This window comes from Aquarana catesbeiana, linkage group LG01, assembly GCF_042186555.1.
Source record: "Aquarana catesbeiana isolate 2022-GZ linkage group LG01, ASM4218655v1, whole genome shotgun sequence".
In the NCBI taxonomy this organism is placed as follows: Eukaryota; Metazoa; Chordata; class Amphibia; order Anura; family Ranidae; genus Aquarana; species Aquarana catesbeiana.
Window position 1 is genome coordinate 175953456 of NC_133324.1, and position 72089 is coordinate 176025544.

General features: G+C 42.8%; 1 protein-coding gene across 4 annotated transcripts; it reads right to left on the bottom strand.

The window, feature by feature from the left end:
* Positions 1-6360: 6360 nt before the first annotated feature.
* NUDT12 (nudix hydrolase 12) lies at positions 6361-57346 on the bottom strand. Of its 4 annotated transcripts, none has more exons than XM_073624579.1 (8): positions 57266-57313; positions 56490-56544; positions 40782-40977; positions 33717-34306; positions 29696-29863; positions 19377-19490; positions 12880-13079; positions 6361-12057 (listed from the first exon to the last, which is right to left on the bottom strand). In XM_073624579.1, the coding sequence occupies exons 2-8, from the start codon at positions 56527-56529 to the stop codon at positions 11947-11949; spliced, it is 1419 nt and encodes a 472-aa protein (XP_073480680.1). In that variant the 5' UTR covers positions 56530-56544; positions 57266-57313; the 3' UTR covers positions 6361-11946. The 4 variants fall into 4 exon arrangements, with proteins under 4 accessions (XP_073480680.1, XP_073480681.1, XP_073480682.1 ...); XM_073624580.1 differs by having other exon boundaries at positions 57259-57295; XM_073624581.1 differs by lacking the exon at positions 56490-56544 and having other exon boundaries at positions 57266-57346.
* Between the last annotated feature and the right edge of the window lie 14743 nt (positions 57347-72089).

The window sequence follows — 72089 nt, forward strand, 5'->3', positions numbered from 1 at the left end:
GTCCAACATGACAACCCCAAACACACCTCCAAGAGGACCACTGCCTTGCTAAAGAAGCTGATTGTAAAAAGGTGATAGACTGGCCAAGCATATCTCCAGACCTTAACCCTATTGATCATCTGTGGGACATCCTGAAAGGGAAGGTGGAGGAGCGCAATGTATCTAACATCCAGCTCTGTGATGTCGTCATGGAGGAGTGGAAGAGGATTCCAGTGGCAACCTGTGATGCTCAGGTGATCTCACAGCCAAGCCAACAAAAAAGTGGCTCAAGAAAATCTTGGAGTATCATGGGTATGATACTACCCTGTTTCCCAGAAAATAAGTCGTAGCGTGATTGTCGGTGATAGCTACAATATAAGCCCTACCCCCCAAATAAGCACTACCATTTTACCACGAAAATAAGCCCTACCCTGAAAATAAGACCTACAAGGACTTAAACTAGGGCATATTTGGGGGGTAGGGCTTATATTGCAGCCATCACCAACAAGCACGCTAGGTCTTATTTTCGGGTAAACAGGGTATTACCCCACATGCACAAAAAAGGACTAATTTCAAGATCCTGGTAATAAGGCGCAACTTGAGGTGGGGTCACTGCATTGTGTACACTGGTAGCTGGTTGATGTTGCTGATGGGGGGTAGGGTATTGATGATGGTACATCTGCTGTGATGTTAAATTTAGTGGAGCAGGGTCCAAAGCATGACCCTGGTAGGGGCGTTGTTGCTCATTTATGAGTGGCGGCATAGGGTCACCTGAGATTGCAGCCCTTACACACACCCCAGTGAAATTATAGAGAGACATGTGAACCTCCATCTTCCTGTGCATGGGGACCTGTGTCAGTTGGTGGTACAGACTCCTCAGGTACACTGCATCCTGATTTGAGGGGTCAGAAAAAGGATCCCTTGTCTCAGCCCTCCTCCTTTCCCTCATGTCTTCCATAAATTGGATCATTGCACCCTCTATATCTGGCCTGGATTGCCCTCCGCGTTACCTAGTTGTTGTGGCGTGTGCAGAACGATTCTGTTGAGGGAGAAATTTTTTAGAACATTTATCAGTGTAAACATTTTAAAATGGGTCATTTTGTATGGGATTCTTACAGGCACACGTTTTTCCTGTCTTTCCTGGGCAGTTGTTCTACATGCAGCGGAATGTGGTGACGGTTCAGATGAAACCGGTTGTTCGGCACCATGCTCTAATGTTATTTCTTCTGGTACATTTTCTGTTGTTTGGATTGCAGTTCCCGAGTCCGAATCCCCCTCCTCCTTTTCCGAAATGTTGGTGCTTGTACTGTAAAGATATTTTGATCGATGGAATAAAGGACAGCACAGTAGATTTATTACAATACATAATCCATGTGTCCCATTAATGTTCTAAATGAGTCTATGATTTGAGTCGCCTAACCACTTAAGCCCAGGACCATTTGGCTAGCCAAAGACCAGAGCACTTTTTGCGATTCGGCACTGCGTCACTTTTACTGACAATTGCGCAGTCGTGCGACGTTGTTCCTAAACAAAATTGACTTTACTTTTTTCCCCACAAATAGAGCTTTCTTTTGGTGGTATTTGATCACCTCTGCGGTTTTTATTTTTTGCGCTATAAACAAATAAAAAACCACCATTGTTAAATAAAAAAGCAAGATTTTGTTCTTATTGCAATAAAAATTATCCCCACAAAATATACAGCAATCAGTGCGATTAAAAATGCATTGATTACTGTGTAAATGTGACTGGCAGTGAAGGGGTTGACCAGGAGTGGGCACTGCAGTGTGTCCTAGGGATGTGTTCTAACTTTAGGGGGGGGATGGGCTATGTGTGTCACGACACTGATCACAGCTCCTGATCACAGGGAGCGGTGATCAGTGTCAGTGTCACTAGGCAGAATGGGGAAATGCTGGTTTACAACAGCATTTTTCACGTTCTTCCTCACCGTGAGACGATCGCGGGTATCCCCGCGGACATCGAGTCAGCGTGACCCGCAATCACACTCATGGATTTCGTGGTAGAGTTGCGCACGCAACCACACGGTGGCAAATTTAAATGGAGGTACGTGTAGGCCCATTTGCCTGTACGTGCCATTCTGCGAATGTAAATGTTCGTGCAGTGGTCGGCAAGCGGTTAATTTTGGAGTGCAAAAAACTATTTAGTTATTTACTTACGATCTTAAGTCCATAACAGTTCTTAAAAACCCCAAAATTTCGAAAAACAGGCTTTTTCTTTTTTGGGACGTTCCTGCACCACTTCGACTCTGTTCTGCTTCATCGTTTAATTCTCGTCGAAAACGATCCCTTATTGATGTCCAATGTGTGATGATTTTTTTGCCTGCATATGAAAAGTAGACAAAATTAACATAACATAAATTATTAGGTATACTATTTGTAACCCATATGTATTCAGCTGTAAAGATGCTCTAAAGCAAACTTGTTGACTATCCTATGAAGGCCCTGGAGCACAGGACAATGACACGTGACACTGATGTGGCACTGATGACAGATGGCACTAATACGTGGCACTGATGGCACGTGACACTGATGTGGCATTGATGGCATGTGACACTGATGGCATGTGACACTGATGACAGATGGCACTAATACGTGGCACTGATGACAGATGGCACTAATACGTGGCACTGATGACAGATGGCACTAATACGTGGCACTGATGTGGCATTGATGGCATGTGACACTGATGTGGCACTGATGGCATGTGACACTGATAACAGATGGCACTAATACGTGGCACTGATGACACATGGCACTTATACGTGGCACTGGGGACAGTTGGCACTGATAGATGGCACTGGGGACAGGTGGCACTGACAGGTACTGTACATGCATATGGGTGTACTTCAAGTCTCACCAAGGCACCCCACCCCCATCCCCACAAACTACTTACCACGTATCTTGTGCTGCTTTGCATTCATTGATGTCCAGTTAGGTGTGACATCTTGGAAGATTTCTTCCCAAATCCTTGCTTTTGTAATGCGGTCACTGTACTGGCTGGATTTTTTGTCCCAAATTGCTGGCCTGGCATGCACCAGGTAATGAGGCGCTCATGTGATACATCTTTTGCCATCTCTGTCTGTCTGTCTCTCTCTCTTTATCTCTCTCTCTCTTTATCTATCTCTCCCTCATCTCTCTCTCTCTGTCTGTCTGTCTCTCTCTCTCTCCACACTAGGCTCATGGGCAGTATGTGACTTCCTTTGAGACCACTACCTGGGTCATAGGTTACTTTTTTATTGTAATATTAAAAAAAAAAAACATATTTAGGTAAAAAACGGATGTCAGTGGATCGGATCTAAATCGGATCATCCGCTGACATCAGTTTTACGTCCGTTCCGTTTTTCATACGGAAGGAAAAGTAGGGTTTTCCTCCGTTATGATAAACGGATCATAGCGGAGACGGATGTCAGCAGACGTTCATCCGCTGACATCCGCTATTCCATAGGGATACATGTATGTCCGTTTTTCATCCGAAAATGGAAGGATGAAAAACGGACATACGGATCGTCCGTGTGAAAGAGCCCTAAAAGGTAACCAGCTCTGGGCCTTAGTCATCCTTCAATACACCACGCTCTATTATATAGCTGGTGGATATTTTAGCTCACTAGTACAGGAAGTTACACTTAAAAAAAAACATGATGTTAGCCTAATTCGGCTGTTTATAATTAGGGTTTGGGAGACACAGTCAGCCAAAGTTTCCTCAGGGGGAAAGTTGATTGGCTGGTTTCTATTTTCTTGGCAGACCGATACTAAGGTCTGTGTTGAGGATGTCTGCAGAGTGCTTTGCCTCCTTCCTTCATAGACACAAACACCTACGTCCACTCCTTGCAAATGTGATGTAAAATGGTCTGCGAATGATCATTTAGCAGCGATTTGCACATGCAAGGATACCTTTTTATGTTTCTAGACTGCCTTAGGATTCCTCTGCTAAATTCACAGCTTCATTAGTATCATTACAAGTTTTTTTTTGCATATCAGTGCAATGCAAACTTGCTGAATCATACTTGAGGAAAACTAACTCTAGCCACCTAGGCATAGTATGTTTTTAAAGTGGTTGTGAAAGCTGAAGGTTTACCTTTATGCATTCTATTAATAAAGGTAAACAATCTTCAGAGTGCAGCTTCCCCCTCAGCCCCCCTAATACTTATCTAAGTCTGATCTCGATCCAGAAACATGTACGAAAGCTGAGGCTCTCCCAGGTCTCTCCCTCCTCCTTGGCTGAGATGCAGGAGCCATTGGTGGGAGGTGGGAGCGGGGGGCCATGTCTTACGGACACAGAAAGCAGGCTCAGGAGCGAGCATGCACGAGTGCCCCCATAGCAAGTGGCTCGCTATGGGGGTACTCAGTAAGGGGGAGGGGCCCAGAGCATCGGTGGGGGACCTGTGAAGAAGAGAGTTGTGCAAAACCATTGCACAGAACAGGTAAGTATGACATGTTTGTAATTTTTTTAATCTCCTTTACAAACTCTTTAATCATTCTGAAAAGACAGCCACACTAGCATGAGAGAGGAAAATAAAGCATAACCACCACACAGTGGGGTATATTTACTAAAGCTGGAGAGTGCAAATTTTTGGCTTACTTCTGCAAAAAAAAACAATCAGCTTCCAGATTTTATTGTCAAAGCTTAATTGAACAAGTTGAGGTTAGAAGCTGGTTGGCTACCATGCACAGCTGCACCATATTTTCAGTGCTCCAGTTTTAGTAAATCTATCCCATGGTGACTATGAACTAAGCAAGGTTTGCATATGGAACAATTCAACAGTTACTTGTGCTACAGATCAAAAACCTTTCTGGACCATTTCTGCCAAATAGCATATACAAATACAAAGAGGAGTCATGTAAACAACTGGTATGATTTTAAATTTGTTTTAATTAGATTATTACCATTAGGGGATGACATATGAGAAGCAACATGAAAAAGAAACCTGTCTAAAGGAGCTTACAATCATAAAACAAATTTACTTAAAAATGATGGTGAAGCACTGTATTATTCTCCAATAATTATGTGTCTTTAAACATATAAAAATATTTCTTTACATCAGTCATTGCTTAAAACCATAGGTATATATATATATATATATATATATATATATATATATATATATATATATATATATATATATATATATATATATACACACAGTAGGTCAAATTTTCAAAAACATTTTTAACCATATATCATGTGACACGTGGAGTCTTTCCTGTTGCTATACGAGTCAATGAATGCACATGATATTAGCGATAAAGTTTGTCCAGTTTGTTCCCAGCTAAATAAAGTTTATTTTAATACCCATGAATGAAACTGGCCTACTGATAATGTCACGAAATGTAAAACTACTGTCCTGCAATTTGCTAAATGATACCAATCTAGGCAATTTTTGAAATGCCTTGGCTACACTAGCAAAAACTTGCAAAGTCATAGGGATTTATTTATTCTTGTATATTTTTCGAATAAACAAGTCCAAAACACAAAAAAAATAGCAGTGGTATTCATATTGAGAGAACAGTAATTCATATTTCATAAGCAGAATGGTTTAAGCTTTCTAGATATAAAGTGTAATATGGAGAACCCAGGCTCACAAGCCGAAAGCTTGTATAAGTACAGTCTTTATTGCTTTATCAAAAAGAACAAAACCAAAACAGCTTTTCTCCAGCAAAGGAAACACAAACAGTCCATCATTCTAGTATAATGAAAACAGAATAGCTCACCTCCAATATACCAGTTCCAGACTAAGTTTTGGGGTTCCCATCTGCTCCAGGGTACCACAAAGGCTGCAGGAGCTCAGCAATACAATGTCTCAGTTGCCAGACAGCTCACACTTTCTTTCAGCTGTGAACTACTGAGCTCCACCTCACTTACACATGCTGACTCCTTCCTGTTATTTTTCAAGACTCCCTTGCAGGTGGGTTAACCCTTTTCATGAACGAAGCCCCTGTAATCAGGGTTTGGGGGCTCTTTCCCACCTAAAATCTCGCTGAGCCTCCTAATTTCAGGCCTCAAATGAGGACTTACTAATCCTGAGAGAAATGTAAATTAGTCCTCTTCTACCCTGCAACCCTTAAACCTGCAACACCTCACCCTGCATAGGTCAGAACCTCTGAGTACTCAAAAACATCTTTAGAACGTAAAGGGACCACACACAAATAGTGGGGAAATCTTTCTAGAGTCCAGGACCCTTCCCTGGTGTCCAACAACTTGGGATTAAAAGTACCCTTTCAGTGTTTTCAGACACAAAACTATGTACTGGAAACCAGTCTCTTGTAAGATACAGTATGTCAAACGCTCAAATTCCACATTTCACAAAAAAAAAATAAAATAAAAATAATGAAGGGTATGGGGGACCTCTGCTGTTGGCTGGAAAGATTATCTGGCCTCAAATGATACATCCTTGAGAAGGGATGATTAAGAGGGAATATAATTATCTTGCATAAATATATAAATTATCCATACAGAAAATTCAATGGAAAAGTGCTCACTTTAAGGTCACCACTAAAGACATGAGGGCACTCCTTGCAGTGGTTTAGAAAGACTCCAACACTGGGGGAAGTGTGGCAAATTACTGCATGAAGTGACCAAGTTGGCGCACTCCACACATTGCTATATATAAATAATCTCACTGTTCAATAGGAACACCCAGAAGGTAAGAAGTGCTGAAACTGCCTGTCAGAATGAAATGAAATTAGATTTATCTGTGAAAGGAAAAAATGAGACAGCAGCAAAAGTACGGTATGTGCCCACACTCCGTATCTGCAGCAGTTTTATTCCCATCCACCCCAGATTCTCTTTATTTCATCATACGGATATGAAAATATGGAATTATTTTTATATTTTTTACAAAACATAAATGGATACTGATGCCTTTAAGAAAGAAATTTGACCACGCTAGGGGCTAATGCTAATCAGATCCCTTCATTTTTATTGTTTTTACCCGTTCTGAATTGTAGATTATGGGCCACTGTACACAGCTGCATTGTGCACCATAATCTTGTGCTGCATCCAGACACTGCCTAAACAGGAAGTGATCAGTGCCCTGGCACAAGTTTTTTTGCTTTTCTTGTCTCAATTCTGCTCTTAATTTTACCATAGCAAAGAATATTTCCCAAAGTGACCTCATTGCTGCAGTGCTCCGGACCCCAAGCCTGACATCTGGGGTCCAGAGCATCCCACAAGAAAAAGGCATTGGAGGAAATGTTCGGCTTCACCCCAAATTGGGACCTCCTGATTGGCAAGCACAAGAAGAAATCAATCTCAAATAGACCTAGTATGTTATTTGTGGACTCTTATAGGGCGTACACACGGTCGGACTTTGTTCGGACATTCCGACAACAAAATCCTAGGATTTTTTCCGACGGATGTTGGTTCAAACTTGTCTTGCATACACACAGTCACACAAAGTTGTCGGAAAATCCGATCGTTCTAAACGCGGTGACGTAAAACACGTACGTCGGGACTATAAACGGGGCAGTGGCCAATAGCTTTCATCTCTTTATTTATTCTGAGCATGCGCGGCACTTTGTCCATCGGATTTGTGTACACACGATCGGAATTTCCGACAACGGATTTTGTTGTCGGAAAATTTTATCTCCTGCTCTCCAACTTTGTGTGTCGGAAAATCCGAGGGAAAATGTCCGATGGAGCCCACACACGGTCGGAATTTCCGACAACACGCTCCGATCGGACATTTTCCATCGGAAAATCCGACCGTGTGTACGGGGCATTATGCTGGCCATACATTATACAATTTTTATAACATTTACTTTAAACTATATAGTGCAAGGGCCTGCCTGATTGCATACAAATTGAAACTGTTTAGGTTTGACCCCATATTATATGGTTTGGTAAACCTAAAGGAAAATTGTACAAGAACATTGTATAACGTATGGCCTTCCTTACAGAATGTAAGGTTCTTGATGGCTGGGCTTCACATGAATGAATTATGTAAAGCACTGTGTATTTTGATGGCCCAGTGTAAATGCATACCCACTACATGGAAGCACTTTATGGACCATTAATGCTTTTTTTATGAAGGATCATTTATTTTGTTTTGTCCATTTGCATGAGTTTTTTTCCTTCCTTTGGAATAACTGCAAGTTTCTGAAATTGCAAGGCTTATTTTTCCTTTTTTGGCTAAACTGGATTGATGTGTCTTTTTCAGCTATGTAATATTTAGCCATCTATGCGATAAAACCTTTCGATTAAAAAAAAATAGTTACATTGAAGTGGAAATAAACTGTATCTAAGCATTGTGAACAAAAACTGCTACTTAACTTTTAATAATAAAAAAAAAAAAATCCCCCATTCATTCACGTCTCCATGCTTTATTTTGTTGTGAAATCGCTTTGAAAAACACCCCCTAGCATTTCTAGCAGTGGTCATCTTGAGTAAGGGCAGATAATTCATGTAGCATTTACTTCCTGGAATCCATCTGCCCTTAGCTCAGTAATGAAGGCAGGAGGGTGTGCTTAGCTGCAAAAGCCCCTCCTCCCCCACTCCAGAGGAAAGTAAAAAAAATGCTCATGAAGACTCATGGGATGTATGACATCATTTTAGCATAAGCTATAAGCCACAGAAACCAGGAAGCAACTGAAGAAATGTAAAATAAAAGGTTAAAACAAGAAAATATAGTACACTTTTCTATTTACAAATAGAAGCATACGCAATAAAATAATTAATGCTGATTGAGAGAATTTAGCTCTGCTTTAAAAAGAGTAGTATTGAAAATACTGCATGTGGGATGATTTTTGTGGTTTTCATGAAGCTAAATCTTCTTTACAAATCCAGCGGGAAGATAGATTTGGGTTTAGTAGTTACAGTGTGATCTGTATGATTTCATAGCTCCCAAATGTCCCTGATTTCGAGGGACTGTCCCTGATTTGGAACAAAGTCCCTCTGTCCCCCTTTCCTTCCCTTTCATTTGTCCTTCATTTAGGTTTAATCTATATAGTTGTATATAAAATGCACTATTTTTCTTTTAAAAAGTGTTTCACCGTGCTAAACCTTTCATCTAATGTCTAAATTGCTGCTTTTGTAAATTTCAGAAGCCAATATAAAGGCATAGTAGTGGTAAAAAAAAAAACACTTGTGGGTTTATCTAATCATTTTTTTGTATAAGTTTCCTTCAAGGAGGCATGGCAGGGGACGTGTCCTATGCCTACATACTTTTGCTTATAGGTAGCTCCCATCTCAAAAAGTTACCATATCATTTGCCTTAATTTTTAAAGTGGTTGTTAACCCACTTTCACATGTTAATATACTCCATTTTGTTTCCTAATAGAGTGTCCCCCTGTCTCTGTGTTTTATTAAAAAAAAATCCTCCATTACCATATTTCACTGTGGCTCCCGGCACTCATGTAACCGGATGTGTCTCCTCTCTGCCCGTCTGACAGAATCAGCGGGCGGGGCTGAGGTTTCCCCGCTGACGTCAGTGGGACGCGAGGAGGAGAGAGGAGACACAGCCGGTCATGTGACCACTGGGAGCAGCCATGAGATACTGTAAAGGAGGATTTAAAAAAAAAAATAGAGACAGGGAGGAACTCTTTTAGGAAACAAAACAGATAGTATTAAAATATATTGGATATTCCTGCAGCAGGAGGGGGATGGGGCGACACTGTCACTAGGTGACACGCAGAGAGGGGAGGGGGGAGGAGGATAGAGGAGACAGACACAGGAGAGTAGGCTGCAGATGATGGAGGCATGTAAACAGACCACAATGTCAGGGATCAGCAGCCATGATTATCGTGGTCTGTTTGCATAGGGGAGGGGAGAAACTGGCAGGATCAGCCAGGTTTTTTAGATGTTACAGGGGTCCAAATTACTCAGCACAAGCACTTTGCTGTATAAAATGCTTTACCACTTCAATACGGGGCATTTGCACCCCCTTCCTGCCCAGGCCAATTTTCAGCGCTGTAACATTTTGGATGACAATTGCGCAGTCATGCAACACTGTACCTATATGACATTTTGATAATTTTTTCCACACAAATAAAGCTTTCTTTTGGTGGTATTTGATCACCTCTGCAGCTTTTAATTTTTGCGCTATAAACAAAAGAAGAGTGACAATTTTGAAAAAAACACAATATTTTTTACCTTTTGCTATAATATCCCAATGTTTAAAAAACAAAAACAAATTTCTTCCTCAGTTTAGGCCGATCTATATTCTTTTACATATTTTTGGTAAAAAAAAAACGCAGTAAGCGTATATCGATTGGTTTGCGCAAACGTTATAGCGCCTACAAAATAGGGGATAGATTTATGGCATTTTTATTATTATTATTTTTTTTTACTAGTAATGGCAGCGATCTGCGATTTTTGTCAGGGTTGTGATATTGCAGCGGACAGATCAGACACTTTTGACACTATTTTGGGACCATTGACATTTATAAAGCGATCAGTGCTATAAAAATGCACACTGTATAAATGTTACTGGCAGGGAAGGGTTAACACTAGGGGGCGATCAAGGGGTTAAATGTGTTACCTAGGGAGTGATTCTAACTGTGGGGGGAGGTGACCGATCAGTGTTCCTATATACACACACAGATCTACATCCCTGCTCTGTGACAAGCAATAGCGGGTGCCCGGCAGACATCGCGGCATCGGATCCTGAGTGACGCAGCGCGCACGCCCCCTAGACGGCCGGGAAGCCGAGGACGTCATATGACGGCCACCCGGGATGGCAGAGCCAGCTTGAGGCCGTCATATTACTATGCGCGGGATGGGAAGTGGTTAAAGGAGCAGGAACCATATTTTTTTTTGGGTTAACAAATGTTAACTGTTAGTGTTAATGTTAAATGTTAGTTTAATGAACTAAAAAACGTAATGAATACAGTAAAACATCAATTTATCAACTTTAGTAGCCTTAAAAATATATATCCTTTTTATGTATTATAATATGTAAGAAATTGCAGACAGACTACACTTAATTTGGAGTGTCAGTCCCTTTTTTCCAGAAAATAACCTGGTGCTCAGTTTAGAAAGACAGACAAATGCTTCATTTCCAACACAAACCTGGACTGCAACAGTGGACTTTGTGACCCCCTAGCCTGCACTCTTCTTGGTTCCTTGGTTCCTTCCCAGCTATTTCTTCTCATCGATTTTTTAACCACTTACCGCAAACTGTCATCATTGTACGTCGGTACTTTGATGTAGAATACCGGGGTTATGGCAGTGATAGCGATAGTGATAGATAACCCCTGCATTTTCTAAAATGGCGGGCGGTCCTCTTTAACCACTTCTGGACCGCCGCACGCCGATATACTCCTTAACTTTGAAGAGGGATATCTAGTTATGGTAGCAGCTCGCGCGCAGAAGCGAGCGCATACGTAAGTCTTGCCCGCATATGTTGAACGGTGTTCAAACCACACACGTGAAGTATCGCCGCGATCATTAGAGTGAGAGCATTACTTCTAGCAAAAGACCTCCTCTGTAACTCAAACCTGGTAACCTGTAGAAATTTTTAAACATCGCCTATAGAGATTTCTAAGGGTCAAAGTTTGTCGGCATTCCACAAGTGGGCGCAATTTTGAAGCGTGACATGTTGGGTTTCAATTTACTCAGCGTAACATTATCTTTCACAATATAAAAAAAAAGTGTATTTTTTTCAAAAATTGCGTTTGTATGACCGTTGGGCAAATACGGTGTGACATAAAGTATTGCAACGACCGCCATTTTATTCTCTATGGTGTCTGAAAAAATATATATATAATGTTCGGGGGTTCTAAGTAATTTTCTACCAAAAAAAAAAACAGATTTTAACTTGTAAACAAGTTTAAAAATTAGGCCTGGTCCTTAAGTGGCTAAACAATATTTCTTGTGCAATCAATACCCAGCTATGATAAACATTTTGCCATAAACTATTGCTTTTCAAAAGAAAGCTTCATTTGAAGATTTACAATTTTAGCCTAATTTATTAAATTATCTAGCAGTAAATACAGCACTAGGCTTATTATATTATTATAGGTTAGAGTTCATTCCAATCCAATGTTTTATTAATTGATGAGCAATTGCATGCCGTGGAGGAACAACCAAACTTTGCTGGTTACCCTTGATCAAAGCTTCTACAACCTACAAAATGAAGAGAAAAAAAAAGCTGTGAGGAGTTGTCCTGTGAAAAAAATGAAATGTAAGAGCAACAGCTAGCTATTACTAACGGAGTACTTTATTAGTTGTAACCATAGAGAAATTCTATATACACTATATTACCAAAAGCATTGAATGTATTCAACCACTTTTCCAGTGGAACTGTATTTTGGCAATCTCTGCATGGCAGACACAAGAATTACAAAGGAAATATACATTTTTATGGTGAAACATAATGCTTGAAAGGAATGCTAAACTATATTATCACTGTATGAGCTGGGTGACGGTTTTGAACAGAATGGACAAAAATGTCTATTTCCATGCACAATGATGGGGCTGCGTAGGATGAAAATCTGCTCTTTCTAGACAGGAAAGGGTTAAACAGAATATTATGTAGTAACAGAGTTTACCCAAACTGGTTATAAAGCGCTGTTAGTAAAGAGAAACATTAGGGTGATTTGCAGCATCTGCGTTAAGAATAAATTCTTGCCCGAAGCAAAGCTTTGATTAAACAACTAAATGTCTCTTGGCTTTGCCGTCCAGCTATAATAATATTTTCAGTTAAAAAATAAAAAAGGTAGTGTTTTACACACTATCAAATCTCAAGAGCCAACAAAAGAATACATATCGTGCTGGAGAGGCCTGTTTGCCTTTAGAAGCATACATTTTATGATTGCTGTGGAGTAATTTCCAAAGTATAGAATCTAAACCTTGTCCCATGTGGCCTGCAATGGCTGTGATATTTCTTGCAAAACCAGCGTAATCAAAAAAGAATCAATACAAGCTGGAAATGAAATTGAACTTTACCTGTTCTCTGGTGAACCAACGAGCATCTTCTATTTCAATCTTGTCAACTGTAATATCTGTAGATATTGCGACACCCAGGCAACCAATCATGAGGGAGGAAGGCATAGGCCAAGGCTGGCAGGAAACGTACTGAACGTAGCCAACCTTCACTCCGCTCTCCTCCAGCACTTCTCTCCGAACAGCATCTTCTATTGTTTCCCCTAGAGAGAACAAATAACAATGTGCACATTTCTACACTTCAAAGTTAATTGAAAAAATCTAACATCAGTAATCACTCAGATACAAATGGCATTCACTACTCTCATAAAACGACCCTTTCAATAACTCTAGCAAATCAAGCTGGAAGTGGTGCCTTGATCTCTTGAAGAAAGCAAGGATTTCCCTTGCCACCTTTTTGAAAGGTGAATATTTATCTTCTTCATTTGTAGGACATCAATTTTATTTGCAAACGATTTACTTTAAAACGTAGATCTTAACCATGGGTTGTTGCTGTCCTAATTTTACGAATTCTTTGTTTAGAAAGAAGGTAGTATATGCTTCATAGACAAAAACAGCTAAAGACTAAGGCACATGGTACATTTATGGTGGAAAATTCGGTATATTTTCAGGTAGTACAATTTTTTTCTTGTCATTACTGTAACACCCTGTATATCAAGCAGTACAGTTAACAATCCTGCTAAATCCCCCTGTACAAATCATTAGTAAGACCCCATCTGGAATATGCAGTTCAGTTTTGGGCGCCAGTTCACAAAAAGGATATTGGGGAACTGGAGAAAGTGCAGAGAAGGACAACTGAACTGATGAGAGGCATGGAGGAGCTTTGCTACAAGGAAATATTAAAGGGACTGAATTATTTATTCTTGAGAAGAGGAGATTAAGGGGGCATATGATCAACATGTATAAATATATAAGTGGTCCATATAGTGAACTTGGTGTTGAGTTATTCATTTTACAGTCAACACAGAGGACAAAGGGGCACTGTTTACATCTAGAGGAAAAGAGATTTAATCTCCAAATACAGAAAGGTTTCTTCACAGTAAGAGCTGTGAAAATGTGGAATAGACTCCCCCAAAAGCTGATTGTGTCCAGCTCAGTAGATTGCTTTAAAAAAAGGCATGCATTACTTTCTAAATGTACATAATATAACTGGGTACCAGGGGCGTTGCTAGTGCTACAAAAGATCTGGGGCTAGAGCCCATAGCAGCGAAGTAAAGAAAGTCATACGCTAGGGCGGGCATACACATGTATATAATATACATGTGTGTGTGTGTGTATATATATATATAAATATATATATATATATATATATATATATATATATATATATATATATATATATATATACACACACATATAAAAATATTGTTACATATCTGAGTGTGGAACCCCCCTTACATCAGACTCCCCAGAGAGCCTCTTCCTTATATCAGGGTCCCCAGAGAGCCCCTTCCTTACATCAAGGGCCGTAGTAAGCCCCTTCCTTACATAAGGGTCCCCAGAGAGCCTCCCCATACATCAGGGTCTACAGAGAGCCCCCCTACATCAGGTTCCCCAGAGAGCCCCCCTTACATCAGGGTCCCCAGACAGCCCCCCTCTTACATTAGGGTCCCCAGAGAGCCCCCCTCTTACATTAGGGTCCCCAGAGAGCCCCCCTTACATTAGGGTCCCCAGAGAGCCCCCCTTACATTAGGGTCCCCATAAAGCCTCCCCACACATGAGGGTCCCAAGAGAGCCTGCCCATACATCAGGGTGCCCAGAGAGCTCCCCATACATCAGGATCCCCAGAGAGCCTCCTCAGAAAGTCCCTTCCTTATATCAGGGTCCCCAGAAAGCCACTTTCTTACATCAAGGTCCCCAGAGAGCCACTTCCTTACATCAGGGTCCCCAGAGAGCCACTTCCTTACATCAGGGTCCCCAGAGAGCCACTTCCTTACATCAGGGTCCCCAGAAAGCCACTTACTTACATCAGGGTCGCCAGAGAGCCCCTCCCTTACATCAGGGTCCCCAGAGAGCCTCTCCATACATCAGGGTCCCCAGAGAGCCCGCCCTTACATCAGGGTCCCCAGAGAGCCCGCCCTTACATCAGAGTCCCCAGAGAGCCCGCCCTTACATCAGGGTGAGAGAAAGGGGGGTGAAGGTGGGTGAGAGAGAGGGGGGTGGATGAATAGGGGTGAAAGAGAGAGACGGGGCCGTGAGGGGGGTGAGAGAGAAGGGGGGATGAGAGGGGGTAATAGAGAGAGAGGGGTGGAAAAGAGAGACTCCCTAGCCCTACCTGCAGTCCCTACAGTAGAGGCCCCTGTTTGTGTGGGTACCCACTGGACCAGCAGCGGGACGGTCCAGTCCAGAACCATGACAAGGGGCTCTTTAGGCCCCACAAGCACTAACGCAGAGGAGGAGGAAGTGGAATCCTCCTCTGCTTTGAATGCTGGGCAGGGAGGGAGTTGCGGCCGTGATATCACTGGTTGCTAAACGCTAGGCGGCTCTAGCAACCAGTGGCCAAGAGTAGAGTCAGGTGGAGGCGGGAGGAGGAGCCGGAGCCAGCGCTATCGAGGCTCAGTCCGCCCCTGTCCCCTGCATTCCGGACCAGGACATACCTGCTAATTGCAAGGAATGCATCCACCCGGTAAGAGACTCAGGGCTATGGGCCCCAGACTTGGGGCTATAGCCCCAATAGCCACCCCCTAGTGACGCCAATGCTGGGTACTAACATTTATAGGTAAAGTTGATCTGGGGAATATCTGATTGCCCCTCGGGGGATCAGGAAGGCATTTTTTCCCCTGCTACAGCAAATTGGATCATGCTTTGCTGGGGTTTTTTGCCTTCCTCTGGTTAAACTGTGGATATAGGATTGTGTATATAGGATTGTATGATTTTTATTTATTTCCCTTTTATTGGTTGAACTAGATGTCTTTTTTAAACCAGGCTAACTATGTAACTATGTAAATGATGGCAGAGTGGAGAGCAAATAGCCACACAGAGGGGTTGATTTACTAAAGCCTGTTCACTTTTCAAAGCTAATTTTCACTTATGTTGGTGAATGAGGTGAAGAATATACAATTATGTGCAAGGAAGATAACAAAAAATAGATTTTTGCTTGCACACGATTGGATTGAAGGCAGCGCAACTTCACCTTAATCACCAAGCTAGGTACATTTTTTTTTTGCAAATTTAATTTTCACTTAGCTTACCGAATGAGTGTGCTGACTTACTGATTGAGGTGAAAGTATGTGCAATTATCTAATCACGTGGGAGCAAAAAATCTATTTTTTAAAAAAAGATCTTTGCACATGATTTCACATGATTGGGTATTTTCACTTAGATTCACCACAGCCACTAAGATAAGTGAAAATTCACTCTGTAAGTGAACATGCTCTACTTCTTTAGTAAATTAACCACAGAAAGTATATTTTCAGCATAGACTGCAAACTTGCACTGAGAGAAAAGCAACAGTAAAGCACAATCACTGTGCTGCATTACTAAGATAAAAGCAGAGCATCCACATATAATAAGTCAATATGGCTGCCTCTTCACCTATACAATTAAAAACGGCAGACAAAAAATAAAACAATTTTTAAACACACTAGCACACAGTGATCACATTTTCTTTTACAACAAATGGACTGCAGGAAGTGTGTAACGGTAAAACAGTTTCAGGTTGATTTACTAAAGGCAATTTAGCTATTCACGTTGCAAAGGAATTTTTCACATTGCAGGGTATTTTTCTCTTAATTAAGAGAAGCTTTGCTTTCTCTATAGAAGAAACACAATTTTCACCACATGCTGTTGCCAAGCAGAGAAAAAGACAGGCAGAGAGAGAGACACAGGCAGAGAGAGAGAGATGCAGGCAGAGAGAGAGAGGCAGAAAGAGAGTGATACAGGCAGAAAGAGAGTGATACAGGCAGAAAGAGAGCAATACAGGCAGAGAGAAAGAGACAGCCACAGCGAAAGAGAGATAGTCAGAGACAGACACAGGCAGAGAGAAAGAGACAGGCACAGAGAGAGAGAGTGCAAGAGAGAGAGAGTGCGAGAGAGAGAGACAGGCAGAGAGAGAGAGAGAGACAGGCAGAGAAAAAGACAGGCAGAGAGAGAGAGAGACAGAGAGACAGGCAGACACACACAGGCAGAGAGAGACATTGGCAGAGAGAAAAAGACAGACACAGAGAGAGAGACAGGCAGAGAGAGAGAGAGAGAGGCAGAGAGACAGACAGAAAGAGAGGGAGACAGGCAAACACACACAGGCAGAGAGACACACTGGCAGAGAGAGACACGGGCAGAGAGAAAAAGACAGGCACAGAGAGAGAGACAGGCAGAGAGAGAGAGAGAGAGAGAGAGAGAGTGAGAGAGACATGCACAGCGAAAGAGAAAGACAGGCACAGCGAGAGAGACAGGCAGAGAGAGAGACACAGGCACAGACAGGCAGAGATAGAGACAAGCAGAGAGATGGAGAGAGACAGCGGAGAGATGGAGTAAGACAGCAGAGAGAGGGAGAGAGACAGGCAGAGAGAGAGAGACAGGCAGAGAGAAGGTGAGCAGGCAGAGAGACAGAGAGAGGCACAGACAGGCAGAGAGAGAGAGACAGCAGAGAGAGGGAGAGAGAGGCACAGAGAGAGAAAGACAGGCACCAACAGAGAGAGAGATTGGCAGAGCGCAAGAGAGAGAATCCATAGTTAAAGCACACTGCTCTCTCTTCTCACAGAGAGAGAGACAGGCAGAGAGAGAGAGAGCGCGATAGAGAGACAGGCAGAGAGAGAGAGACACAGGCACAGACAGAGAGAGAGAGATTGGCAGAGCGCGAGAGAGAGAATCCATAGTTAAAGCACACTGCTCTCTCTTCTCACAGAATGGCTGAACTAGTTAATAGTTTACATGTTTTCCCTGCATTGTGGACATTTGGGAGGGTCTCCTGAGGTTATCTCTAAAAAAGCTTCTAACCTCAACTGCTGATAACTGCTGCTAAACTCAGTATGTAAAAGTTTTTATCAGCTGTCAATTTCCAGCGTTCAGAAGAGGTTTTCAACTGCCCCGTGTACATGAGGCCTAAGCAGGCTAGTAACTGAGCCATGAGGAGGTAGAAAAGAACAGTCAAAAGACCTGCGTAACAAGGTAATTAAACTTTACAAAGATGGAAAAGGATATAAAAAACATATCCAAAGCCTTGAATATGCCAGTCAGTACTGTTTAATCACTTATTAGGAAGTGGAAAATTAGGGGCTCTTTTGATACCAAGGCAAGGTCAGGTAGATTAAGAGCAGCCACAACTGGCGGAAGAATTGCTCAGGATACAAAGAAAAACCCACAGGTAACCACAGGAGAAATACAAGCTGCTCTCCAAAAAGATGGTGTGGTTGTTTTTAAGGAGCACAATTCAATGATATTTGAACAAAAAACAGCTGCATGGTTGAGCTGCCAGAATGAAGCCTTTACTGCGCCAATGCCACAAAAAAGCCAATGAGGCATATCAAGGTGTTGACAGGCATATTGTAACCAGGCTTTTTTGTGGAACTTGTACAGTAAAGGCTTCTTTCTGGCAACTTGACCATGCTGTTCAAGTATCATCGTATCGTGCTGCCTAAAAACAACCACACCATCTTTTTCCAGAGCAGCCAGTATTTCTCCTGAGGTTACCTGTGGGTTTTTCTTTGTATCCCGAACAGTTCCTGTGGCAGTTGTGGCTGAAATCTTTCTTGATCTACCGGACCTTGGCTTGGTAACAAGAGATACCCAAATTGTCCACTTCTTATTAAGTGATTAAACAGTACTGACTGGCATATTCAAGGCTTTGGATATGTTTTTATATCCTTTTCCATCTTTGTAAAGTTTCATTACCTTGTTACGCAGGTCTTTTAACTGTTCTTTTCTACCTCCTCATGGCTCAGTGTCTAGCCTGCTTAGTGCATCCATGTGAGAGCTAACAAACTCATTGACTATTTATACACAGACACTAATTGTGATTTAAAAAGCCACAAATGTGGGAAATTAACCTTTGATTGCCATTTTAACCTGTGTGCCACCTTCTGTGTCTGTGCCAAGACTAAACATTCCAGGGTATGTAAACCTTTTATCAGGGCCATTTGGGTGATTTCTGTTATCTTTATGATTTAAAAAGAATCAAAAAAACTATGTGATAATAAATGGCTTCATGTGATTGCTATCCTTAAATATCATATGTCATATTTTCAATATTAATGCCGAAATTTCACAATTTCTGACAGGGTATGCAAACTTATGAGCAAAACTGTATACATGTAAAACTTATGTAGGAAGATTTGTTTCATCTCTGTGTATCATCTGAGGCTATTCACTTTACTGGGTATATGTGAGGGTTTACATCCACTTAAGGCCAGCATTAGAAAACCTTGTCCTATGTATGTTAACACTACAAAAGCACTCTTAAATGTGTCCATTGTGTACATTTTAGTAGCTAGAGAAAACAAGATCAATAAAAACAACACATAATATATATTATAATAAAATATATATACTGGCTCTGCTCTTACCAGGTTCAATAAATCCAGCTAAACAGGAGAACATGCCAGGAGGAAATCTCTTCTGCCTCCCCAAGAGACAATGGTTTCCATCAGGGTGAACAATAAGCATGATTACAACAGGATCTGTGTATATTAAAAAAAGAAAAAATAATAACAATACACCACTATTTTCAAGAATTCCTCACACTATAGATGTTTACTCCCTATTCAGTAGAAGGACTAAAGTGAGATTTGGCTGCTTGGTTAAGCAACATGTTGCTCAGATTAGTTAGGTTTGTGACTATTTCTTTGTGCAACGCCAACTTTACATTTTAATTGGCTAAATGTAAGGCAACATCGAAAACCCAGGGTATTTTCATATAATCATTAGTACAAGGCAAGGGTGAAATGTATACACACTGCCATCTACACAAAGGTGTAATCACATGCCGTTTCTGGTTTTAAGCTGAACTTCAGGCGACCAACTTAACACACAGTTAGGCTTCATGCACAAATAGCCTGTTTTGACCGCTGGCTGTGGGAAAACGCAAAATGCGTCCGGCGGTCAAAACGTTCCTATCTTGAAGGCAATTTTTCCATGTTCAGAAGAGAGTGGTTGAACCTCCTGTAACTGCAGCAGCTCCTAAACAATCCTAAAAGCCTATGTGTACATGAACAAAAAAACAAACAAACAGTCAGCGCAAAACTCAATGACTACTCACAGCAGCTGAACACTAAAGGCAAATATATAAACCCTTCAGAACTATGTAGATAAATCAGTGCAGCGCTAAATTGATAACTAAAAACAATTATTGAATCAGAATACAATAAATGAAAAGTTCATAGGTTCGTGTGTTGAAACTCATATGTAGATAGAGAGGCACACAGACGTCAATGGTGATAAAGGGTGCTTCATGTAAAAGTTTGGGGTGCTCCTTGATCCGTGCTCACACCATATGTTTAGCCAAACTGCTCACCTTGTTCATTAGACCCCTGAGCTAACAGGAAGGTCATAAGAGCTTTCACCACCCCTGGTGGTAATGGTAAACTTGTGGATGGAAGCTGGGCACCTCTCGAACTCCTGCAGATAAGCCTTTTGATTCTCCCGTAGCAACATATAATATAAAGAAACAATCTAGTGCTCTCTGTATGATTTGTATAAAGGTATCATTTAATATAAGATGGGTACTCACATAAAAAGCACTTAAACCAAGTGCTAGGGTATAAAGCATAAAAAGACTGATGACAGCAAAGCTGATAAGGTGGCCGTAGTGACATTATGTGTACATGAACACATAGACTTTTATGGAGTTGAGTTTAGGAGCTTTGGCAAAAAAACGTCAAAACTAAAGTCTTAGGATACACACATTTAAACAGTCTAATCTGCTAAAGGATTTTAATTTTGCCGAGCCACCTATGTGGTGATTCATTCAACTCTACCAGACAGCACCACCCCAGTTTGCCAACACTCTCTAGGTTAGAGTTAAAGGGTGACTCCACTTTCCTTGAAAAAAAAAAAAAAAAAGCAAATAAAAAACAATAATATGGTATATACAATTATGACACATGTCCTATTTTAACTAAATGTTATTACAAATTACCTTTCCCATTCAATCTGCAGTGCTATAATTTTCTAAAAAAATGCAATGCAATATGGCTATGGGGTTAGCACTTCCACCTAGCAGCACCGGGATCTTTGGTTTAAATCTCAACCACCACGGCACTACTTGCCTGGAGTTTGCATGTACTCTGGTTTCCTCCCACACTTCAAAGACAATCTTTATATATATATATATATATATATATATATATATACATATACATACACAATACACACACATATATGCATACATACATATATATATATATATATATATATATATATATATATATAGCCTTTCTATTTTGAACTGAATGGCTTATTTTAGCGATGAGCCGGTGAGGGTTCACATACACTTTAACACCTAGTGCAGTGCTGCTGGGCAGGGAATGATAGAGGCCAATACCAAGACAGATTCAGGTGCTCATTCTAGCTGTATATAAAAATATAATTAAATTACATTTAACAGGCACACGCAATTTTATTAACCCTTTCCTGCCTGTCGTATAGTAAAATGATGCCGGACGGGATGTGCTCTCTGTCACGGAACATCCCACACTCCGCTTGAGTGCTTCCGTCAGTATACCACTTCCTTGTAGTCTGGATACAGATTTCAGATATTCCAACCTCTCTGAGCACAAAACAAGGCGACACTTGCTTGTTGCTAACATGGACTGACTCTTTATTTGAGATCTCACACAAATATATACACAGCAGAATGACTAAAACCTAACCTAATTAACATGAGCTAATTAACTAATCCTTTTACCCAGACTAAGTGACTACGTCTCCTAGCTCATTGACTATTCAACACACATTACCATAAACATCAACACAGGGTTAATTAGAACAAACAACAATGAGTTGAATACCCTTAGAACCTGTGGTAAGCCAGACTAAACTAATTTACATTAAACACATTATAGCTGACATCAGACAGGTGAGTGGAGTTGATGACATTAGCATCTTCTCACAGTATGAGTCCCAACAGTATGACTCAGTCACTATTGCTACTATGGCAAATACAGGGTCCCCAGAGTCTGTGTGTCCTGGGGGACAAGGACCCGAAGCCAAAGTAACAACACCTCAAGGGTACCCCAAATGCCAGGGCCCATAATCTGTAGGCAAGAGGCTCACATTCAGTCCCCTCCAAAAGCCTCTATCCCGGGTGAGTCTGTCACATTTCTCCCCCATCAAAAGTTGACTAACAAGGCCCCAGACCTCCACCTGGTCTGGACATGCGTTAGTCAGGCAGAGTGAACTCACAAAGTCTGTCCGCATGATCTCCTTTCTTGGTTGCAAGGAATAGTTGACCTCAGTAGGTGTGAGGCAAAGGTCATTGACTCTCTGTCCGTCTGTCAGCGCTTCATCTGGGTGGTGTTTACCAATCCATGGCTTGGCCTGTTGCTGGGCAGAGGGGCCCACTGTCCCAGTTCCCTGAAGCTGAGAAGAAACTGTAGGTGCTAGGCAGAGGCCAGCAGTGCTCTGCTCTGTTGCCAGCGATTCAGCTGGGAGTAGCATCTCCACTACATCAGCTTGTCACTGGAGAGAGGGGCCGACTGCCCCGGCTCCCTGGGACTCCACAGTTGTTGCTGGTGCTGGGCAGAGGTTGGTAGCACTCTGCCCTGTTGCCAGCACTTCTGCTGGGGACTCTGCCTCCTCCGCTCTGGCTAACCGTTGGGGCAGGAGGCTGGCTTCCTCCACTCCCAAACTGTGTAGCTGCTATTGGGGAGGTGAGACGGTTGCTTCCTTTTCCATTCCCTCATCTGGCTGCTGGGACGACATGTCTATGGTACTGTCTCCCAGGTGTACAGATCTTTGCTGGGGAGAAAAGTCCGCTTTCTCCACCCTGGCCAACTGTTGGGGAGGGACAACACACACCTCCTCTCCCTTCTCCCCCTGTATCTGCTGCTGGGAAGTGATTGCCAGCTTCTCACCCTGAGCCTCCGAAACTGTCACAGGTGTGGGGCAAAGGTCTTAGACCCTCTGTCTGGTTGCCAGCACTTCTGCTGGGGGTTTGCTAGGTGGTGGAGTTGGAGTTGATGACATTAGCATCTTCTCACAGTATGAGTCCCAACAGTATGACTCAGTCACTATTGCTACTATGGCAAATACAGGGTCCCCAGAGTCTGTGTGTCCTGGGGGACAAGGACCCGAAGCCAAAGTAACAACACCTCAAGGGTACCCCAAATGCCAGGGCCCATAATCTGTAGGCAAGAGGCTCACATTCAGTCCCCTCCAAAAGCCTTTATCCCGGGTGAGTCTGTCACACTCTCCTTCTGGGACATCGTCATATGACGACGCCCCAGAAGCACTGCTCTTGAGAGGGCACACAGCATGGTGATAGCAGTCGCGCTATGTTCCTAGGACATGGCACGCCCCCGATCTCGGTAAACAGCTGATGACACGGCTCTTTACCCATGTGATTGGCTGTGTCCAATCACAGCCAGCCACATGTAAACAAGGAAGAGCCGTTTATCGTCTTTCCTCGGCTCACACTGACAGAGTGTGTGGCGAGGAGAGCCCATCAGCGGCATCTCCTCACAGGGAAGACCTGTATGGGTAATCAGGGCACTGATCATCAGCAGCCCCAGCAGTGCCCATCAGTGCCACCAATCAGTGCTCATTAGTGATGCCAGTCAGTGCTGCCTTTCAGTGCCCATCAGTGCCTGTTTATCAGTGCTGCCCATCATTGTCACCTATCCATGCCGCCTATCATTGCCCATCAGTGCCACCTTTCAGTGTCCATCAGTGCCACCTATCAGTGGCACCCATCAGTGCCTCCTCATCTGTGCCATTTAATCAGTGCCCTTCAATGCCACCTCATGAGTGCCCAAGAGGGCAGCCTCATCAGCACACATCGGTGAAGGCGAAAAATTACTTATTTACAAAATTTACTGACAGAAACTAAGAAAAACATTTTTTTTCAAAATTTTCGGTCTTTTTTTGTTTTTAAAAAAATAAAAAACCCAGCAGTTATTAAATACCACTAAAAGAAAGCGCTATTTGTGTGAAAAAAATGATACAAATTTCATTTGGGTATAGTGTTGCATGACCGCGCAATTGTCATTCAAAGTGTGACAGCGCTGAAAGCTGAACATTGGCCTGGGCAGGAAGGGGTAAAAGTGCCCAGTGGGCAAGTGGTTAAATTGTTTTTATATCTTCCTGGAGTTCAGCTTCAACAAATGCTAGCATGTTCTACATACACAAAGGAGGACAAGACTGTATGGGCTAGCTTCCTATAAGAGTCAAAAAGATTTATGAATACTGTAAGCGATAAGGCAAATTGTTACTGAGACAAAAGAGAAATGTCACAGGCACCAAGCAGAAAATATATAGGAGTATTAGAGCTGTGAATCTTCTACGAAATATCCAACTTTACAACAAAGTAGTAGCAAACAAGCACACGCACACACAGAATGGTCAATATTTAGCATAGAAGCACCGTAAATTTTTAGGCGTTACATATATTGAGATTTATAGCACCTCGTATACTCCGGTTGATCAACATGGCATAAGTTATATAGCGCTTTCTGACATGGGAGAATAGTGCGCTTTCTGCCTTCTAAAAATATCACCACTAGAGAGGTAATAAAAGCACAAATCACTCCAGTGCAATAATGCAATGTGACATGTAGTCAGAATTAAACAATTTATGTTTTTTTGGAACAATGCTTCCGTTTCTGTATTTCATGCTTCACTTGCTTGAAGATAATTGATCACATATCAGTATTGCATTATTACTGCAACGTTCTATGGTGAGAAGTTTGTAAGGAAAAGCATACTGACGTGTGACTTCAATTCAATGGAATTATGAATTGGAGCTTATGAAGATGCTAAAGCTGACTTTTATGTGAATTGGTGCAAAGCTTATCAGTTGGGTTGGTTTATGAAAGGAATAGAGGCTGTTTACTTAAAGTGGAATTTCATCTGAAAAGGGAAGTTCCCTTCAGCCTCCTCCTCTCCCCTCCTTTGCCATTACTGTAAACGCTTTTATTTTATTCCTGGGACCAGGTACTTATTTCTGACAGATACCCACTCCTAATTCGGCCTAGGCAAGCAGAGCGGAAGTTCGCTCCCCCCGCAGCCTCCTGGTACATGCTACACTTCCAGGAAACTGTGACCATTCCAAAGATGCGCAAACGCGGTGGGAATCACAGCCAGCTTCCTACAAGCAAGCTGGTGGCACCGCGAACCTAGAGACCAGTAAAGAACCGGCCTGCGTTTGGCACAGCTGGATCCCTGGCCTGGTAAGTGTCTGTATATTTACATTATTTGTGGCTGCTGACTTTTCATTTTTTTTTAAACCTGAACGAAGCTGCTCTTCAAAGTGAATGTAGTAAGGTGAACCTGTGTATACTTTGAATACCCAATCGCGTGCAAAGAAAATTAAGAAAACATTATTGTTGGCACATATTTGGTTAAGTGAAGTGGACAAAGCTTCACCTCAGTTACCTTGTTATTTGTAATCAGCGGATGGCAAGTGCAATGCAAGGCTCTTGCAAGCTCTTCCTCCAGCCCTTGCTACGGGCTATCAGAGAGCTGGAAGAAGTGTCAATGAACCACAAGTGAGGTGATTACTGCCCTTGTGACCCATTAAGAACTACAAGTCTGTTGTTATGGATGATATGTTTCTTTAAATGCAACTCTATGGTGCATCTCTGTTGTACTTCTTCCTGTGTGGCGTTTCCTCTTCCTGCTGGGTCATTCAGTAAACATGGATTCTGTACAGTAATGGCTTGTGCTATGTCTTTACATATATCACATCAAACATCTGTCTGCCACTGTAGATTTGTATTTTATTAAGGCCACTTTCACAATAGGGCTGCTGAGCATTAGCGGTAAAGCGCCGCTCGTCTTAGCGCCACTTTACCGGTGTTTAAGCTGAGCTTTTCGGCTGCTAGCGGGCGCTTTTAACCTTCCTAACGTCCTGCAAGTGCACTGCCCCAGTGTGAAAAGTCACACTGAAATGAATAGGAGGTGGTTTTCAGGCGCTATTTAGAGGCTATTTCTAGCGATTAAACGCCTTAAAACCGCCTCAGTGTGAAAGGGGTCTTACTCACAGACCTCTGTGAAAGAATGAAGCAGCTGTGGAACTCCATGCAGTTGCACCGATTTCAAAAGTGACAGCTGCTGCGGGGAGAAGAACTCCCACATGCAGTCATGCAGCTTTTCTCATCGCAGATAAAATGAAAATTTTAAACAAATAGTAACAAACAGTGGTAATAATTGTATGTAGCTATGAGGCTTTTGGTGCCCTTCTCTTTCTTTTAGGTTTCATGCATACGAGACCCTGTTAAACTCGCGTTCAAAGGCAGTTGGACACTTTTTTCAACTGCCCCTGAACCCATTCAGTGTTATCCTATGTGTCCATGTACACAGTCTAGTTTTTTGGCGTTTTTAGGCAGTTGCGTTTAACCTCGTTTTTCCAGAAGCAAAAAAATTATTATTACTATACAGAATTTATTTTGTATAATAATAAAAAAAAAAAATGGGTTCAGACGCAAAAGTTTTCCACGTTTCAGACGTCAAATGCGGCTAAACGCCAGTACAGCGTTTGCGTTTATAAGTGTTTTTAAAGGAACATTTTACGACCTGAATTTGGGGCCACTTGGTGCTAGGAACCCCAAATGTGTGCTAACACAGTTGGACTAACACTATAACATATCCAAATTTGGGGTTCCTAGCACCAAGTGGCCCCGAGATATGGGGCCTCAAAGTCAGGTTGGAAAATGTCATTCTCTGCTGCTGAAGTGCTTGACATTTTGCGACCCAACATTGGGGCCACGTTTTTCGGGGCCACTTGATGCTAGGAACCCCAAATTTGGATATGTTATAGTGTTAGTCCAACTGTGTTAGCATACCAAATTTGGGGTTCCTAGAACCAAGTGGTCCCGAGATACAGGGCCCCAAATTTGGGTCACAAAATGTCATTCTCTGCTCTGCAGACGCTTCTAGACGCAAACGCGGTAAAACGCGGCATGCAAACGCGGCAAAGTATGAAATTCACTCTGCAAAATGAAAGTTACTTTAGCTTCTTAATTAAAGTGCAGCAGTGATCCATTTAAATACCCAATCATCTGCTAGGTGCGATTCAAACCGTTTTTTTTTCTTTTTTTTTTTCCTTGCACATGATAGGATATGCTTTGCAAAAATAACTTTCACAGCAAGTATTATAAACTTTGGGCCATGCAGGCTTATAAAATTTCCTGCTATATACCCAAAATATCATTTTGGGTTTACATACACATATGTCCTCTGATCCCTCTTGTATTGAAATGTATTGTAACTGTACTGTCTGCTCTTATTTTGTAAAGCGCTGTACAAACTGTTGGCGCTAAATACATTCTGTATTATAATAATAATAATAATAACCTAAGAGAGAAGTGCAAGATTACCAAAAAACAATCATACTCACCTATGTGGATGCATCATCGGTCTGATGCTGCAGCTGTTCACTGCAAACTAAAAGACAGAGAACTGAGCGATCACATCATTTCTCATCACTCGGCCTTCACTGAGCAAAGATCGGTGACTATCAGTCTGCTCCTCCAGCACTCATTGGAGCACCAGGCTGGAGAGGGGTGGGAGCAGCTGGCTCAAGCTCTTAGCAATGTGCTGAGGGGCTGAGCCAGTTGTCGGTTAGGCATCTGGGTGTATCCCAACATTATAGTTGGAATCCCTGCAGAGCTTGGACTGGCTCTGTGATGTCAGCTGACAATGGGCTTTAGCACACTGTCGGCTGAATCTGGGTCACAGGAGTGCAGAATTAAGCATACTCCTGTGACCCAGAAGAGAAGTATGACCAAAAAGCTTTAGAAACACTTCTCTTTTAATGGGTTGGCATTTTATATGGGCGTAATGTTTATTCATTCACCTATTGAGGTTTGGATTTCTTTTTTATTGTGGATTATACACTAATTGTGGTGGATTTTTTGAAGTTTATTTTTTCTTCGTAGATAAGGGCTAATTTTTAAATAGCTGCCCCTTTCCCTCTCCACAAATCATAGGACAACACTTGAAATGACCCATACTGGCATTTTAAGTTTTATATGCAAACACACCGAGCGCAGTGTAAAGCCTGCAATTCCCCTATTGCAGATACGAAGAGCAATGCTTTAAAAATAATCTTTTACACCTCTCATGCAGCAGCACTAACAAGATGAGAAGTGCACTAGGCAAGCAGTTTTATAGTCAATGGGATTTACTGAAGGCAAACAGGTTGTTCACTTTGCAAGGGAATTTTCCCCAGAGCTTAGTGAATGAGGTGAAGGCATGCTGACTTCCATCATCCAATCATATGCAAGCCAAACATGTGTTTTTTTTTCTTAAAATTTTTCTTGCACATGATCAGATAGTCTTTGCAAAGTGAAACTTCACTACATTCACTAAGTTCTGGAGTAACTTCCCTTGCAACGGCCTTTTTGCATTTGGTACATCAACTCCTTTGGATATTTTTCTTTATTAAAAAAAAAAAAAACAAAAAAACAAAAAAACAAAAAAACAGCAGTACTGATGTGTTGTAAAAGCAGGTATCTAACTGTATCACTTGCCTAGCAGTACAGTGTGGCAGAGGTGTTTACACACGATTGGCTCAACGGAGTTTAAATTATTTGGCAGCTAAAACATCTAAGATGTATGCATTATGTGTATTTGGCCTATTGCCTGGGGTACAGCTTTAACATTAGATGTTATTGAAATGGATCCACAAATTAATAGGCTCCAACTGCTCCCGGATATATGATTTAAAGAGACACTGAGCTCCCGTTCACATTGACTGTGGCTTTGAAATTGTGCAACTTTATCTGAAATCGCACGATTTCAAAGCTGCATCTCTGTGCAACTTCAGGTGGGACTCTGAAGACATCTGTGCCGTTTCATGCACAGCTATCTTTTCAAGTCGTACTGGCACCAAAAGTAGTGCATGTACTACTTTTTCAAATCGGTGGGGCAGCGCAAAGTCAGAGTCGCACCAATTTAAACAGTGCCAATGCCGGCAATAGGATGCGACTTATCATGAGATTTGACCTGTCAAATTGCATGACAAGTTGCTCCAATGTAAACGGGGCTGAGGGGAATTTATCATAACTGGAGCAGATAGAATATGGAGCAGCAGTGCATGGCGACCCATCAGCTTATATCTTCTATTTTCTGAACAAGATGAAGATAAAAGCTGATGGGTTGTCATGTATAGCTGCTCCAGATCTGTCCACTCTAGTTTTGATAAGCTCCTTACACTGCTGTTGGCCAAAAAAATAAAAAATTACACTTAGAATATTCTTCTTACCTTTGACACATTTTCACTCAGTTGAGGCCCTACAGCCTTTGTCAGAATCTTCAGCATTGGAAGTGTTGGATGCCACATGCACTGGTTCCAACCACTGACTAATACCAGACAGGGGGTGGAGGCACAGTGAGCAACAGAGGATACAGGCATCCCAAAAATGTTAAATGCTGAACATTCGCTTCAACAAAATGAGGATAGAGAACAGGAGGTGCCGAAGAGGTAAGTATACAATTTTTTCTTTTACATGGGACTGGTTTTTAGGGTTCTTTTGGGTGAAGACAGTATCATGATGAATGTACAGCTAACAGTGCAAAACAACGTTTTAAAAGTATAAAAGTCCTATAACACAACACTCACTCACTCATTAATTCTTAAAATTTCTAGTGTACTATATGGGGAGTACAAACTAATATTTAAGAAATAAATTCTATACTGCATGTCTTCTAGTCCTTATGTACTTACCTACTCTTGGATAGGAGGTGTTGTGGATACCTTTCAGACTAGGGCATCCTGTTTTCAAACAAGTCCGCTTATATCCACCTTCCTCTAGAATTGTCTCCCCCCCACATGTTGGGCAGAATATGTATCGACTGTGCCAAGCAAGCACCGATCGCGCTTGTGCTAGAATCCCTAGAAAACAGAAATACAACAGCAATAAACTACATATCATGAATTTAAAGTGAACCCGGCCTTCCATTTTTAACTGTTGGACGTAAAGGCCTGCCTAAGCTTGAACAGCCCATGACTAGACCCTATCTGATATAGATTCCTTTTTTGGAGAGGTGTGACTTTCACTGACTCAAATAAGACTGCCTCACTTCCCAGTAAGGACACACTCACTGGACAGCGAAGTGGCAGTTGGTGGAGCTTAGCCATGAATTCAGACCCCGCTAACAAAGTGAGTCTAAACCAGAGAGGGGCACAGAGGAGTCTTTCTGTGAGGACTGATTCTAGGTAGGGCTCTTACTTTTGCCATTACTACTACCATTTAGTCTTTGGTGAACTGTAACCACTTCCTTACCAGGCCATAGTCAAAAGATGTCCTCGGTAGAAAGTGGAATACTGGGGTTATGTCTGAAGCAATATGCCATAACTCCAGGATTGTTTTTTTTCAGCCGGCAATTCTCTAACCGCTAAAAGTGATCCGAGCGACTGATTAGCCGCTGGATCACTTTTAGAAGTGGTGGGAGGGGTCTTTATATTGGGAAATATAAAAAGAAAAAGCAGCAAAAAAATAAAAAAATAAAAAAAAACAAAACAACAAAACTGTTTCTGGGGTTAGAAGCTATACCTCCAATCCGAGAACCAGAAAAGAAAAAGGAAGAAAAAAAACAATTCTCTCTTTTTTGTTTAATATTCTGTTTCCTCTACATTCCAAAGGATACAGGAAAACCTAATTGGAGGGGAATAGGCGAAAGCCAAAAATGAGAAGAAAAAAGGAAGAAAAATAGGAGAATCCTCCTCCAAGGGTACACCTATAGTAAAAAAAATGTTCTATATCCATGTAGTTAGGGCATAACGGCAAGCAAGAACATGCATTTGGCTAGACTTAATAGTTCTTAACCAAAATATCAGTTTTACGCATATGCATATACAGTATGCATCTTCGGAGAGCGAGGGAAAAAAAAAGAGCAGCATAAGATGTATTGTGAAGATCTATAGGCATGTACAGATAGACATCAAAGAAGAAACCTTGAAGTGTTTCACACAGAAGGAAGCTGGAAGACAGTGTTTGATGTCAAGCAGTTTATAGGACTACTATCAGACTTTAAGTGACCATTGATCCCCAAATCTCAAACTGAAGAGTCTAAGGCCCCTTTCACACTTGTGCAACTTGTCCTGCGACTTAGGACTGCAAAGTTACATTACAAGTCATACCCCATGGTTTCCAATGAGTACCATTCATATTGGTGCGACTTCAAGTTGCAGCGATTTCAAAGTAGTCCCTGCACTACTTTGGTCCTTTTTAATGCGATTTGAGTTCCATAGACCTCAAGATTACACAGGCATCACTTCAAGTTGCATCAAAATCGGGGGCAAAGTCGCACAATTTTCAGCTCACACAAGTGTAAAAGGGGCCTGACTCTAGTACAGCAAACAAATTGCTTGTGACTGAAACTGCATAAATATAATACTTTAATCTAAATCTTCAGATTCTTGTGTAAGCAGAGTCATGACTGGTTCTCTTCTTTCTAGCCATGTAAAGATGTTGTACACGAACACCTTGTTAGTCAGTAAAGTAATAAAAGATACATTTCACAGCAGAGAAATTGGGCTACAGGGGAATAACTGTCATGCTGGTCGAGTAAATCAGACATCCATTCGGGCTCTAAAAAAAAAAAATATTTATTTTCTTTGAGTATGACAGGTTGTTTAAAACAAACATTTGCTGGGTCAGTATAAAAAGAATACTGCTTTTATAAAATTAGCCCCAAGAATCTGATACTAAGGAAAACAAATCCACCTAAATTGGCTATATGCTCGTTTCATACATATCTCTATATACAAAGTGTATGTGTAGCTAAAACCTCTTTTTAGCTTTGGAGATTGGAGAGAGTACAAAGAAGTTAAAACCCCTGTCAGTTCATTTTTGCTGTCTGCGTACCCCTGGGAAAAGTTCGCCTTTGCATCTGTTCCTATAGATGCAAAAGAAAATTGGTGAAAACAATGTTTTTTTTTTTTTATGTTAGCGGTCACTAAAACAGTTGTTTCCATTGGAAAATTTTCCCTTGTTCTTTGTTTTGGTGACAGTTCTAAAATTTTGGATTTACCCTCAGTTACAGTGTCAATGGTCACCAATACAAATAAAAGAGGGACACAGACAGTAATAAAATCTTGGCAGAGAATCTAACCCTTCACTATATTATCTAAAAAAAAAAAAAAAGCCTTGTCTCGATATACACTTTGGGGTCTATTTATAAAACATTAGTTGGACACAGGATAAATTTGGGCTGTAATTTCTGTAATTGAATAATTCCTCTAGATATGATGATCTTTAGCTCCATCTAGTGTCCAAAATGTGGTACATTTTCTCATTGAGCCATTCTAAAAACTATACTTTATTTTGGCCACTAGTTGGCGCTGACATTTAATAGAATTAAAGGGGTTGTAAACCCTCGTGGTTTTTCACCTTAATGCATTCTATGCATTAAGGTGAAAAACCTTTTATAGTGTAGCTGCTCTCAGAGACCCTCTTTTACTTACCTGAACCCAGTCTTTCCAGCAACGGGGGACGAGCACACCAGCTCCAGCCGGATTGGATAGATTGATAGCAGTGCAGCCATTGGCTCCCGCTACTGTCAATCAAATCCAATGACGCCGGGGGCGGGGCCGAGTCCTGCTGTCTGTGTCAATGGACGCAGCAGCAGGACACAGGAGCACGCCCACACGCGTGCCCTGAGGGGGAGCGGCTCTCCAACGGGGCACTCGAGAAGAGGAGAAGCCAGGAACGCCGCTGAGGGACCCCAGAAGAGGAGGATAGGGGTCACTCTGTGCAAAACCAACTGCACAGAGGAGGTAAGTATGACATGTTTGTTTAAAAAAAAAAAACAGACAAACAAACCTTTAGTTACTTTCACACTGAGTCGCTATACAGGCGCTACAGCGCTAAAAATAGCTCCTGCATAGCACCTGTAAAGAGCCTCTCCTGCCTCTCCACTGTGAAAGCCCGAGTGCTTTCACACTGGAGCGGTGCGCTTGCAGGTAAAAAAGTCCTGCAAGCAGCATCTTTGCAGCGCTGTAGTTGCGGTGTGTACACCGCTCCTAAAGCACCCCTGCCCATTGAAATCAATGGGGCAGCGGTGCTTTGCGGGCTGTTTTAACCCTTTTCCAGCTGCAAGCGGGAGTTAAAAGTGCCGCAATAGTGCTGCTAAAACAACGGTAAAGCGCCGCTAAAAATCTTTGCAGCGCTGTAAGCATCTTTGCAGCGCTGTAGTTGCGGTGTGTACACTGCTCCTAAAGAACCCCTGCCCATTGAAAATCAATGGGGCAGCGGCGCTTTGCGGGCTGTTTTAACCCTTTTCCGGCTACTAGCGGGAGTTAAAAGTGCCGCGATAGTGCTGCTAAAACAACGGTAAAGCGCCGCTAAAAATAGCGACGCTTTACCGCCCGCCCCAGTGTGAAAGTAGCCTTAATCTATTACAGAAATTACAGCCAAAATTTGTACAGCTTGCACAAATGTGTGTGCCATTGGTCCAATTAATGTTTTATAAATAGACCCACATTTTAAGTTGCATATGCTCCATAAACTAGGAGTCCTGGGTGAACAGTATATCATTTTGCATTGTTTCCAACATGCCCACCCTCTCTCAGTCCAATACAGCCACCTGACTCTTGTATTTCCTATGAACGTGCCCTCCCCTTCACTCTTCTTATGTGCTTTTTATGAAATGGACATATTTGATTGGCCAGCTAAAATACCCAAGTTTACAAAATTGAAAGATGAAGGAAGTAAAAACACTGACCGCCAGGCACATCATCTCACCTGCTTCTGTACTGGTCAGCTGCAACAAGGCAGGCATTGGGGGTTGTAGGAAGTAGCAGCCTTCATACTTCCTTTCAAACTGCTCTGCAGAAATATTGTGCATATTAAGAGCAAACCAGGCAACCAGCCCATCGTCCTCTTCTGTCCCAGGCTTCTTGCCTTCCGTAGAGCATGGATTATTGACTTGTTTATCTACACCAAGAAAAATTAATGAGCCCTCATCGGGCTTTGACAGATATTCTTTCACATCTTCGTACTGTAGTCTGCAGAGCTTGATTTCTGGCTCCTGTACACTATCCTTACCCCCAATTAAAGATACCAGAGGACTCAAGTCAGAGAAAATAAGATAGATGGAACTGACGTGTGTCTGTTTGGATTTTAACCAGTTGCTGTCTGTCCGTTTCTCACTTCTTCGGTCCAAAAATGTATTGCTAAAATAATTTTCATGTTCCTCTTTGGTATTTTGTAAAAAGTTAGGCTTTGGGCCACCTTTAGAGTTTGTGAGCAAATCAACAATGTGTTTGTGACCCCAAAATTTGGCAATGTCCAATGCAGTCTGCCTGGATTTGTTCACTAATGTTCTGTCACACCTAAAGATAAATATAAAAAGGTGTTAAAACTTACTACTGAAAATGCTGTATACTACACACAAAAACACTCATACTCTAGCACAACATACTTCCCTTCCCTTCCCCATTGCTACAGTATGTTCCTCTGCTGGAGGAGAATAAAAAAAATGTATTTCCAAGTATGGAGGAGCATTTGACTCATTCCCCTTCCACTCATGTGACAGTGGTAGTGCATGGTGATGAGGGTGGGGAGAGTCTTCAGCCTTGTGTAGGCTTCTTATGCCGCAAACACACGATCGGAAATGTCGCCAGCAAAACTCCGATGAGAGCTTTTTGTTGGAAAATGCGACCACACTGGACCAATGTAACTATGTATGACATGCCGGTGTCTGAAATTCATCTTTAAAATTGAAGAATGAGAATGGCCTGTGATAATATAAAAAAATGTGGTTTACCTCGCTGAACAAATTAGAGGTGCACCAAATGGAAATTTTGGTGGCGAAACCGCAAATGCAGGATGCACTTGGCCGAAAACCGAAAATGACAGTTTATAAAACATATATACATTTTTATATAGAATTGTATTATATTCGACTTTTTAATTAATATTGTGAATTTTAATGAATATGAATTTATTGTCGCCTTTAGCGAAATTCTATGTATGTCTTCACACTGGTCTGTTGCGCTTCCATTGTGGTGTTAAAAATCTTGCTTGCTGCATTTTTGTCCAGTTAAAAAAAAAAACCACACCAAAAACGCACCTCCCCATTGAGATGCAAAGAAAACACAGCAAGAACGCATCAATAACACACCCGTGTTACGTTTTTGATGCGGTCACATGACCCAAGAAAAACACACCATAAGCATAGTAAAATCATGGTAAAGTCACGTAAAAAGCATGGTAAAGTTGCGTCAAAATCCTGGTAAAGTCTCAGCAAAATTGCATGCATTTTCTGAACCATTATCACCACCTTTTTCTCTTATTGGTAAAATGCCAATAACACCATTCTCGGCAGCCAAAAATCTGCCTAATGGCCCGTACACATGATCCGAAAATCGGACGAAAAATACCGCTTTTGACGCGATCGTACGATAATCGGATCATTAGTACAGAGCTTTCGAGAGTAGATCATGACAATTCATCCGATATTATTCGATCAGACAAGCACAAAATTTTTCCTTTTACGATACCAGATCGTACGATTTTCGTTTAGTTAGTACAGTTGTAAAATACAATACAAATACATTACAACACATGACATCACTTCCGATTTTTTTTTCTGTCGCTGCTGCTTCAGTAACATGTTAACATGAGTACGGGTGTAACATATAACATGTTACTAAAGGTGAACTTATTAACAAGATCAAAAATCTTTCCAAATGACTCATTTATGTAGTGAACATAACATTAGAAATAGTAGTGAATGTGCACAAGATCATCTCTCTCTCTCACTTCATTTAATGCAGAGGGTAGGCAATTTAAGAAAAGAAGGGTAAGGGGTTGGAATTGTTGAAATAAGAAAGGAAGAAAGGTGGGGCAGGAGTAATGATGAGAGAGTGGAAGGGAGGGAAATTCAGGGGGTAGGGGGGTGTAAAAAAAAAAAGGGGGAGCTAGTAAGAAAACAAGGGGAAGGGGGCGTTAGACCTCACGTGGTTTAAGACTACGGGCTAATTGGTCATAAACCTAACCAATACAAAATATGAACACTGATCTATCTCTTCCCCTAGCAAGTCCCATCCCCCCCATCAGTTAGAACACGTAGCAGGTAACACGGTTAACCCCTTGATCGCCCCCTAGTGTTAACCCCTTCACTGCCAATGACATTTTTACAGTAATCAAAGCATTTTTATAGCACTGATCACTGTATAAATGCCAAGGGTCCCAAAAATGTGTCAAAATTGTCCGATGTGTCCGCCATAATGTCGCAGTCACGATAAAAATCGCAGATTGCTGCCATTACTAGTAAAAAAAAATAAAATAATAAAAATGCTATAAATCTATCGCCTATTTAGTAGACACTATAACTTTTGCGCAAACCAATCAATATACGCTTATTGCGATTTTTATTACCAAAAATATGTAGAAGAATACACATTGGCCTAAACTGAGAAAAAAATTGCTTAAAAAAAAAAAAAAAAAGGGGGATATTTATTATAGTACAAAAAAAGTAAAAAGTACAAAATATTGTGTTTTTTTCAAAATTGTCGCTCTTTTTTTGTTTATAGCGCAAAAACCGCAGAGATGATCAAATATCACCAAAAGAAAGCTCTTTGCCTGGGTGCAGTGTCGCACGAACGTGCAATTGTCAGTTATAGCGACGCAGTGCTGAATTGCAAAAACTGGCCCAGTCATTCAGCAGCCAAATCTTCCGGGGCTGAAGTGGTTAAACAGCTCATTTTGGACAAGTTGGTCCAAACAAATTATTTACTTTGTAATACATTCCGGCAGCTGTCAGTGCTGTATAAACTGTATGTAGCATCAGCTATATAGAGTATACAGTGCTGTGTTCCTGCAGCAGTATGGGCACTTCCTGACCCATTTCTGGAAGAAAATAGAGTTAGGCTGAGCGCTGCTCAGGCACTAACAGGAAGCTTTGTATTTTATCAATGGGTACAAGGCTACCTCTAAATGGCTGAGGTGGAGATTGTGATGTCATCTGCTTGCTTTTCCACCTTGACCAGAGGAAGCCTTGTATTCATTCACAAAAAAAGAAAGACTTCCTGTGAATGGCAGCACTCAACCTAACTTGATTTTGCTCCAGCAGCACGCTGAGTCTCTGTACTGCAGCTGGAACATAGCTGTATGCTCTATGTAGCTGATGCAGAGCTGACAGCAGCCACAATTATTAGTAAATGAGATAGCTCAGCTTGTCCCAAACAAACTATTTAACCATTTTAGATGGCTATAGGATGGCTCTCTTGTTGTGGGACAGCGTCCATGGATGTTCTCCCAGAACACGCCTTCAGCGTACCCCCCGGGGCACGCATCGGGTGCGCTCTGTGACAGTTGTGTCCTTTGGACACAGCTGATCACAGATCAAGGTAAAGGGCCAATCACAGCAGCCCTTTACCATGTGATCAGCTGTGTCCAATCACAGCTGATCGCATGTAAACAAACTTGCCGGTTATCTGCATTCCTTCCTGTGAAGTGCTGTCATAGTGCTGACAGGGCACATTTACACTGATAATCAGTGGCCTAATTATCAGTGCAGCCCCAACAGTGCCCATCAGTGCCTCCTCATCAGTGCAGCCTCAACAGGGCACATCATTGAAGAAGCAAAAAAATTAAAAAACCCAGTGGAGATTAAATACTACCAAAAGAAAGCTCTATCTATCTAAAAAAAAAAAAGATAAAACTTTTGGGTACAGTGTTGCATGACCACGCAAATGTCATTCAAAGTGCAATAACTCTTAAAGTTGAAAATTAGCCTGGGCAGGAAGTGGGTGAAAATGCCCATTATTGAGGTGGTTAAAGTGATAGCAAAGCCGGAGGCTTTAGGATTTTACTAGCAAGGTCTCGTTTTTTCTGAGAAAGCACATAAATCGTGATCTGGGTTGCTTCCACGTTGCTGGTGCACATGCTCTCGCTCTGTTTAGTAGGTGAATGAGTAGGGAATCCCCATAATTTTTAGAGAATACTATTGTGATTTGTAAATTTAATTGGACACTGACAGTTTTGTAGATGAGTCCAGTGACTTTTAGTCAGAAAGATTTCAACCTACTCGTTCTCTTCGTTCCTCTCAAGACCTCCTGCTCTCTAGCTCCCTCGTCACCTCCTCTGATGCTTGCCTCCAGGACTTTTGCTAAACCTCTCCAATCCTATGGAATGCCCTACCCCAATCCGTCCGCTTATCTCCTACTTTATTAGCTTTTAGACGATTCCTGAAAACCCTTCTCTTCAGAGAAGCCTACCCTACCCACACCTAACAACTGTATTTTCATTTTTTCCATCAGCTTATCCCCCACAGTTATTACCTTTTGTTTCCACTTGACCCTCCCTTCTAGATTGTAAGCTCTAACGAGCAGGGCCCTCTGATTCCTCCTGTATTGATTTGTATTGTAAGTGTACTGTCTGCCCTCATGTTGTAAAGCGCTGCGCAAACTGTTTGCACTATATAAATCCTGTATAATAATAATAATAATAATCTGGACATTACTAAAATATGTGAAGAAGTGTACCTGGGAATTGACTGCATCTCCAATATGCACTTGAAGAGGTGGAGAACATTTTCTGAAGAATGGTAGAGACTCTGTACCATCTGGTTAATATCTTGTAATCAGCCTAGTGCCTTGTTTGAGATAAAGATTTGTGGGCAAAGTATAAAATATGGTTGCCTTGGTGCGGGGTAAACATTGTAGCCAGATCTAGCTCCCATTGTAGTAATAAAAGATGGGGGGGGGGGGGGAGACTGGTCTGAGGGGTGACCATCCTAATCAGCTTTGAAATAGTGTGACAGGCTTGGGTATTAAAGGATAAGCTCAGCTTTTGTAACATGTTACACCATATTTAGGGTGTTATATGTAACATGTTAGTGTGCAGCACTAGCACTAGTTCTCAATCAACTACAAGAACGCTGATGAGCACCCTCATAGTTCATTGACTCTACCTGCACTTCAGTAACTGTCTGCCCATACATCAGGTATGGGCATATAACTGTACTCAGTGTACTCAGTGATTGGAGACTGCAGTGTAAAAAAATAATTTTAATTTTTAACCTGAAGAAAAAGCATGTGCATGTATTAGGTTGTTTTTTTTTTTTTTTACAAAAGGTGAACTATGAATTGGTATAATTAGTTCTAATAAATTCTAGCAATATAAAAAGTGTATTGACCCGTACACACGATAGGATTTTCCGACAACAAATGTTGGATGTGAGCTTGTTGGCTGAAAGTCTGACCATGTGTGTATGCTCCATCGAACATTTGTTGTTGGACTAGCGGGTTCTCAAATTTTCCGCCAACAAAACGTTGTTGTCGGAATTTCCGATCGTGTGTACACAAGTCCGACACACAAAAGTTCACGCATGCTCGGAATCAAGCAGAAGGAGCCGCACTGGCTATTGAACTTCCTTTTTCTCGGCTCGTCGTATGTCTTGTACGTCACCGCGTTCTCACGTTCATAATTGTTGGCCAACATTTGTGTGACCGTGTGTATGCAAGACAAGTTGGCGCCAACAACCTTCGGACAAAATTCCACGGTTTTGTTGTCGGAAAGTCCGATCGTGTGTACGGGGCATTTGAGGAAAATAATAAAAAGAAATTACATTTCTGCATTAATTGCAAATTTTCCCATATTTCCTCTCTTTTAAAATGCTGAAAGTACATGACCTGGTGATGTGCAAGAAATCCAGTGTGCTCCTAACTTTTTGTTTGAGCTGACAACATAGTACTGCATTAATATCCCAAGCAGTGTTGTCAGTTCTGCTAAGTTCTCTCCTGGACTACTACTACTTTTCCGTATATACATAACATAGGGGGACATTTTCTGTAGTCCAAAGGAAGAACTAGGCAGGTCTGATAACATTGCTAGAGATTTAAAGTGATAATAAAGTCTTTTTTTTTATTATTTAATAATACTAAACATGTCATACTTAGCTGCTTTGTGTAATAGTTTGCACAGAGCAGCCTGGATCCTCCTTTTCACATGTCCCTCGCTGGCACTACTGGCCCCTCCCTCCTCAAACAGCTTGCTATGGGGGCACCCGAGCCGAGCTGCTGTTCGGTGTGTCCATTCAGACACATAGCCGCTGTTTGGCCCTGCCCACTCTCTCTCCTCACTGGCTCACTGACTATGACAGCAGCGGGGGCCAATGGCGCCCCCTCTGCTGTCCCAGCCAATGAGAAGGGGCAGTCCTGGGCAGCCGAGACTCTGGTGCAACATCACTGGTTAGAGATGGGGCTCAGCTAAGTATTAGGGGGGCTGCTGCACACAGAAGTTTTTTTTATCTTAATGCATAGAATACATTGAGATAAAAAACCTTCTGACTTTAAACCCCCTTTAGTACAAGTACATACACTCTTTTATCAGCTTACTAATAAGTGTATTTCTATCAGATACACATATTCTGTGCTTACAGCATTTGTAAATAGAAAAAACATAAGGTAATGTGCATGTATTGCTGAGATGTGCTTTTGCTGGTGTTTTTCTTTTTAATTTTGCCCAGGCATACACGTCATCACAGATTATAATACCATGAGGGCTTTGTATGGCACAGCAGAGCAAAAGAAATGTTTAAATTGATGGTCAAAGGATGGCAGAGTGGGATTTGTCATTCAGAAACAGCAAGCATTCCACGCAATCAGCGTGCTTGAACCATACTCAGGTATAATTAAAAGATGTCAAGCCTGGGAGTTCTGATGCTGGGATCCTTTCAAGCAAAAGATTCTGTTCAAATGAATAGCTGAAAAATGAATGGGAGAAAGAAGCTGGATGTTCCCATCAATGCATCTAATAGGCCTGTCTGAGAAGAGATGTAAAAGTAAGACTTGTAATTACCCTTTCTCCAGCAGCATCCTCGCTGCATCAAAGTGGCCATTCCTAGCTGCGAACATAAGAGCACTCCATCCATTTTCAGACGTTTCATTAATGATTGAGGATGAATGACTTAGAAGAGCAAACAGCTTGGTAGTATCGCCCAGAGCACAGAAGTTGTGCAGCTGATCAGCCATTTCCTTCCTGGGATTCTGCATTTCTGAAAGGCACAAATAGTCCGGCATTATTACAGATAAGAAGAAGTCAATGGCATTAGTGGTTCCTGTACAGTATCCAAACAACATGTCATACAGGTCCCTTTCAACCGGTAAAGAAGAATTCGAGGAAGCCACATAACCTATTACAATTCCAGGAACGCATTATTCATATATTTATTTATTATAGGTATTTACTGTATATTGCATTGACAATGTATGCAGCACCTTACCTACTGTACATTCACATCAGTGCCCTTCCTCAAAGAGCTTACAATCTACAATCCCTATCTAAAAGCCATACATACTAGAGCTGCACAATTCTGGATAAAATGAGATGTTATTAAACAAGATGGCAATAGAAATAAGACATAATGTTCTTTGCTTCAATCAAATGTAAAGAAATGTAATGGAAAATAATGTAATGTGTAAAGAAATAATTATTATAATTACCATTACCATTAAAGCAGAGTTCCACCCAAAAATTGAACTTCAGCTTTAAGGGAAGGTGACCCCCTGACATACCACATTTGGCATGTCATTTTTTGGGGGGGGGGGGGGGGGGCGAACGGATAACCTCTTTTTAGAGGGTTCTAGCTCCCACTTCCTCCCGGCGCACCGTGGTACTGGGAGATCACCTCTTCCCCCTCCCTCTCGGCAATCTTCTGGGACAAGTCACAGATCCCAGATGATTGCCCGGCCAGTCACGGCGCGCCGCGCGGCTTGCGCATGCACAGTTTGTGCCCGACTGTGAAGCCACAGCTGGGCGCCCACAGTGGCAATGCCGGCGCCGCAGAGAGGAAGGCGGAGACGAGCGGGGCTTCGTTCCCCCGCATCGCTGGACCCTGGAACAGGTAAGTGTCCGATTATTAAAAATCAGCAGCTGCAATACTTGTAGCTGCTGACTTTAATTTTTTTTTTTTTTAAGCGGAACTCCGCTTTAAGTTATATTAGGGTGTTTATTTTTATTTTATTTATTTTGTTTTATTTTTAGAATTCGCCAATACCAATTACCGATACCTATCTGTTTACACTTCAGCTGTCAGCAATGGTACAAAGCATTGAAAAGTTATTTTACAAATGAAATAAATATATTTTTTTTAATTTTGCCTTTTTTTTCAATGTGAAACGTGTAAATATATGTTAAAGGTGTAAAAATATTAATGAACAAAGCAAACAAACAAAAAAAAAAAACTTTTAATTATTAATAGCTTATAAAAAAAGAAGAAAAAAATCAGCAGGAAAATAATTATTAAATAGGGAAGGAGAATAAGTTAATAAGGGTGATTAGAGTAAATTAAAGGTTAAAAAGGGGTTAAACAGAGGAACATTTTTTTTTTTTTTAACTTGACAGGGTTGCTTTAAACTGACTTCATTTACAGACCAAAGTTTAGGCCTTTGATCTGTAAATAAATATACACAGAAAGATACAATGTTTCTTTTTATCTCTCTTTTAGTGCTCAGCAATGTTGCTGATAAACATTGCCGGCCTCTTTTTTAATGACAGCTGTGAGCCAGGGTAGGGCTCTGCACTTTCTACATCAGGGATGTCAAATTCAATTTCATCGTGGGCCGCATCAGCCTTTAATGGTTGCCCTCAAAGGACCAGTTGTATCTGTAAGACTAGATGTCTAGAGCACCCAATCCCCCTTACATCAGATGTCAAGTGCCCCACCACCATCATAAGTCATAATTTAGTCACTCTCCCTTACATCACAGTGCACCCTCCCTTACCTTGTGCTGCTGTGGGGAAGAAGTTGAGGACAAAGCTGGGAAGCAGACAGTGCATGGTCTGGGGTAGAACTGGTGGAGGTCTGGATTCACTGCCAGAGTCTGCTGAATGCTGAGACCAGGGGAGGCGGAGACTAGGGAGCGCTGCAGCACACAGAGAGGTGCAGGGCCCTCCTCTCTGCTGAGAGGGGGGGGCAGAGACAAGCCTCTCCCCGGCCGCAAGGAGAAACGCAGGATCTGGCAGAGGAGTTTTGTCCTCCTCCCTGCTACCGACAGCTGAGACAAGGTGGGGGCAGAAACTAGGGGGTTGTCGCAGCTGCAGGAGCGGTGTGAGGGCCAAATGAAATGGCCTGGAGGGCCAGATTCGGCCCGCAGGCCTTGTGTTTGACACATGTATTCTACATGAGTTGTGGAGATGCTGCATTAAGATCATGTGGAGGGTTGAATCGAGATCAACCGTTCAGCTCTAATACATATATGCACATACCAGGACTAATTCGGACATGAGCCACAAAAAGCATCCCCCACCCCCCAAAAAAAATAAAAAAAATGATAATGGCCACACACACTATAAACCATCACCCCCTAATAAAATTATGTGTGGCCTTGTATTTTTTGATCCCTTTTTTGTAAGCCCCATTTGCAACTGTTCTGTTGAATGTTCACTGCAGTGCTTGAGTGAGCAAAGCACTAAGCACGTTTCTGTAACTGCCAATATACACTGAGCCTTTTGCTTCATATATTGTATACAGCATATTCAATATATAGGGGCTACCTGGAATAGTACGATCCTTGCTGAGTGTCCCCATGAGTATCCCCTATAACCTTTAGAGATGTGGGCCCCCTCCAAGCAGATCTGCCCTTAATCTATCCACTGCTATATATATATGCCCTGAATAGGGAGGCTCTCAAAATTATAGAGTTAGGACTGCAGTACACTGGGGTGCCTTGATGTTGCCACTGCAGCTCACGCATATGTCTGCAGATGTGTGCGACTAAACCCCTGGTTTTTCACAAAAACTAGACAGTTAGACAGGGTCAAGTTGGTTGTGTTGCAGGCTGGCTGGTATGTGAGCTGGGAATTTTTGTTTGTTTGTGATGTGCTTTGCCCTTCCAGGTGCTCCTTGCTGCAAAGGCTAGTTATAGGTTGGGGTTGTTGCCATTTGTTTGTACAATAGTATGATGTTTCCCAGGAACGCAGGCCACACATTGCTTCATGTTGGTATATATGAGCCCTTTTGTCTGCATGCAGTGATTGCTATTTACTGTACATGCAGAAGGATGTAAATCCTGTGTCACCACCCCATGCTCCTCCTCATGTCACACCACACGTTACAATCTGATTCTACAATCCTCATTAGATCTACCATGTAATGCAAACGCCTGCCCAACTGAATATCATTGGTTAGAATAAGTGCTCATATTATATAGCTTTGGTACATATAAAGTTGATTGTACATGTTAAAAAGAATATATAAAGTTCATTATACAAAGATTGTATGTGCTAGAGATCCCTACAAAGCTCCCCCAAGCAAATACTCTCACAGCAATAGCCAGGCATCTCTGTTGGTTGCTAAGCTCCAAAGTTTCTAACACTTTCTAACTATACCCAAAACTAAAAAACAAAACAAAAAAAAAACACTCAAAAAAAAAAAAAAAATAAATAATTTTGACCAGAGATTAATTTTAAAGTAACTCTAAAGTCAGTTTTTTTTTTGTGTTTTGTTTTTTAAATAACAAACATATTATACATACCTGCCCTGTGCAGTGGATTTGCACAGAGCAGACTGGATCCTCCTCTTCTCGGGTCCCTCTTTTGTGATCCTGGCCCCTCCCTCCTGCTGAGTGCCCCCAAAGCCAGCAGCTTGCTATGGGGGCACCCGGACCGAGCTGCAGCTCCGTGTGTCCATTCAAACACAGAGCTGCGGTTCAGCCACTGCCCCTCTCTCTCCTCATTGGCTAACTGACTTTAACAGCAGCAGGAGCCAATGGCGGCGCTGCTGTGTCTCAGCCAATCAGTAGGGAGAGTCCCGAATGGCTGAGGGACTCGTGGACATTGCTGGATAGAGATGGGTTCAGGTAAGTATTAGGGGGGCTGCTGCACGCAGAGGCTTTTTATTTATATAATGCATAGAAAGATAAAAAACCTTCTGCCTTTACAACCACTTAAGGTTATAAAGCACGAGGTGTTTAGGCAGGAGGCAGCAATTGTCCCACTGATGCACATCAGATTCAGTCTAAGGCCTCATTAACACAGGGCAATTTGATCCATGCCCTGTGCAGGGCTGTGTTTTACCGTCACAGGGATGCACAGTTGTTATGTGCATCCCCATTCTGGTAGTCCCTTAATTGTCTATTGGGAAGCACAGATGTCATATTGGGAGCAGCTGCTGTGTGCTTGCAACCGCTGTTCCCCAATTAACATGAATGGGACCGATTGCACGGGGATGATGGAACACCTGTGAATCCTCGTGCAGGTAAACACGGCACGGATCGAATTGTCCCATGTGAATGAGGCCTATTTAGCCAAGAGGACTTTACATAATAGCTCTGATACTAACAGCCACAGCACCCTTCCTGGCCAATATAAAATAGGTGTACACCAACATTATAATGTAAAATGAAAAGTGTGGCTTATAAATCCACAAATTAGTAGAAGCTACTGCTAACACCCAATAGTGCTCCCACAAATAAAATCAGAATGCTGCCTCGCTGCTAATGAATAATCAATAAACTATTAAGCAAACTAATTATATGTGTCGTTATACCCAACACAAAGGTGTGTACCTATATCCTTACTCATATAAATACAACTAAAATGGATAATACACTGCACTGAATTGCCAGACTACTCGGCTAGACCAGCTGCAGCTTTCTAGATATTCCAAGGAAAGTGCCAACCCCCCCAGGAATCTGTCCTCTAAGCCTAATGTTCACACTGCTGCAATCTGATTTTGATCCAATTTTCAGTGCAATTATAAAGTGTAACTTGGATGTTGTTTGTATATTCTACGGGGCCAAAATTGTACTGAAATCGCACCTAAGCATTACACAATTCTCACTCTGTGCTGAGTCGCATTGATGTGAACAGACCCCATTAAAAACAATGTTATTTCCATTGTCATGCAATTTTTTGTGACTCAAGTCACATCTGAAATCGCACTAGTGTGAACGGAGCCTAAAAATAAACTTGGCTTACATTCACATGTGGCTGTCTGGTGACGTCACCCATTGGCACCGCCCCTTAGTTTAGCGGCGGGAGGTGGCGGAGCTGTCAGATGGCGGAAGCGGAGCTTTTTTGTTTTGTTTTTTTGGGTCGGCAGTGGTGGCGGGCATCGTGATTGACAATGGTTTCAAACTGGGGGACATTTTTTTTTTTATTTTTGCTTTTTAAATAAAGGACTAAAATCAAAAACTGCCTACTGTCTTTTTCTACACTAAACTTTTTTTTCTTTTTTTTTTTTAGTGAATGAGTAGGGGTACTATATTGAGTAGGTGTACTATGTACCCCATACTCATTCACATGGGGGGCAGGATCTGGGAGCCCCCATATTCCAATAAGCCCCCCCACTGGCAGACCCCCACAACCAGCGGCCAGGGTTGTTGGGGAAGAGGCCCTTGTCAAGGGGGACAAGGTATTTTGGGGGAACCCCCCCATGTTGTGGGCATGTGGCCTGGTATGATTTGGAGGGGGCTGGGTTGCTCGCCCCCTCCCCCTTTCCTGACCTGCTGGGCTGCATACTCAGATAAGTGTCCAGTACGGATTTTTGGGGGGCCACGCCATTAAAAGAAAAAACAAATTGGCGTGGGGGTTATCCTCAAAATCCATGCGAGGGCCTGGTGTGGATTGGGGAGACCCCATGCCATTTTCTTACGTATTTTTTTATTGCTGGCAATTCTATTTTTTACGTTCAGCTGACAGCAGGGAACCCCGCTGACAGCTGATGACTCACTGGTCGTTAAGGACAAGGCAGCCACCCGCTCCTTAACAACCATGACAGTTACTGATGTTAAGGACGCAGGCAACTCCCAACTCCTTAAAGTGTTACTAAACCCAGGAGCCTGCATTTGCAATATCTGTTAAAGCAGTCTTATGACTTCTATCAGTGTCTAGCCAAGTACTGATTAAAGCTTGTAGGAGTTTTCTGACTGACCTATGAGACTGCAAGACCCCTGACCCTCTGTCTGGACAGTGCTGATTGGCGCTGTGCTGATCACATGCACCCTCCCAAGAGAAAAAAAACCTCCCTAGCAATACACATCAAACTGAGCATGTGCAGCCTGACTCCATAAGCTCTGTGGTGTCAGGAAATTTTTGGGGGACAGTGGAAGAGGGGATGGATCAGAGAAGACAGGATCAAACAGCCTTTAGGTTCCACAGTGAGTATAACAAACATGATTTACTGCTTATACAGACAAATTTTACTGTTGTGGGTTTAGTAACACTTTAATAACCAACTATTGTGTTAAGGACACCGGCTACCGGCGGTATTAAATTACCACAGGCTTTCACTACTAAAATACTCCATATCTTCATGAAATAACTAATGCAGCATTTTAGTAGTGTTTTTTAGTGAATGCCTAAGATGCTGTGTGGTATCTTACCGCATACTCGAATGTGGTAAGATGCTGCTTTGTAAATGGAGCCAAGTGTCTCGATTTTCATTGGTTGTTCTACTTCCATATTAACTTTGACAAGTGCTTGCACATAAGACTAGTTACAATTTTACTTGGCCAGGAATGAATTTAATGACTATTAACTAGTTGGTTCCCATTAGATTTGACAAAAATTTACCATCCTTGTCTATTGAATTTTTTGCTAATTTTGGTCCAAACTGGTTGTCGAATCGGCCCCATTAACTCTTAAGTTTGTGGTAAACAATACAATTTGATCATACAATTTACAAACAATCCATTGAAATAGTACCCAATCAGTGAGGCCCCTGCACTACGTAGTTTAGGCCTGGTTCACACCTATGCATGTTGCAACTGATGCATTTTCCCAGTACGTTTTGCAATTTTTCACATGCTTTTTTGGTGTATTTTTGGGAGGTGTCTGTTGTTCTGCAGGAGAAACCAGCAAAAATGCATCAAAAACGCAAGCACTGTGTTTCTGATGCATTTTTGCTGTGTTTCCATTGAAGTCTAGGGAACCAAAAATGCAACTGTTGAGGGAAAAAATGTCCCTGACCTTTTCCAAAAAAACGCATCAATGGAAAACGCACAGATCTGAACATGACCCATAGGAAACCATGGACTGTAGTGCGTTTCTGCAAAACAGAAACCACACTGGAGAACACATAGGTATGAGCCAGGGATTATGATAGATCTAAAGGAGGTTGCATCATATTGTATAGCGTATGGTCAGCCTTATACTAGTCATTAACTCTACAATCTAGTTGTAAAATTTTCCTGATGGCACGGTGACACTATGGCACTGATGACACGGAGACACTATGGCACTGTGTTGTGTTTGTTAAAATATGATTTTTTTTATTAATCAGACATAACATTACATGGGGCAATATTACAATAGTGGTAAATACTGTCAGGTTTTGACTTGAGTAGACAATGGGTACGTATATACCATTGTTGTATTCAAGTGACAGTTGAATAGGCAATTGTCTCTATAGCTACAGTAAACAAGTAAGAGATTTACTTGTTTGAGATTCTTTCAGCTCTCAAACTGAAAGAATGACTGTTAGTCGGTTGTTATGGAAACAAGTTTGTAACCATTAACTTTTGGCAACAAACTTGTACAAATAAAAAGGGAGGAGTAGAGACTGGAACACACACATTATCATGCTGTAAGATCAGAAGTCACTCATGATAGAAGAAAAGTGCCTGATTTCCAGAAGAATCATTGCCAATGGAGATCACGAACATACAGTAACCAAAAGTTAAGTAACCTTTAAGTGTATTTGTACTGTTATAGACTATAGGCTGTTCATTTGCTAGGCATTTTGCTTGTTATAGATATATGTCAGTCTTGTATTGTATTCCTAAGATTGTAATAGTTTTGTATGTACAGCATCTTTGTATAATTAAAGCACATTTACACACTGCAGAAGTCCCAGCTTACTTGCTTATACCACAGAGTAACCTTGCTAGATAGATGCAAGCAAAACCTTTCGGGGGCTCGTGCCGTGATCTGTGCTATAATTCAATTGAAGCCGACCTGTTCTTCTGTAGTGTGTGTAGCTTGTGCTAGGTAAAATGCTGCATAAGGTGTTTAGGAAAAGCAAGGCTGCAGAGGGTTCTGGTGGCCAAAAGGAAGTGTGCAGCTTTCCTATCTGGGCCAGAGACAATGGTGGGAGCCTCTTGCTAAAGAATTTGTGAAGTATGCTTCTCCCTTGAACCTGACTTGGGGTGATAAAGTCTCAGATCATTTTGTAGATTTTAACCTTAAGGGGTTGGATTTAAGTAAAAAAGAGAAGAGGACAGTGTCCACAGTGAGCTGGTATTTTCTTCATGCTATTTATACCGAATCACATAGAAGGGAGAAGGCAGAGGCAGAGTTAAGGTATTAAAAGACCAGCTAGCAGTTGCTTCAGAGTGGGTACGTTCAACCGCTAGTCAGGCTGATGATTTGCAAGAGCGGTGTGCAGCCCTCATGACCAAATCAATGAATGCCTTAAGAAAAAGGAAGGGCCGTAAACCTTTTAGTAAAGCCAGGGTACATGTCATTGTCACATCCCAAACTTGGGATTGTGAGGATGTGCTCTCCTCAAATGATAGTGAGGATGAGGAGATAGAGTTTGATATTTTGCATGATGATCTGCTAGTGGGAAAGAAAAAGTATGCCATACCTCTCATTACTAAGCATAGGAAACGGCAACATGATAAAGAGGATATGGCAGATGGGGAGGTGCATCATCACAACCCCAGAGATGTTGAATTTGAAGACATACGGGAGTTTACACAAACTGAACTCCATGAGCTGGCAAAACAATACAAACAAAGGTCTGGGGAGCCCCTATTGAGTTGGCTCCTATGCTTATGGGATGAAGGGGCGGACAGTGTTGTTTTGTCAGGTACGGAAGCAGTGGCTATGGAAGTGTTAACCCATGATTCACAATTGCATCAGGCAATGCGAAAAGCCCAAGAATTTAGCGTGAATTTTTCACTGTTAGACCTTGTGAGAGATGGAATAGTCCGAGTATACTCTAGTCCTACTGATCTGGAAAATACCTACTCCTGGAGATCAATCGGAGTATTTCCAGGTTACGCGAGATGGGTTGTATAACCGGATTAAATACATTTCCTGAATGGATAGGTCCAGATATGGAACCTTTTATGTCTGCTCTGCGCTCTAAGCTGATCAAGTCTGCGCCATTTAATCTCAGGGCTCCATTATTGTCCTTCTTGGGAGGCCTGGGATTAAACAGCAAGATTCATGAAGCCACCACCCTTTTAAGCCAGTTGGGGAAGCTAGAGGAGACTAAAACAAAACCTGTCAGGGCAGTAGATAAGGTCAAGGCCAAACAGAAAGAATACAAGCAGAAAAGAACAGAGAAGAATGGGGTAGAGAAGACAGGAGGTGAAGAGAAACCAGGCTAGTTATTTCTAAGAAAGAAATGTGGGTGGACCTATTACAGGCAGGAGTACCTAAAGATGAGACAGATGGCATTTCTACTGCAGAATTGCTGAAGAGGTGGAAACATTTAGTAGGGAAAACTGTCATAGTTAGAAACACTACTTCTAGTGTAGGGCTGGGGAAAAAAACGATTTGAATCTTGAATCGAGTTGAGAGGTCAAATCGATTAAAATTTTCAGCAAATCGATTTTTTTTTTCACCAGGACCGGCGCTGACACCGCACCGGTCCTGAGGAGCTGCGGGCAGGAGTTTTTAGGCGAGGCCGCAGCAAGGCCGGACGCCACGGTCTAGGCCAAAGCCGCGGCCTCGCCTAAAATCTCCTGCCCGCAGCTCCTCAGGACCGGCGCGGTGTCCATCAAAAAAAAAAAAAAACTCGATTCGAATCATGAATCAAGTTTTTTTTTTGGAGAAAATCACCCAGCTCTATCCTAGTGAAGATAACATCAGCCTAGACTTAGAGGTAACAGAACAGACCCCCCGTTAGCCCCAAACCAATTCCCAAAACTGAACATGAACCCAAACCCAAATCCCTTTATCCTGGGGAGGAGTTAGAGAGAATCAAAAAAGGGGATTGGGAGGTTTCTTATCCTTTATGAAGGGAAGGTGAGTCTCCTGTAATAGCAGTGAGGGCAGTGACAGCAGGAGACCGACGCCCATATGCACCTGTCACTGTATGGTGGGAAAGTCATCTTCTCCTACACATGTAATGGCTTTAGTTGATGGTGGAGCTGAAGTTACACTTTTGCAAGGAAATCCTTCCCATCACAAAGGAGAATTGATTTATGTAGAAGGTTTGGGAAGGCAAACTACACCAGCAGTTAGTATATGGGTGAAATTGGCTATTGGCAAGGGATCAGGATTTATGACAAATGTTTTGGTATCAGAGTTACCCGAAAATATTCTTGGGATGGATGTACTTCAATGTCAGTCAATTCAGACTGAAAGAGGTACATTCACATTTGGGTATCCTGATAAAGCGTATCTGGTAAGGGCGGTGAAGGCTGTGGTCAGAGGTCATGCGAAATGGACCCCTGTCTACATTCCTCCACCAGAGAAGCCAGCCTGTCTCAAGCAGTACAGACTTCCTGGAGGCAACAAAGAAATTGGGGAGACCATTTAAGAACTGTTGAGAGTAGGGATCCTTGGACCTGCTGTAATGCCTTTCTCGTCTCCGGTGTTCCCAGTAAAGAAACCTGATGGGACCTATAGAATGACTGAATTACAGAGGTCTAAACAAAGTGGCACCTCCATTGAAGTCAGCTGTACCAGATATGATCTCAATTGTTGAGAAAATTGCTAAAGAGGCAGGAGAATATTATGCTGTGATAGACCTGGCTAATGCTTTCTTTTCAATTTTGATAGACCCAGAGTGTCAAGACCAGTTTGCTATGGTGTGGGACGGCCGCCAGTACACTTTCACTGTCCTTCTTCAAGGCTATCTTCATTCTTCAATGATTTGTCATGGACTGATTGCCCGAGATTTAAGTACCCTGAATTTGAAAGTCGCTGTGTTTCACTACATTGATGACATCATGATCTCTGGGACAAAAGTAGATGTAACTGAAGCACTGCACCTGCTGATAGAGCACTTGGAGAACAGAGGGTGGGCTATCAACAGAGAAAAAGTCCAAGGACCTACCACAGAGGTGAAATTCCTAGGAATGATGTGGACTGGGCAACAGAGAAAAATTCCAGAGACAGTTGTGCAAACTATCCAGGCGCTGTTGCCCCCTACTACCAAAAAGGAGGCACAGAAGTTCATTGGAGTTGTGGGGTTCTGGAGATCATTCATCCCACATCTTGGACTGATTCTGAGGCCTATATATAAGACTGAGTTCTCATGGGGTTCAGAGCAGTGGACTGCATTCCTGGCTGCTAAAGAAGCTATTTTGCAGCATCAGGGATTAGGACCCGTGAAACAAGGAGTACCATTTCAGCTGGATGTAGTGGAGCAGAATGATACCATATCTTGGAGTCTATGGCAGCCAAATGAAAAGAAAGGACTGAGAGCAATACCCATTGGATTTTGGTGCAAACAACTGACAGGGGCACAGAAGAGATACATGCCCCTAGAGAAGTACCTGTTTGGGGCCTACACAGCTCTTCAACATGTAGAGACCATTACAGGAAAGGACACAGTCACCATCCATACTGCACTGCCAATAGCAGGATGGGTGAGAGATAAAGGACTGACCACTAGGGCAGCTGTAGCCCAGAACCAGACACTGATGAAATGGAAGTGGTACCTTCAAGAAAGAGGGGGTATTGCAGCTGGGGATGTTAGAGACATTTCAAAACAGTTGGCAGGGCTTGTTACTTTTACCAGCACCCGGCCAGAAGAAGAAATTCCTGTGCTGCAGTCATTCCCCATTCAAGAGGCTCCACACTTTGAGTCTCTGTCAGAAGACATGAAGGAGTCAGCGTGGTTCACTGATGGTTCAGCCATAGTTGCCTCGTCTGGGCATAAATGGAAAGCAGCAGCCTACAACCCAAGTACCAACACAGTCCTGCAGGAGACCGGAATTGGAGGGTCCAGTCAGTATGCAGAGTTGAAAGCTGTAGTGATGACTCTTCAGGAGGATCCTTCTTCATGTCACCATCTACACTGACAGCTGGGTGGATTTTAAAGGACTGACAACTTGGATGCCCACGTGGAAGTCCAATGAATGGATGATTCATGGAAAGTTGGTGTGGGGAGGCAAGGAAGTTTGGGACTACATCTGGAAGGAAGCTCACTCCCACACCATTGGTGCACATGTGCCCCTAGTCCCAGACTTTGAGAACTATAACAGAGTTGCAGATGAAATCGCCAAAGTGAAGGCAGTTGTGCCAATTGATCCTGTCTTGATGAACTTGGCCAACTGGGCCCACAAGCAATCTGGACATTTGGGGCAGAAAGCAACATATGAATGGGCACAGCAGAGAGGATTGCCTATATCCATGGACATGATAAAGACTGTAATAGGGAACTGTACAGTGTGTGTAGAAGTGCGACAATGGCCATTGCAAAAGTACTCCACCGGGTCGATTAAGAGGGATGAGAGGCCTGCAGAGATCTGGCAGATTGACTTCATCGGTCCCCTGCCCCGGGGAAACAATGGACTGAGATATTGTTGCACTGCAGTGGACACCTATTCAGGACTTATGCTTGTTCATTCTTGCAAACGTGCAGATCAAGCCGCAACGCTTCAACTGCTCCAGAAACTTGTCATTGCTAATGGTTGTCCCAAACAAGTCCAAAGTGATAACAGCTCACACTTCACCGGATCAACAGTACAGCAGTGGGCCAAAAATCCTGGAGTGTACTGGTTGTGCTACATCCCATACCATCCACAGGCAGCTGGTTTGATTGAAAGATACAACGGGCTATTGAAGGACCAGATACGCAAACTTACACCCACACATACACTAAGGGGGTGGGATCGGGTCCTCACACTAACAGTCATGTTGTTAAATTCTAAGCCAATAGCCAAAAGCACACCATATGAGAGGATGGTAGGGGCTGGGGCACAGATTCCACAGCTGGAGTGCAGAGTTCAGTATTTATGTAAGGTTCTTGAAAGAACAGGGCTTAACAGATACCATGTTACTGCTTCCCATGACATAGAAACCAAGAGTGACGTATCTGAAGCTGAACCTATCTAGGAATGAGAGGGAATCTGGCAGGAAAGTTTGAAGTTATATTTGCATCGCAGATGAGCTTGAAGACAGTGGCTGGGACTCTGACTGGTTAATGGATAATTCTCAGCAAGAGTGGAAAGTGAGGCTACATAGCATCAAACCTTCCAAAATAAACAGCAGTGATGTTCTGGGAAATATCAGTATATTTCCTCTCCTCCCTATTGATGTTCTTTGGGAGGGTCAGAAGTGGGTACAGGCAGGGGGCAAAGTGTTAGTCAGATATCCAGGCAAGAAGCCATTTAGAGGAGAGATTTTAGCTGAAGGGCCTGGATCTACTGTTTATGTATTATTAGAAGGAACAGATAATCTGCTTTGTTTTCCACTCCACAGGCTGTCTTTGATTTGATCCATAGAAAGACCAGAGAAAAGTGGTTACATGATGGAAAGGATGATGGAAGATTGCAAGAGCTGTGAGAACAAGGCCTTTGATGTATTACAAGCCTGGACTTGTTTCTAAAAAACTTTAGAATGGACTTTCTAATGAACAATTAGTTAAAGACAGAAACACCCTCTCAATGACAGAAATATGGGAGGTGTTGCATTCAAGGAAAATGAATGTTTAGAATGAGTTTTCTTAGTAATGAAGTGATTTTCTGCATGGAGTCTGAAAGAAAAAAATCTAGGGCGGAATGTGTTGTGTTTGTTAAAATATGATTTTTTTCTATTAATCAGACATAACACTACACAATAGTGGTTGGTCATAGATTACTGTCAGTTTTTTTGGCTTGAGTAGATTTCTCAAACAAATGCTGTTTCATACAATGGGTACGTAGATACCATTGTTGTATTCAAAATGACAGTTTGAATGGGCTATTGTCTCTATAGCTACAGTAAACAAGTAAGAGATTTACTTGTTTGAAATTCTTTCAGCTCTCAAACTGAAAGAATGACTGTTAGTCGGTTGCTATGGAAACAATTTTGTAACCATTAACTTTTGGCAACAAACTTGTACAAATAAAAAGGGATGCGTAGAGACTGGGAGACACACATCATCATGCTTTGAAGATCGGAAGCCACACATGATACAAGAACAGTGCCTGATTTCCAGAGGAATCGTTGCCAATGGAGAACATACAGTAACAGAAGATAAGTAACCTTTAAGTGTATTTGTACTGTTATAGACCATAGGCTGTTCATTTGCTAGGAATTTTGCTTGTTATAGATATCTGTCAGTGTTGTATTGTATTCCTAAGATTGTAATAGTTTTGTATGTACAGCATCTTTGTATAGTAAAAGCACATTTACACACTGCAGAATTCTCAACTTCCTTGCTTATACCACAGAGTAACCTTGCTAGATAGACGCAAGCAAAACAGGCACTGATGACACAGTGACACTATGGTACTGATGACACGGTAACACAGTGACACTATGGCACTGATGACACGATGGCACTGATGACATGGTGACACTATGGCACTGATGACACGGTGACACTATGGCACTGATGACACGGTGACACTATGGCACTGATGACATAGTGACACCGAGACACTATGGCACTGATGACACGGTGACACCATGGCACTGATGACACGGTGACACCATGGCACTGATGACACTATGGCACTGATGACACGGTGACACGGTGACACTATGGCACTGATGACACGGTGACACTATGGCACTGATAGCACGGTGACACTATGGCACTGATGACACGGTGACACTATGGCACTGATAGCACGGTGACACTTATGACATAGTGACACGGAGACACTATGGCACTGATGATATGGTGACACTATGGCACTGATAGCACGGTGACACTATGGCACTGATGACACGGTGACACTATGGCACTGATAGCACGGTGACACTTATGACATAGTGACACGGAGACACTATGGCACTGATGATATGGTGACACTATGGCACTGTTGACCCAGTGACACTATGGCACTGATGACACGGTGACACTATGGCACTGATGACACTGTTTAGGCAGTGTAATAACTTAAACTGTAACTGTCATAAATTGTAGCATACTCACAATCTCACAGGATCTCTCCTTCCCTCACACGCGGCCTCTGTGTGAGGGAAGGAGAGCTGTCACTGAGAGGTAATCTCATATGTTTACATTTGAGATCACCTGTCATTGGGCATGGCGATCACAAGGTAAATGGCAGCAGTGATTGACCATTTGCCACAATCTGTGATTGGCTGTGACACGGCCATCAGGCCATCACAGTTTTTCCCCGGTGAGCGTGTTCCCGAGAGGACGTCAATAGATGCACGCCCGGCACTGGAAGTCCATGCTTTAGCTGTCTTTCGGCTATAACGTGGCCAGGAAGTGGTTAAATACACCAACAAATTGAAGCCAAACTCCAGCTAATACTTTATAATCAGTTACAGCAACAGTTTTGTTCCTTTTGAGATAAAGCTTTTTCATGAATAAATAAAAGCTGACCATTGTAAGCACCCCTGTCAGTGTTAAATGGTTTGTCTCATCCCTGTAACTGATAGATTCCACAGGAGAGCTTGTTCTTTTGAAAACAGCAGACTTACTGGCTGGATCACCAGATGAAAGGAAACCTAATCCAGACATCCAAGAACTGGTGACCTGCAATATAATAAACGTTAGCTTTTGAGTAAAATACCACTTTAATTTAAGTCCAACCTGGCAGGTCCTTACACTACAAGGTTGTTGGTAGACGCTAAGCGCCATTTGCACGAGGTATTCAGCCACATTGCAAATCACAATGGTAAGAATCTACCAATTCTTGTGGCTGGGATTGACTGCTGTGTGTGGATAGCGGCATCCATTGAATCCACAATGACAGGCTGTCACCGGGCGCAGCTTTTGGGAAATGATGGCATAGCCAGCGATTACCTGCGCTGATCTTTGTGTGCACCCCGCTGTGATCACTGCGGGTAATCGCCGGCTGTGTGCAAAGTCCCCAATAGCTGCTGACAGCCTGTCATTGCAGTGCATGGGCCATCCACATTCACCTGTCAATCATAGAGTCTGACTGCTGGGACTTCCAGTGTACCTAATCAGCAGTGTGAGGATTGTATTGTGTGCAGGGAGCTGATCACTGACATGTATGCCACAAATAAATGTTATAATAGAAATAATAATAGATCCCTGATCTCCCTCCTCCTCTACACATTACACAACACATCCTCATGATTACTAATATAATACATAGCACAGCCTGTGTCCTCCCTCACTACTGGAGGACTACCAGTCTCAGCACACCCTGTGTACACTCTCTCTCATGTAATAATAATGAATAGCCCTCTGATCACTCTATTCCAAACATACAACACTCACTGATCACCTGGAGGACTGCTGGAGGATCCCTGGGTAAGGAACACACACACTTCCTACTACCGTACTCCTCCCAAGAGCTGCGCCTCATGCCCTCCACACTCTTCTACACTACACAGAGGATTATACGGAGCTGAGCATGTATACTGATAAATGTGGTACTCCCTTTTGTGGAGAATGTAGTGTGTAACTTCCAAAGTCCTCCTGATCATACAAGGACAGTTCCAGCACTGCAATCTCCAATGTCCTGATCGTACAAGGAGCAGTGGCAGCTGGTGCTCCATTTTTTTTTTGGGGGGGGGCGCAAACAAAGAACCAAACAACCCCCCCCGTCATTCGCCCGCGATAGGGCCTACAGACTTATACAGACAGATAGCTAGATATATATGGATAGATAGAGATAGATATATACAATCTATCTGTATATATCTATCTATATGTCTGTATATATCTGATGGATAGATATATACAGATAGATATATACAGACATATAGATATATACAGATAGATAGATATATACAGATAGATAGGTAGATATATACAGATAGATATATACAGATAGATATATACAGATATATATATATATATATATATACAGACAGATAGATATATACAGATAAATACAGTCAGGTCCATAAATATTGGGACACCGACACAATTCTAAACTTTTTGGCTCTATACACCACCACAATGGATTTGAAATGAAACGAACAAGATGTGTTTTAACTGCAGACTTTCAGCTTTAATTTGAGGGTATTTACATCCAAATCAGGTGAACGGTGTAGGAATTACAACAGTTTGTATACGTGCCTCCCACTTTTTAAGGGACCAAATGTAATGGGACAATTGTCTGCTCAGCTGTTCCATGGCCAGGTGTGTGTTATTCCCTCATTATCCCATTTACAAGGAGCAGATAAAAGGTCCAGAGTTCATTTCAAGTGTGCTATTTGCATTTGGAATCCAAAGAGCTGTCACTATCAGTGAAGCAAGCCATCATTAGGCTGAAAAAACAAAACAAACCCATCAGAGAGATAGCAAAAACATTAGGTGTGGCTAAATCAACTGTTTGGAACATCTTTAAAAAGAAAGAACGCACCGGTGAGCTCAGCAACACCAAAAGACCCAGGAGACCATGGAAAACAACTGTGGGGGATGACCGAAGAATTCTTTCCCTGGTGAAGAAAACACCCTTCACAACAGTTGGCCAGATGAAGAACACTCTCCAGGAGGTAGGTGTATGTGTGTCAGAGTCAACAATCAAGAGATGACTTCACCGGAGTGAATACAGAGGGTTCACCATAAGATGTAAACCATTGGTGAGCCTCAAAAACAGGAAGGCCAGATTAGAGTTTGCCAAACAACATCTAAAAAAGCCTTCACAGTTCTGGAACAACATCCTATGGACAGATGAGACCAAGATCAACTTGTACCAGAGTGATGGAAAGAGAAGAGTATGGAGAAGGAAAGGAACTGCTCATGATCCAAAGCATACCACCTCATCAGTGAAGCATGGTGGTGGTAGTGTCATGGCGTGGGCATGTATGGCTGCCAATGGAACTGGTTCTCTTGTATTTATTGATGATGTGACTACTGACAAAAGCAGCAGGATGAATTCTGAAGTGTTTTGGGCAATATTATCTGCTCATATTCAGCAAAATGCTTCAGAACGGACGGCGCTTCACAGTGCAGATTGACAATGACCTGAAGCATACTGCGAAAGCAACCAAAGAGTTTTTTAAGGGAAAGAAGTGGAATGTTATGCAATGGCCAAATCAATCACCTGACCTGAATCCGATTGAACATGCATTTCACTTGCTGAAGACAAAACTGAAGGGAAAATGCCCCAAGAACAAGCAGAAACTGAAGACAGTTGCAGTAGAGGCCTGGCAGAGCATCACCAGGGATGAAATCCAGCGTTTGGTGATGTCTATGCGTTCCAGACTTCAGGCTGTAATTGACTGCAAAGGATTTGCAACCAAGTATTAAAAAGTGAAAGTTTGATGGATGATTGTTAATCTGTCCCATTACTTTTGGTCCCTTAAAAAGTGGGAGGCACACATACAAACTGTTGTAATTCCTACACCGTTCACCTGATTTGGATGTAAATACCCTCAAATTAAAGCTGAAAGTCTGCAGTTAAAGCACATCTTGTTTGTTTCATTTCAAATCCTTTGTGGTGGTGCCAAAAAGATTAGAATTGTGTTGATGTCCCAATATTTATGGACCTGACTATATATATAGATAGATATATATACAGACAGATAGATATATACAGATAGATAGATATATACAGATAGATAGATATATACAGAAATATGTATAGAGATAGATAGATAGATAGATAGATAGATAGATAGATAGATAGATAGATAGACCTGGTTAAGGTGGGGTTATACTGTTTGTAAACCATGGCTGTAGCAGGACACAGTGCTGGGACGCCTCGTGTGGTATACAGTCAGGAGATGATGTGTAATGAGCACATTGTCGGGTGAGTGAGTGAAGGTTGATTCCCGGGGCACAGAAGAAGCAGGTCTCCAATGTCCTGATCATACAAGGACAGTCCCAACTCTGCAACCTCCAATGTCCTGACCATACAAGGACAGTTCCAGCTCTGCAACCTCCAATGTCCTGACCATACAAGGACAGTCCCAGCTCTGCAACCTCCAATGTCCTAACCATACAAGTACAAGTCCCAGCTCTGCAACCTCCAATGTCCTGATCATACAAGGACAGTCCCAGCCCTGCAACCTCCAATGTCCTGATCATGCAAGGACAGTCCCAGCTCTGCAAGCTCCAATGTCCTGATCATACAAGGACAGTCCCAGCTCTGCAACCTCCAATGTCCTGATCATACAAGGACAGTCCCAGCTCTGCAACCTCCAATGTCCTAACCATACAAGGACAAGTCCCAGCTCTGCAACCTCCAATGTCCTGATCATACAAGGACAAGTCCCAGCTCTGCAACCTCCAATGTCCTGATCATACAAGGACAAGTCCCAGCTCTGCAACCTCCAATGTCCTGATCATACAAGGACAAGTCCCAGCTCTGCAACCTCCAATGTCCTGATCATACAAGGACAAGTCCCAGCTCTGCAACCTCCAGTGTCCTGATCATACAAGGCAGTCCCAGCTCTGCAAGGACAAGTTCCGTTGCAAGACTTGGTCCCTTGGTTTCAAAGCTCTGTATCTCACATGAAGATCATACCACTTATCATACCACTAGCCACTTCTGTCTACAACACTTCACTGTCATCCTCCTTGGACATACTGGCCCCACCCACTCCACTCAGAATCAGGCCCTAACCCCTACAACCTTGGCAAACAGATGACACCAGAAGTCTAAAAAAACAAAACCGCGCTCTTGAGTGCCTGTGGTGTAAGACTAAGGTTGGCATAAAGGAGCACATTTCCTTCCTGCAACTATGCTAACAACCTCTAGCTATAATCGCAAGAGAATCCGTCAAGCTGGTTGTACCCAAGTTGATTAATCGATCAACTTGGTACATTCAGCCTGCCCATTAATGACTTGACCTCTGGACGATATAAGTACCAAACACTTGAGTATATTTTCCAATGCTTTAATGAACAAGTAATAAAGGAAGTAGCAGGAAAGAGGGCAGAAGGAAAGTTGCAGGAAAGCTCAAATACCTTTCCTTAGTATTCTTTAGAACATTCTTTGGAATTGAACACTTGTAGTTGAATGCACTCCCCTTATAGGATTCAATCTTTGCCCGCCTGGATAGGCCTCTCTCACTTGCCTAGCAGCCAGTACGTAGCACAAACAAAAGTCTCTGCCACAGACTTGTTTAGAATATAACCCGTACGATCCTCTGCCACAGAATGTATTGGTTTGCGATGAATATCAGACACAGTACTTGAACCTTTAAGCCAACCCGGCAGTACTATGCAGTAAGATTACTTCGGGATATGTCCTCCAACCAAGTCACCAGGCCCCTCTCCAGACCAGCACTCTGCATGATCCTTCCATGAAGGGTCCTCCCCTGGGATCTCCTCGGTTGTCCAGCTTCTTCACTCAGGATAGACAGCTCAGGACCATTCCTCTGCTGCTGTGGTAGGCCCCAGACAGGCTTCTGGGCCCACCCACACGCCGCAGTGACGTGGGCCTCCGGAACGGAGGACCACGAGGTGGTACTCTTAACGCATACCTATCGGCCAGGAGGGCCAGCAGGTGGCTGAAAACGAACCCCTAAACATGGCGTCTGTAACATAAATACCTTCTCCCAGAATGCAATTCTGAGGACCACCTCCACCGAGTTGTCTCCGGGACAGAGGAGCACTCATACGCTTCAACACGTTGCCTTTCCAACACCAGCCTATGGTGACAACGACACCCACCAGCACAGTGCGGAACTACACGCAACTCAGTCAAGCTGGAACAGAGGCAAATCTAACTTCCTCTAACAAGTAACCCACAAGATTTACCTATCAGCCATAGATTAAAAATCTACCAGCGTTACATACAACTGCTGCTTTCTCACTGCCAAACAGACCTATTTTATCATTCCCATGGACAACTTATTATCCCCTCCCCATTAACTCTCCTCTACCTTTAACTCTCTACTTTGTCCTCCACTACCTCCACCCACTAACTCACTCACTGCCCAGGAGATCGCCAATCACTTCAAAAATAAGTTTGATGCAATTCATGACGAGATCTCCACTGTATCAAATACCTTCCCCGCGTAACATGTCCATGTGCACTGGTACAATCATCACTTCCCTCATTCAACCCCTCCACTATAAATGAGGTTGCTAAACTTTTTTCTAATGTCAACCTAACCACCTGTCCCCTGGACCCTGCTTCCTTGAAAATGCTACGGTCACCCTCTGGCTCTATCCTACACTCTCTATTTCACATCTTCAATCTCTCCCTCTCTTCTGGCATCTTCCTCAACTCTCTAAAACATGCACTAGTCACCCCCATACTTAAAAAGCCCTCATTGGACCCCACCAATCTTAACAACCTACGCCCCATCTCATTGCTCCCCTTTTTATTCAAACTCCTTCAACATCTAGTCTAAAACTCACCACCTCAGCGACCAACTCACTGAAAATAATCTTCTTGATCCCTTTCAGTCTAGATTTCACCCTAAACACTCCACTGAATCTGCTCTCCTAAAACTCACAAACGGTTACTAACAGATAAAACCAATGGACACTCTTCTGTACTCCTACACTCCTGCACCTCTCTGCTGCCTTTGACATGGTGGACCACCCCCTCCTCCTCAAAAATTACACTCCTTTGGTCTCCGTGACTATACTCTTTGCTTGTTCTCATCCTACTTAACCAACTGCACCTTTATGCCCCGTACACACGGTCGGACATTGATCGGACATTCCGACAACAAAATCCTAGGATTTTTTCAGACGGATGTTGGCTCAAACTTGTTTTGTGTACACACGGTCGCACAAAGTTGTCGGAATTTCCGATCGCCAAGAACGTGGTGACGTCTACCACGTACGACAAGACTAGAAAAGGCCATTTCAGAACCAAGCGCGGCACCCTTTGGGGTCCTTTTGCTAATCTCGTGTTAGTAAAAGTTTGGTGAGAGGCGATTCGCGCTTTTTCAGACTCGTGGCTTTCAGATTGTTTTCTGCGGTTCAGTTTGTGCTTGTGGGTTTGTATCTGCTCTTCAGTGCATGCAAGCAAGCTCCGCGTGACTTAGTCATTGTGTTCTTGTTCGTTCGTTACTGTTTTTCAGGTCACTCTTCACAGGCCTTGCTGGTCTTCAGTGCATTCTGTTACTTCGTTCTGAGCAGCCGACCGTTTTCTAGCCATGTTGCGTATACATACTCCTCGTAGAGTTCGTGCTGTGCGGGGGCTTGGTGTTGGGGTCCTGACCTTGACACAAGTCCAGTCCATGAACAGGGTGGAGAGGAGTTCATGGACCAAGAATTGGTTGCTTCAGCGTGACCAGTTCTGTCATATGCCTTTGCTCCGTGAGATCCGTGAGAATAATCCTGACGATTTCAGGAACTTTCTCCGGATGACGGACCCCGTATTTCACCGTTTGTTGGCTTTGCTGACCCCCTATATCAGCAGGCAGGATACCTGCATGAGTCAAGCCATCACTCCGGAGCAGAGGCTCGTCACTACCCTGCGGTACTTGGCGACGGGGAGAAGCCTGTAGGACTTGAAGTTCTCGACAGGCATCTCCCCCCAGGCTCTGGGAATCATTATCCCAGAGACCTGTTCTGCCATCATCCAGGTCCTGCAGAAGGAGTATATGAAGGTAAGATTTTTATCCTTTAATATCACATTTTATTGTATATAATGTTTGCTAATTGTATTTCTTTCCTCATTCCCTAATTACCATGATTGTAATATGCTGTGAATGTCCCCTTTGTCCTCATGTATGCTGGAATTTTAAGTTTTTTTTTGTCCTTCATACATATTTGCCTTCACTTACCTCCCCAGCATGCTTTCCTGCCCTACATTCACATCATGTAGTCACTTAACAATGTATTTTATCAGCTCCATAGTAGTGCTTTACCCCAAACACCCCCTACAATGTTTTTAAATGTGATTTGTGCATTAAATTCAGGCAGAGTGCCAGAGGCTTTTTTTTGTGGTGTCCCCAAATCATTTTTAACCCTCCCTCCCCCAACTGCTAAGTCAGCTGATCCCAATTCTCTATTTATCCTCAATCATCTATCTGCTGACTTTTCCAAACCCATACACACTATACCCACCTCTTTTGTGGTCAGATTTATGGATGAATTCCCCAAAGCATGTAGTGCAAGGGCCTGCCTGTATACTTTCAAATGGTACTGTTTAAAGTTTTTGTATCCTATTATTATCTTGATAGGTAATAGCAGAATGTCCAAATGTGCTCAAATGTGTACAGTGTGTATTTATATCTTTGTATTATGACACTTCTTACTTGTCCAGTGGTCTGCCAATAGTGTAACTAAGGAGGGGCTGTTCAAAGTAATACCCATTATTTAGGCATTCATCTCTCAATGAAGTGGAGAGGGTTACCTGTCCAAGATTCCCCCCCCCCTATAATGTTAGAAATGGCCCATGAGAGGGGGGGAGGGGGAATCTGATAGGTGTACCTTATACTTTGGTGTTTAAAAATTCCCATTAAGAAATGTTATCTTGATGTTGGCCAAGAATGTTTGTGTCTAATCTGCTTTCCATGTTTTAATGTGCAAAAAGGCTAATTTTTTCCCAGCAGTGGGACTTTCCTAACTGTGGAGGGGCAATTGATGGGAAACACGTCCACATCGTCCCACCACCCAACTCGGGGTCATACTATTATAATTACAAGGGGTTCAATAGTATTGTGATGTTGGCGGTGGTGTCGGCTAATTACGTATGTAGACGTGGGGAAGAATGACCGGATGTCCGATGGTGGAGTCATCGCCCAGACAGAGTTTTACAGGCGTCTCCAGAATAGCAGCTTGGACTTGCCACCTCCAGAAGAGAATGTGGAAGGACTCCAATTCGTCTTCGTTGCGGATGAAGCATTTGCGCTGGGGGACCATCTTATGCGGCCATTCCCGATGAGGACCCTCACCCCGGAACAGAGGGTTTTTAATTACCAGCTGGCCAGAGCCAGAAGAGTGGTGGAGAACACATTTGGAATCATGGCCAGCCGGTTCCGCCTATTTCTTACACCCATCCATATGGCGGAGTATAAACTGAATCATATAATCCTGGCATGCTGTGTTCTACATAAATTTTTACGGCAACATTCTGCCAACTATGCTGGCTCAGTTTGGCCTGAGGCCGGAATTATAAATGAAACAACCCTGACGGCGCTTGAAAGTGGCTGTCCTGGCTTGCCCTCCCTGAGTGCCCGTGATGTCCGGCTAAGATACCTTGAGTTCTTTGCGGGTAGGGGGGCCATCAATATGCCAGACAATTTGTGAAACCTTGATCAAATAAAAAAAAATTAAGCAAATCTTTGGTGACATTTACTGCTTGTGTTTGTTTTAGCTGACCCTGACCGAAATGTGGTGAGTCCTGAAAATGGCGTGATTGTATTAACCTTATACAAAGCACTGTTGGGTGTTATTTACTAAAGGCAAATACACTTTGCACTACAAGTGCACTTGAAAATGCACTGAAACTGCACTTGTAGTGCAACGTGGATTTGCCCTTAGGAAATAATACCCATTGTCACAGAAGGCAGCAATTACATCACCACAAAAGTGTTGTAGCGTTGAGACAATAATCCACAAATTCTTGATTAACAATCTTTTTAATACCTGCACAATCACATGTGCATTTAGAAAAGGTTTTTAAAACAAACCAACATGTTTGTTGTATAACAATTTTTGGGGTGCCATTATCAAAAATTGAAATGTCCATTTAAGATAAAACAGGCATGTTTCAAAACAACAAGAAAGACACAAATCTTGAACTTACAAAGTTCACATATGGTAAAACTTGAAGGCAATATCAGACATGAGTATTTAGGAACTGTGTTTGATATTGTGAAGTCACCCCAGGAAAAGCCAAATTTTGAAGATGCACACCAATTTACGAATGTCAACATGTGCTAGCTGCCATCACGGGGGATCAAGGGACGTGTTTTGGGAGAGCAACCCCTTCCTCTCAGCTACTTTATTATTGAGGAAGGGGTTGCACCCCCAAAACGCGTCCATTAATCTCCCGTGATGGCAGATAACACATGTTGACACACTGTGTGCATCCTCAAAATTTGGCTTTTCTAAAAATCGCTAAAACATTTTTAACATTGTAGCACACAAAAAACAAAGGGATTTGGAGGGGTTTTAAACTCTCCCCAAAACATCAATGATGTTATTATTTTTTTGAATAACACCATTGATGTTTTTCTTGGTGTTTTCCAAAGCTAAATTACACCCCATGATCGCCCCAATCAGGATCTGTGCACTTTCCGAGGGGAAATTCCCTGGATCCACAACATCACGATCACCTAAAAAGAGAGAAAACCACAAAAAAACAGGTATTATAAATATGCCGGCATCCATCTCTTACCTGAGTCTGTGGTCGCAGACACTCACCTGTTGTGGTGCCAATTTCCACCACGTCTTCTTCCTCCTCCTGCTCTTCTTGGGTTGGGGGTATTTCCCCTTCTTCCCGAGGTGGGGGGTCTCTGGTCTCCTCGGATGAGGGGTGTCCTCCGAGTCTTTTCTCCCCTATGTAAAGCAAAAATGGTATAATTAGCACACAGATATTTGATGGCCAAAATATAAAGATGAAACATTGCTTGGAAGTGGTGTACAATTGTCTATTTTTGCAGAGTTCCAAGATGTAGAATTTTTATTGTCCGTTGTCAAGCTTCAAGACTTTACCTGTTTTGTACAAGCTTCACAGATGGAGACGGAGACGGATGGAGATGGTGTATAGTATACACTGGAGCACCTGTGTGGGCCCTCTAATAAAAATGGTGTCCCACACTAGTGCTCAAGCATCCAGATGTGAAAACAGCTGTTGAGTGTCCTCTCCTTACACAGAATCTAGTTTGCATTTCATTCTAGTAACAAACCCATCTACACAACCAAATATTTTTCATACAAGTAGGCCCTAAAAAATGTGGGCAAATGCATATGGCCTAAACAATGGTGTTTTATAGGCCGAAAGAAAAATATTTGATACGAACGAATAATGTGCCCATGAACATGAAAGTTGCCATTTTAAACTGTACAACACTTAAGAAAAGCACATGGAGCAGCACGAACGTAATAAAGACAAAAAGAATAGGAACACAGCACAACTACTTACTTTTTTGCAGCACTCTCCAGATCTTTCTGTACTGCTCGGGCTCTCTTAATTTCAGGTCCGACCACCGCTTCCTGAGCTGATCTTTCGATCGTCATATCCCGAAATTCCGGTGCAGACTTTTGACCACTTTCGCCATGATCTTGGCCTTTCTGATATTGGGGTTGGGGTAAGGTCCATACTTTCCATCATAGTCGGCCTTCTTCAGGATTACGACCATCTCCAACATCTTACCAAAGAACATATTTGAGGCCTTAAATCGTCTCCTTCTGGATCGGGATGTTTCCGGATCCGGGCTTTCCTCCTCGTTGTTATAATTAGCACGCACCTGCTCTGACTCCACCATGTGCTCTTCAACCACTGCGCCGAACGAAAAGGGGCGGGGAATAGACTAGAAAGAACGTCAGGGGCGGGCGGAGTTACACACATGCGCAGTGTGTATAAAACGTAACACGCGTGCATAGTACGTACGATCTGTGAGCGAAGGAAGGAGTATCGGAGGCACCGATCATGATAACGAAGCTAAGAGCCAAACTTGGGCCTTTACTGCTTCTAGATTGAGGCCTATATTGTAAATAGATTAGGAGAGTTTTGCCTAACATTAGGGTTTGTCTTGTGTTGTGTCTTGCAGTGAAAATGGATATCTTGAAAGATACCGACTTTATGGCAATCTTCATAGATATGTTCAGGGAGCTGCCTTGTCTTTGGGAGATAAACCACCCACATTATAAGAACCAAACAAAGAGGAAGGCAGCACTGGATCAATTGCTGGAATTTGTGAAGACGGTGATCCCCACAGCAGACATGACCTATTTGAAGATCCTAATTGGTGGCCTGAGGAGCACTTATCTAAGGGAGCACAAGAAGGTCCAGGATTTCCAGAGATTCCCAGAGATCTGGAGCAGCAGATGACATCTACGTCCCCAGGATGTGGTATTATGACAGGATGCCTTTTCTGGCAGGCCAGACTGAACCCAGGTCATCACTCTCCAGTCTCCCCCCCCCCCCCAGCTGAGGCTTCCGACGCCCAACCTGGGCCTTCCAGGCAGCAACATGTGGAGGAGCCCAGCTTGAGCCAGATATAGCATTCCTCTAAATAGTTCAAGTTGTCCAATCAATGATGTTAACTAGATGTTAGTTTGGAGTACTAATTTATGATTGTGATTGATGATGCAGAAACTAAAACCATGTCCCTTTTTCATACACAGGGAAGTCTCAGCCAGGAGGTGGCCGGGCCAAGCAGGCTGCCTGATATCCATGTCCCTCGCATACACCCGCAAAGAGAAAGTGACAGGAAGAGGAGTACCCTGGAGGAGGCTGCCATAGGCCTCTTTTGGAAGGCTACAGAGGCCCTGACAGCCCCCCACACTGTGGAGGAGGACTTTGCTGGCATAATTGCCTGTAAAATGCAGCGGATGGAGGAGGGCCAACAACTCATGTGTGAGTCATTAATTTTGGAAGCTCTCAATAAGGGGTTGAGGGGCCAAATAACATCTGCTACCCACATTTGTGACCTCACACATGGTCCTCCTCCTCCTCCTCCAGGTCCTTCTACTTCTCCTCCTCCTCCTCCTCCAGGTCCTACTAGTCCTCCGCCTCCTCCTCCAGGGCCTACTCCTCCTTCTGCCACATCTCCAACAGCAGAGCCACAGCCGGGAAGGAAGCGTGGAAAGAAGACCAGAAAGTGATGACCTGGGTTCAGTCTGGTCTGGCAAAAGATTCAGCCTCTTGTGGTACCACAGCCTGGGGAGACAGATGTCATCTGCTGCTTTCCGGATCTCTGGGACTTCTGGACCAGACTGCACTCCCTTACAGATGGACTCCTCAGGCCACCAATTTTGATGTTAAAGAATTGATGTCTGCCCTGGGGGTCCAGAGCTTCGCCAATTTCTGCTGTTTCTCCAGCGTTGCCTCCCTCTTTGTTTGGTTCTGAGCCCTTAATAAAGGATTTTTGGTTTCAATTATACTCTCTTATGTGTGTTTTCCTTCAAAAAGGACAGTTTTTTTGTGAGGATTCAGGTACATTTCTAAAGTACAATGTGAAATTAACAAGGGACACCAACACCAAACAATCTCCTTGAGATTAAATAATATAAGATATCAATGGTGTTGTGGTAACTTGACACACAAAACACACACAAAAATATTCTGGAGTAAAACTAAAATAAAACAAAGATCAGCCTTAAAAAAAATACAAACCTAAAAAAATAAAATAAAAATCTGCCTTTAAAAAAAAAAAAAAACACAAAAATATTTTTGTCAGATGTGACAAATCAAAATATATTAAGGGAATCCCGATAAATAATAAAGAAAGAAGTTTGTGAGAAGTCTGTGTGAATATGAGCAGCCAAACTACTTTGTTCTTTTCACATTATAAAGAAGAAGAGAGTGCGCTGTATTAAATAATTTTTAACATTCCACCGTGACGAAAGTGAGGTATCCATTGCGAACGCTAAGTTTACCAGACCGAGCTGTTCCATCTCGGAATTTCTTCTGAGCATGCGTGGCACTTTGTGCGTCGGAACAGGCCACACACGGTCGGAATTGACGTGATCGGATTTTGTTGTCGGAAAATTTTATAGCCTGCTCTCAAACTTTGTGTGTCAGAAAATCCGATGGAAAATGCCTGATGGAGCCCACACACGGTCGGAATTTCCGACAACACGCTCCGATCGGACATTTTCCATCGGAAAATCCGACCGTGTGTACGGGGCATTAGTGTTACTTGCAATTCTATTTCCTCCTCTCCTCTTCCTTTCTCTTTCGGGGTCCCCCAAGGTTCTGTTCTCCTATTCTCAATCTTCACCTCCTCCCTGGGTCAGGTAACAGCCTCCCATGGCTTCCAATAACATCTCTACACTGACTACACCCAAATTTATCTCTCTACCGCTCAGCTCACTCATTACGTATCACTAATTTACTAACAGACAGATCAGCCTGGATGTGACACCACTTCCTCAAACTCAATCTATCCAAAACCGAGCTCATAATATTTCCTCCCCATGTTCCTCTTCCTCTGATTTATCTGTTAAGATCAATGGCACAGCTATCAACCTGACCCCGCATGCCAAGGTGCTAGGTATAAATCTGGTCTCTGAACTCTCCTTTCGGCCCCACATCCATTCACTGTCCAAATCTTGCCGATACAACCTCCACATCATCTCCAAAATATGCCCCTTCCTAACCAATGACACTATCAAATTCTTATGCCGCGTACACATGGTCGGACTTGCCAACGGGATAACCTCCGTCGGCATTTCCGACGGAAAAATTTAGAACATGTTCTATATCTAAGTCCGTCGGAAATTCCGACAGAAAAAGTCCGATGGGGCATACACACGGTCGGAATAACTGACCAAAAGCTCCCATCGGATTTTTTCTGTCGAAAATACCAACCACGTGTACAGGGCATTAGTTCACTCACTGGTAATCTCTCATCTCGACTACTTCAACTCCCTCCTCACTGGATTAACTTTAGATAGGCTATCCCCCCTTCAGTCCATCATAAATGCTGCTTCCAGGCTCATCTACCTTACCAACCGTTCAGTATTTGCTACTCCTCTCTGTCAATCCCTCCACTGGCCTCCGCTCTGTCAATGAATTATATTAAAAATACTAGCAACAATTTACAAAGCCATCCACAACTCTGCCCCCAGGTACATCACTAACCTAGTCTCAAAATATTATTCATATTATTATACAGGATTTATATAGCGCCAACAGTTTGCGCTTTACAACATGTCATCTCCTCCCATACTCGCCTCCAGGACTTTTCCCTAGCCTCTCCCATCCTATAGCACTCCCTAAACCAATCTGTCTGATTATCTCCTACTTTGTCCCTAAAAAAAACCCCTTTTCTTCAGAGAAGCCTATCCTGCCCCCACCTAACAACAGTACTTTTATTTTCTCCATCAGCTCACCCCCCACAGCTATTACCTTTTGTACCACTTGACCCTTTCTCCTAGATTGTAAGCTCTCATGAGCAGGGCCCTCTGATTTCTCCTGTGTTAAATTGTATTGCAACTGTACTGTCTGCCCTCATGTTAAAGCGCATGTAAAGTGCTGCGCAAACTGTTGCTACTATATACAGTAAATCCTGTATAATAATAGTGTCAGTCATTAGCTTCACCATATCTCCATATATCACCACTCATCTCCACCCCCCCCACCCTTCTCCTTAGCTCCACTTATCTTCTTCCTCTGCGTTAAGACATATCTCCTCTCCATAGCACCATTACTCTCCTCCATCTACCCACTCCATAGTGCCACTCATCTCCTCCCTCCAGCCTCTCTATAGCCCTGTTCATCCACAGCCCTTCCCACAGTGTTTCTGATTTCATCCTCTAAATTTTTCCAGAGCCTCACTTATCTCCTCCCCTTTCCATAGTGTTGCTCATATATTTCCCCTACCTTCCATATAGAGTCAGTCATCTCCTCCACCCCTGTCAGAGAGCTTACCTGATTGGGCGTCGTCGCACGCCGGGGCGCGTTGGTGCGCGCTTTCCTGCGGGTGCTCGGGCGCCTGCTTCTGTGGGCACTGGTGTTGGCATGCCGGTTGGCCGTGGGGGACGCGGTGGTGCCTATGGGCGCTGCTATGCGTTCGCCTGGTGGCGCTGGTGTGCATGCCGCTGTCCGGGGGCGCGCTCAGGCGCGTGCGGGTGCGCGGGTGCCTGTGCGTAACAGTGCGTGCACGAACGCGGCGTTTGGCGCCAATCAGCCTATTTAGGCTTGCTTCTCCCTCTGATCAGTGCTGCCTGATCAACAGCTCCGTGCCTAGTTCCTGTTTCCTGTTTCCTGTTCCTAGTTCCTGTGATTCCTGTGTTCCTGATCTGTTGACGACCCGGCTTGCCTTTTGGACTCTCCTGACCTCCGCCTGCATTTGACCCCGGCCTGTTTGACTTCGCTTCTGCCCGCTCCTTCTGTACCTCTGCTGCCCGCCTGTTGCCAAAACCCAGCTTGTGCACTAACCTGTCTCCAGCTCCTGTTCAGCATCTGTTGTCTGTGCCGCTGACTATCATCTGCTGTTTGAAGACTGCTAACCTCCGGAACACGGACTCCTGCACAGGCTCTCATACCACTCCGCACTCGTGGGCCTCCT

Excerpts from the sequence above, each read along its gene's own strand:
- NUDT12 (XM_073624579.1), bottom strand. The coding sequence starts at position 56,529 with ATGTCTGGATTAGGTTTCCTTTCATCTGGTGATCCAGCCA. Across the intron at positions 34,307-40,781 it reads AGGATGCTGCTGGAGAAAGG|GTGTGACAGAACATTAGTGA; the intron begins GTAATTACAAGT and ends ATTTATCTTTAG. Across the intron at positions 19,491-29,695 it reads CACCTCCTATCCAAGAGTAG|ATCCTGTTGTAATCATGCTT; the intron begins GTAAGTACATAA and ends TAATATACACAG.